Source organism: Hyperolius riggenbachi, chromosome 3, assembly GCF_040937935.1.
Source record: "Hyperolius riggenbachi isolate aHypRig1 chromosome 3, aHypRig1.pri, whole genome shotgun sequence".
Lineage (NCBI taxonomy): Eukaryota > Metazoa > Chordata > Amphibia > Anura > Hyperoliidae > Hyperolius > Hyperolius riggenbachi.
The window spans coordinates 30451983-30521436 of record NC_090648.1 but is presented as its reverse complement, the minus strand read 5'-3'; the positions used below and the strand labels follow the sequence as shown (position 1 = coordinate 30521436).

Here is a 69454-nt window from a genome sequence, read left to right as displayed (position 1 = left end):
ATAGCAAGGATCATAGACTGGATGTACATAAACAAAACTGTTAGGGAATCATACTCTGAGGAATCCCTTTCCCCATTCTCTACCATGGATCGATTCTGATCTAATCCCACCCTCTTGTTACATTCCCCCTTAGCAAGACAGGTGATATCCATTTGGAGTAGAATCAGAGTAAAGTTTAATATCTCTTCCCATCCAAGTCCTCTTTCACACGTTTGATAATCCAGCTTTTCCTCCAGGCTTAAGGTGTCGCTCCGTTCTCTCCCTTGTTAGAAGTTCATGGCCTCAGGTCAGACATGTCAGATCAGGCTCCCCCTCTGTGTATTCCAATCCCAGATGCTGGGTTTTCATTGGATTCAGAATAACTAGTCTGGAAACAATTTACATCCTTTTGCAAGTCTCTGGGTGCTGTGAGTGTTATGGCTACTAATCTCACTAGTTTTCGAAACTCTCTGCTCAGAACAACCTAAACCTACTCATCTGGTCTCTCTGGGGTACAGGCTGTTGAGGGAAGAGGAACTTGATGTGGGCCCTATCTTTTGTACAAAATGGGAAAGAATGTTGGGAATTTTCTTTTCCACAGATCAAAGGTGTAAAGCATTTACGCTTACTCATGCATTCTGTGGGCTCGATTCACAAAGCGGTGATAACCCAGTTATCACGCCTAAAAGACTTTAGGCGTGATAACCATTACACCACGCTGGTGAACGAACCATTGCACCACGCTGGTGTATCATGCCTAAACTAAGTTTAGGCATGATAATAGTTTAGGCATGATAAGTTTAGGCGTGATAAGTTCAGGCGTGATAAGTTTAGATAAGTTTAGATCGCAAAGTCCCGTGCGCAAAGCAGCACCATTAAACTCTATGCGACGTTTTGCATGCACCAGACTTTGCTAGCGCAAAACTTTTGATCAGCTGTGCACTGCGGTGCCAACACAGTTGGTGCTATAATTATCATGCCTAAACTTATCACACCTAAACTTATCATGCCTAAACTGAGGGGCTTTTCACCAGCGTGCTAACAGTTTGCCCCACTTTGTGAATCAAGCCCTGTATGTTTACCCATTTACAGGAAAGGAATTATAAGCTATTTTCAAATAGGTATAGGTGCCCATTAGCTCTACATGAGATGTTCCCTGTGGTGTCTGATCTCTGCTGGCGATGCCACACAAAGGTGGGGTCTCAGTTACATATGTGGTGGTCCTGTCCTTTACTTCTATACTCTTGGTTGACTGGTCTCTATTAACCATTTCAGCCGCCCAGACGTAAAGCTCATGTCCGGGCGGCTGCTCTGCTGCGCTCTCCCACTCCTGCGCGCTCCTGCGTGCGATCGCGGGCACGCCCCCATGTCCCCGCAGTGTCCCCTGGTAGCCCCGGGATCAGTGAAAGGGAACATGGTTCCCGATCACCGATCCCTGTCCCCCGCAGAAAAACCGAAGCGCTCACCCGTGAGGCTTCGGCTCTTCTGCCCGGAAAACTGTCCGCATCCCCCTTGTACTTCCGCTTAGCGAGAAGTACATGGAGGGAAAAAAAAAATGAAGGTGGCCATCTTGTGGCCAAATAGTAAAACTACATCTACACATTTCTTACTTTACAATTTACACATACAGCAACATTAAAAATTTACTGTTTATGTCCCACACCAATATATTCCCCAAATAAAATTTTTCATAGAAAAAAAAAATGACAATAAAAAAAAAAAAAAAGACAAAAATAGTTACCTGAGGGTCTGAACTTTTTAAATATGCATTTGAAGGGGGTATACTACAAACATTTTTTAAATTATAAGCTTGTAAATAGTGATGGGCGCAAAACGGAAACAATGCACCTTTATTTCCAAATAAAATATTGGCGCCATACATTGTGATAGGAACAAAATTTTAATGGTATAATAACCGAGACCTACGGGCAAATAAAATACATAGGTTTTAATTATGGTAGCGTGGATTATTTTAAAGCTATAATGGCCGAAAACTGAGAAATAATGAATTTTTTCCATTTTTTTTCGTATTGATCCTGTTAAAATGCATTTACAGTAAAGTGGCTCTTAGCAAAATGCACCACCCACAGAAAGCCCAATTAGTGGCGGAAAAAATAAGATATAGATCAATAAATTGTGATTAGTAGTGATAAAGTTATTAGCGAATGAATGGGAGGTGAAAATTGCTCCGATGCATAAGGTGAAAAATCCCAGCGGGCTGAAATGGTTAAGGGTGTTGCGACGCATCTAGCCTATAGCTTTAGGGCTTTCTCCTCGCATCTAGATTGAGGGAGTGTTTGGAAGCAGGGCTTACCACCAAGCAACTTTCTTCCAGTCTATGCCTCTCCATAGTTATGAGTTGTTAATGTCTCTTAGGTAATAACTATGTTATAAGTTATGAAGGGTTTCAACCCTTTACTGAGTCATGTTTATTAAGTTGTGATGCTATGTGATTCGTTTTATTATTCAGATTTCTATTGTGGATCCTTTTTGATGTTGTGGTCTTTGTTTCTGTCTTGTTTTGTTTATTGCTGTTCTAGTTCTATCTTCTTCTGTCTCTTTTCTTCTTTCTCTCTCCTTCTCGGACTTGGTGAGGGGTCTGAGGATGGTTCCGGTATCCTGTACCCTCCCACCCCTTCTTCTTTTCCATTTCTATCCTAATCTCTTTCTTCTACCTTTCCCCTTCTCTCTCATATTAGAGGTATATGATATTGTACTGTTATGCCAGTTTTCGACATATCAAAGATTTAATCTTAAGGTTGTCACCATGTGTATCATTCTTGATATGAATGTATACCTTATATATGCTGTTTAAACTTCTTTAATAAAAATATGTTTAACAAGATCCTGGAGCCCAGAAAGCGTATCGGCAGATCGGTGGCTGACAGCACTGGAATGGAGGGATGGAGGAAAACAGGGAAAGCCTCATTAGGATCTAGCGGATCTAGCGGCTTCGCCGCTCGGGAGGTTAGTACCCCCCAGGGGCACTTTTTTCCTTATAGATCCTCTTTAAAGGGAAGTTTCAGGGAGGGATAATCCATATCCACTTACCTGGGGCTTCCTCCAGCCCGTGGAAGGCAGGAGGTGTCCTCGCCACAGCTCCGCAGACTCCCGATGGTCTCCAGTGGCCGACCCGACCTGGCCAGGCCGGCTGCCAGGTCGGGCTCTTCTGCGCTCCAACGACGGGCTCTTCTGCGGTCCACGCTAGCGCGCTGACGTCATCGGACGTCCTCCGGGCTGTACTGCGCAGGTGCAGAACTACTGCGCCTGTGCAGTACAGCCCAGAGGACGTCCGATGACGTCAGCGCGCCCTCGTGAGGCGCAGATTGGAACGGAGAAGAGCCCGACCTGTCGGCCGGGCATGGCCAGGTCGGGTTGGCCACCGGAGACGACCGGGAGCCTCCAGAGCGGCGGCGAGGGCACCTCCTGCCTTCCACGGGCTGGAGGAAGCCCCAGGTAAGTGGATATGGATTTTTATTTTTTTTTATCCCTCCCTGAACCTTCCCTTTAAGTCTCTCCTTTCTCCCTGCACCTTTTATTACTCAAAATTCTTCATCACATCTTAGATTATGCGAGAATAGTGACTCAACCTCTGTACTTGACTATCTACAACAACATTCGATATAGAGAGCAAACCAGTAGAGGGTGCACTTGAAGCACAGGCTAGATTTGAGCTAAAGCAGCAGCCTATCTCCAGTTTCAGGGCGTTGCTAGGGGAGTAGATCTGGGGCACTAATCGGGATCTATTGCTGTGGTGCCTAGAATCTTTGCAGCCCAACGTGCCCACCTGTATGACCCCAATTGCTGCAGCCTTGTTGCGTACACACACATAACGATAGTCTGTTGAAAAAGGTCGTTGTTGGCCGTTTCAGATGACAGTTATCGCATGTATGTCCGTAGCTTTACATCTGGCTTGATTCCAGCCTTCATCCACAGACCTGGACCTCGGAAGTGTCTGTATACACATCTGCCTCTTGTCAGTTCCCCTAGCTCATTGTGCAGCTCAGGCAGGCATACTGAGACCTCAGATCAGCAGTGGCCCAAAGTAATGATAGAGGCGAGCTGTGCATAGTAATGGGGTTATATACAGGAAGTGACATCACTGCCAACTTCCTGTATTTGAAGTAAACAACGCCATCAATGTACACCATTCACCTCTAGGAGAATAGTGGGTACAAGATAAAAAAAGAATTGTTCAAAAAGACCTTGTCATTTTTAATTAAAAAAAATAATTAAAAATTGATTTTAAAAATACAAAGAAAAATGGTTTTAGACTGTCATTTTTCTGAGTTTAAAAAATCTTTTTCTTTGCATTTTTAAAATAAATTTTTTGGAAAATGATAAGGTCTTTCTTAACAATTATTTTCTGACTTATACCCACTGTTATCCTTAACAGTATGTAGCAATTTTGGTATAGCAATAGCATGTATGGAAGCTTTGCTATTCACCGCCAAAATCGGAACAAAATTACACGTAAATTATGCATAAATTCATGCGTAATTACGAAGGATAATACAGTCAATTGAATGAACAATTTGTAATTACGTATAGGTGTAATTGCGAAAATGTATGCATCATTTCACATAACCCTAATTAGCTTATTACAATCATCACTACGTACACTTCCTCTTCCCTCAGTGTGGCTGTGCAGTAGAAGTGTGAGCACGCTCACACATGCCCAGTAAGCAGGACAGGGCCGATTCAAGGGGCTCCGGGGCCCTGGGGCAAACTAAATCGGGGGCCCCCTGACTTAACATCCAACCACCAGCTCCTCCCACCCACACCCGCACGGCAATTACCTCTCCTCTCTGCTCTTGGGACCCTTGTGTGACAAGCCGCAGCAGTAACTAACCTGGCGGCTACACAGTCCGAGCACTCTTTCCACACAGTCCTCCTTCTCTAATGCTGGACATACATGGTTAGATTATGCACCACCGCTTGTCCGCGTGTGCGTGCGGATCGATCCCCGCTCGTCCCCGCGGGCACTTCCTTATCTGCCTTTCGTTTCTACCATTGTCCGCCCGCGGGGATCGAACGCGGTATCGACCCGCCGCGGTGATCGGACAGGTTGAATATTATCAATCGAACCATCAGCAGCTCAATTGATAATATAAAATGAACCATGTATGCCCAGCATAAGACCTGGCACGTGTTTTGTGTAAACACACATCGGGTCATAGAGAGGACTGGAAAGAGTGACTGTGTAGCCACCACCGCCCGCCGGGACAGGTTAATTACTGCTGCGACTAGTCATGCATGACCCCCGGAGCAGGCAGAATTTAGCAGGATCGGGGGCCCTGGGGCAATTGCCCCCTTTGCCTCTATAGCAGGGCCGGCCCTGAAGCCGGAGCTGCAGGCTCCATGGTACTGCGCACATGCGGCTGTGCTCGCATTGCTACTGCTTTGCTACGCTTGTAACAGAGAAATGGAGTGTGGCCCCGATGCCCGGGTCGCATCGCACCGATACCACTAATATTCAGTGTGAAACCAGCCTCAACCTTTTGACAGAGTTTAATTCTCAAGCTAAAAAATTCTGTCAAAGATGTTTCCGAAATGTCACATAATGTCACAAGTTCCTTGTTCCCTCACTGAGTTCCCTGTTTTCATGTCACACAGTGATGCTCCTGTGATTGACAGAAATGTTATCAGATAAGATTTCATCTTATAAACAACTAATTAAAGCAGTGGCGGACAAAGCCAACAATGGGCCCCTGTGCAAAAATAAATGAAGCGGGCCCCATGTGAGTGGGTGTGGTCATAACAGATCATGGTTGGATCCAAACAATGCCCATAAGATGAAAGTACATGAACTTAGGTCACATTCTCTAGGCACTGTTTTAATGTAGCACACATTTTAAACTTGTATATGACTGGGGTACAAGTAATGATCACTGTTTCAGAGATAAGTACAAGGAGAAAAGCTAAGAGGATAATCAAGCCCTAACTGGTCCAATGGCATGGGCCCTAGAGGACATGGGGCCCCTGTGCGGCTGCACGGTCTGCACGGGCCTATGTCCGCCTCTGAATTAAAGGTCATGTATGCTCAGTTTATGTACGGAACGCTGAGGTCCTTACAGGACAGGAATAAAATGTGCTGTGCAGCAAAATCTTCATAAGATATCAAACTGACAAAATGGTCAATAGTCTAAATCAGTGATAATCGTAATCAGCTAATAACTACACAAAATCTCACATACATGTTTGCAATTATGCCTATACGTAATTACAAATTGTTAATTCAATTGATTTTGTATAATCATTCATAATTTCACATTAATTTTCATGTAATTTGGTGCCGAATTTGGCAGTGAAAAGCAAAGCCCCCACACATGCTACTGTCACCAAAATTGCTATATATGTTAAGACGAAAAGTGGCGGGTACAAGCAAAGAAAAATAATTTTTGAAAAAGACCTTGAAGAGTTTGAAGAAATTAATTTTTAAAAATGCAAAGCAAGATGTTTTTTAAACCCAGATAAATGACAGTTTTTCAAAACCATTTTTCTTTGCATTTTTAAAATCGATTTTCTCAAAAACAACAAGGTCTTTTTCAAAAATTATTTTTTTGGGGCTTGTACCCACTATCCTCCTTAACACATGCAGCAATCTTGGTAGCAATAGCATCTATGGGGGGTTTGCTATTAACTGCTAAAGTTGGCACAAAATTATGTGAAAATTACGCAAACATTTACACGAAACTACAAATCATTACAATTAAATACGAAATTCATTACAATTTCCCCCAAAATTTTGCATTATGATTACATCGCGTAATTGCAAATTACAATGTGTAATTACGCATAGGCGTAATTTCAGCTCATCCTTACTCAAAATGAATTAGAATGAATACATGAAAATATTAAAAAGATCTGAATGAATAATAAATTTCTTGCCTAAAGCCGGTAGCTTGTAGCAAATTTTCATTATTATTAATTAGTATTTATATAGCGCCGACATCATCAGCAGCACTGTACAGAGTATATATAGGCTCGTCACTAACTGTCCCTCAGAGGAGTTTACAATCTAGTCCCTACCATAGTCATATGTCCTATGTGTATGTATCGTAGTTTAGGGCCAATTTTTTAGGGGAAAGCCAATTAACTTATCTGTATGTTTTTGGGATGTGGGCGGAAACTGGAGTGCCCGGAGAAAACCCATGCAGACATGGGGAGAACATACAAACTCCTTGCAGATGTTGACCTGGCTGGGATTCGAACCAGGGACCCAGCGCTGAAAGGCAAGTGTGCTAACCACTACGCCACCGTGCTACCCGTGCTATTTGTTATGGAAAGAAAGTACTTTTTTTCCAATATAATCTTGGACATAATCTTATTAAAGGGGAACTGAAGCAAGAGGTATACGGAGGCTGCCTTATTTATTTCCGTTTAATCAATACCAGTTGCCTGGCAGCCCTGCTGGTCTATTTCTCTGCAGTAGTATCTGAATAACACCAGAAACAAGCATGCAGCTAGTCTTGTCAGATCTGACTTTAAAGTCTCAAACACCAGATCTGCTGCATGCTTGTTCAGGGGCTATGGCTAATAGTATTAGAGGCAGAGGATCAGCAGGGCTGCCAGGCAACTGGTATTGCTTAAAAGGAAATGAGCATGGCAGCCTCCATATACCTCTCTCTTCAGTTCCCCTTTAAGGCTTTAGGTTGTGGCTAGAAAGTGTATGGCTATGGGCTCTTCCTTTGACATGGGAGACCAGGGTTTGAATCCTGGCTAGGTTCAATAAGATGTTCTTGGGCAAGACTTCCTAACACTGTAGGGTGGCCCTTTGAGCAGCCAAATCTACCAACATAAAGCTAATCAGCAGCCTAGTGGGAAAGAGGTGTCCTTTGCAGAAGGGGCACTCCTGCATAACGCCCCTTTGGCATTAGGAACGCCCCTTTCCTGCCTCTCTGTACCCCTTATCTGCCTCTAGCCAGCCCCTTCCCTGGCCCTGCCTCTCCATGCCTTCTCCACCTCTATCCTGCTCATTCCCTTCACATCCCAATTTAGTGTCAGGTTACAAACCAAGTTTGGGATTTTCTGTCTCTTTAATCTGAAGTGCCACCTTCTCGCTGCAAGTGAGAAATGTGAAATATTATTTTGTAGTGCATACATAAAATAAAGACACCTGGGAAAAAAGGGCACAGGGGATTGCCGCTAGTATAATATCGCTACAATTAGTTATATTCTACTGCTGGATTCTGATAGTACAATATCGGTAATGTTTACTGATATTTTATGGCTAAGCCTAGCCCTACTGTATGGCTGGATATTGTAATTGTTAAGGGCTCCGCCTCTGGCATAGACGACTTCGGTCCAAATTCTGGCTCTTCTTGTTTAGTAAGCCAGCACCTATTTAATAGGAGTTCCTGGGCAAGTGCTTTGAGTCCGACAGGAGAAAAGTGCTATACAAAAATTTGAATTATTATTATTATTATTACTCTCACTCAGAAACCTCCCTCTACTGATTTCTAACGCTAACCCCCCCCCCCCCCCCCCCCCCACCACCGGTGGTGCTTAATCCTAAAACCCTCCTTGGTGGTGCCTGACCCTAAGACACCCCACCCAGTGGTGCCTGACCCTAAGATCCCCCTAGGGGTGCCTAACCTTAAGACCCTTCCTCCAGGCCTAACCCTAAGACCCCCCCCCCCCATGGTGTCTAACCCCAATCCTTTAGTGCATCTAAAACCCTTCATAAACCTTAATCCCCCTCTTCCGCAAAGCCGTGAATGCGGCAAGCAAGGTAAATGTTGGCGCCTCATGGCGCCTGTTTCCACATGCCCCCAGCACCTGCGAAAATAACTTTCACTGCTTGCTACATATCACACCTATTATAAAAGCCACAATGTGCGGCAAAGAATGTCAATTTTGGCACCGGGAGGCACCTGCAGTGAACGACGCTGTGCGCTCAGATTTCTATCTTTTGCCACTAGTTGCGGCTTTCACAATAGGCACCTCTGGCAGTGCCGGTTTTTCTGTAGGGGCTCATGCGCCGTTCTTTCCAGTTTCGTTTTGTACTTTTACATCTGAAAATAATCAAAAATTAATAATAAAAATAGTTTACTGAGTTATTTTTATTTTGGACATACAAAAAATTACGCATATTCTATTTCTTTCATGAGGACTATGGCAATGTAAATTGATAAGGCAATCACATTCATACAATTACGGCGTAGTGTCTCCCTCCCCCTCCCAGCGTTATCCGATTTTGTCCTTGGCCGGATTGCAGCAGGCCAGCTGGACGTCGTTGAGGCCCGTGTCATCCCCGGTTCCTTGCGGCTGCTCCACCTTGGTCTTTATCCCGCAGACTCCATTCAGGCAAAGGCCGCTCCACCTCCCATAGTGCCCCCAGCTCAGGCCCGGCCCCAGGAGGACGCTGTAGTCAGAGCACAGGAACATGAAGTTGTTAGCGGCTGTGTCATCTATGCCCTTCCTGTGCGGCTCCACCTGCATGCTGAAGCTCAAGATATAGCCTTCAGGGCACCACATGATCTCAGTCCACTTGCCCCATCTGTGGAGAGAGAGGACCCATTACCAGATAAAAAAAAACATCATAACATCCCAAGATGGTGTCTGTGGGTTTTTGCACCACAAGAAGGTGTCAAATACATTCCCATTATGGTACCCAAGGACTTCCTGAGGCAGGTCATGCCAAGAACTAAAGGTGGATTTCATTAAGGTTTAACAGCTTGGAATTGCTTTGAAAATAACATTCATAATTAAAACCTTATAGTTTTTATTTTAAAGGGGCACTACGGTGAAAAATTTTGCTGTTCCATTATCCCCACCATCAGTTATTTAATATGGACATCAAAAATTTCACCATAGAGCTTGTGTTAAAAAAAAATATCTCCTAACACAAATTCTCCTCTCATACATAGCTGATCTGTGTCATTAAATCAGCTGTCCTGACATGACGGGCTAGCTGTTCCCTGCTCTCAGCAGTAAGGGCTCATTTCCACTATCGCGAATTCGCATGTGGTTTTCGCATGCAAATTCGCATAGCAATACAAGTGAATGGGACTGTTTCCACTTGTCAGAATTCCTTTGCGTTTTTCTGTGCAGAAAATATTCGCATTGGCAGAGCCATCAGAATTCACATACCGCATACCGCTATGCGAATCACATACAATGTATTTAATAGGAAATTCGCATGAGGTTTGGGTATGCGAATTTTCATGTGAATTTTTATGCGCATTCGCCTCAGAAACAATGGAAAAGCGCACCAGCACTGCCATGGTTACATTCGCATACATCGTCATCCATGCAAATTCGCGTGCGAATTCGCATGAAAATTCGCATGGACCCACATTCGAATTTCGCATCCGCATGCGAATTTTTACTGCGGCGATTCGCACCGCACAAGTGGAAATGCAGCCTAAGTGACTCTGCCTCAGCTAATTTATTATGTGGCTCACACACTCCAGATCTCCATGCTATTGCTTTTCACATGTAGCCAAAAAGTACATAAATAAACAGGCTGCTAAGTATTTACTTACTTAGCTATTTGCATTATTGCTACATGTGAAAAGCAATAGCATGGGGATCTGGAGTGTGTGAGCTATGGTATAAATCAGCTGTGGCAGAGACAGAAGTCTGCTAGCAGTTAGCACAGAGCAGGGAAACAGCCCTGCCCATCATATTCTTATCAGGAAGAGCTGCTGTAGTGATGCAGATCAGCTGTGTAGGAGAGTAGAATTGGTGTTAGGAGCTATTTTTTTTAACCCAAGCTCTATGAAGAAATGTATGCTCTCCATATTACATAACTGATGGTGGGGACAATGGAACAGCATAATTTTCACTATAGGGCTCCTTTAAGCATTAATCAGTTTATTTATTTATTTATTTACTTAGTCATTTCCTTTTTTTGTCAGTCAAATATCCCTCTTTGGATAAACTCCTGGGGACCACCTGCAACGTGCTCTCATGCAGCAGCAATCATGAAGAAATGAGAGACAGCGAGGCACTGCTGCTGTAAAAGCCTTTTCATCTGTTTGGGTAGACACAGTGATTAAAAGCAGTTAGGGTACGAGGCCTGACAGCTATTTTGCAAAGTAAAACCTCGGTTTTTCAGAAGCAAAACATGTTCATTTCTCCATAAGTACACACATGCAGTTATTGTTGTCCATTGGGGAATGGAAAACAATCGGGGGCTGATGGTGTGCAGACACATGCCAATCCTTCAGGCTAGAGATGTGTTCTGTAGCAATGATGGGGGACAACAATCAGCAGCGCACAAAGGAGCAGTGTTCTGTGGCCGGGGGGGGTGGGGGGGGGAGGGGGGAAATAATATTGTGTCAGACATCGTAGGTCTGGATTCTAAAGTAACATTAGGCAGTCTCTGTACACAGATTAATTGCGCAAACGATCCTTGGTTGAATTGGTTACTATTGACTGACAAATATTGCATGTGTACAAAAAACTTAAAAACAACCCCCAGACCTAACCCTAGACCCTGTACGCCTAACCGTAAAGATGCCCCCACCGAAGCCTAACACTCCCCACCTAATATAAACACCCCCCCCACACACACACACACACACCCCTAACTGAAAAACACCCCTCCCTCATGCCTAACCTTACCCCCCCCCCCCCCCCCGCACCCCCCACCCCCGAGCGAAGATTGCCTCTACTCTAACGAACTGACATCAACCAAATCAAGCACTTGGTTGGACAATGATATAAGTGAACACACAATCAACCTCCCAGAGTCTCTATGTCTCTATGATGGCATCTAATTAAAAACAAACACATGAGGCAGCCACTAGAGCGCACTCAGTTGGCGGGGGTCTAGCCCGGGACTCCTTACTGAATTGGAAAAGCTGAGATCTGAACCCAAGTCTCCTGTGTCAGAGGCAGAGCCCTTAACCAGTACACTATCCAGCCAGCCAAACCACCGGATCATCAGGTGGCCTTTACTCACGGTGCTTCTGAAGACTGGATGGTATAGATGGTTTTGCTCTCCACCATGTCGGGGTCTGTGCGGTTCACGCAGTGAAGGCGGATTCCGTTCAGCGCTGTGTCATCCTCCACTCTCTGTCTCTCCTCCACCTGCAAAGCAAATACCACAAGTCAGAGACACCAGGGCTGATTTTTTTGAAGGTCTCCCTGAACCATAGAACAGAAAACTGTTACTCTGCAAGCTCAACTGGATATTTTTTTTTTTTTTTCAAAGGACACCTGAATTGAGAGATAGATGGAGGCTGCCATATTTATTTCCTTTTATACAATACCAGTTGCCTGGCAGTCCTGCTGGTCTATCTGGCTGCGGTAGTGTCTGAATCACACCAGAAACATCCATGCAGCTACTCCATTCAGGCTTCAGTCAGAGCACCTGATCTGCATGGTTGTTCAACGTTTACGGCTAAAAATACTAAAGGCAGAGGATCAGCAGGACAGCCAGGCAATCTGCATTGTTTAAAAGGAAATCAATATGGCAGCCTCCTTGGCGTACATTGGTTTACGCCCCCTATTATTTTGGCGCAGGGTGAGAGGAATGACGGCTCTCCCTGCAGCCGCACAAATTTGGGGTGGCGTTACTTACTGTTCCCCTTCCGAGTCATAGCAAATCTGATGAAAAAGTAATTTACGGTCGAGCAATGGCTGGATCCCTGAATTACCCATGCGCAGGGCGCGGACTACAGCATCACTGCTACAGCCACGCCATACTCGACGCTATTTGGCGCACTGTGTGCGCAAAGCTTTCCCCCGGCCTCCAGATACCTCTTGCTTCAGGTTCCCTTTAAATTAATAGCTGTATGAGTCAAACAAAGCCTCCAATTTAGGCTGGGAAGTTGGGAACACACTTAGCAGAAACACCAGCATTGCAGAAAACGCAGTGATTTTGCCTACAATGGTAGTCAATGGGCCGCATAAAAAAACGCATATAAAAAAACGCTAGTTTTTGTTGCATCATTTTCAAAAACGCATCAAAAACGCACATAATGAAAGTTAATGGTTACGCTGTATAATGCGTTTTCCATGCATTTTTATATGAATTTTTTTTTTTAATTCTGATGTATTTCCGCTTCCTGTTGTCTTTCAAGGGTTTTGCATAAAAAGCAATAGAATAAAGCATAAAAAACGCATATAAAACACATGTGTTTTGTATATGCGATTTTCAAGGGGAATATATGCTGCCATTCTTGCACTGTTAATAGCGGATGCCTCAAACCTGCTACAGTTGGTCAGTGGGTAACTGGGGGTTCAAATACAGAAAGGGGGCGGAACCACAAACAGCTAATCAGATTTGTTTAATTTCAATGGGAATATACAATTTGATACCAAGGACCCCAAAGCTCACAAACTCGGTAATTGATTGACTGAATGTCAAGGTTAGAAAAAGTGGGCGGAGCCAACAATTACATTTTTTGCATGGAACATTATAAACTGCAGCCACTCTTACACTGTTAATCGCAGGGTTTTCAAACTTGGCACAGTTGGTCACTGGGTGACTGGGATTGATTGATATCAAGGGAAATATTTACATTTCTGCCCTTCATACACTCTTAATGGCAGAGGCCTCAATTCTGGTACAGTCAGTCACTGGGAGACTGGGGTTTACATTCTGAAAAGGGGGCAGGCTACAAACTGCCAATCAGATTTGTTTAATTTCAGTGAGAAATTGCAACTTATTGATGCCAAAAACCCCAGAGCTTATAAACTTGGTCATTGAGTGACTGTATGTCAAGGTTACAAATAGTGGGCAGAGCCAAAAACAACAAACTTTTTACATGGGAAAATATAAACTGCAGCCATTCTTACACTGTTTATGGCAGGGTTCTCAAACTTGACACAGTTGGTCACTGGGTGACTAAGATTGATATTCAGAAAGGTGGGTGGAGCCTACAACAGCAAATCAAAATTCATCTATTGATTTTCAAGGGGAATATTTACATTGCTACTATTCTTACACTGTTAGTGGCAGAGGCCTCCAACCTAAAACAGTCATTGGGTGACTGGGGTCCAAATTCACTAAAGGGGGTGGAACCATAAACAGCCAATCAGATTTGTTAGATTGATTTCAGGCATTCTGTTATTGGCAGGGTTCTCAAACTTGACACAGTTGGTCACTGAATAACTGGGATTAATACTTATGAAAGTGGGTGGAGCCTACAACAGCCAATCAAAACTCACCTATTGAGTTTCAAGAGGAATATTGAAAAAGCTGCCATTCTTACACTGTTAATGGCAGAGGCTTCAAACCTGCTACAGTCGGTCATTAAGTGACTGGGGTTCAAATTCACTAAAGGGGCGGAGCCACAAACAGGTAATCAGATTTTTTTGCTGGATAAAATGTTTCCATGCATACCATTTTGATGCCAGGAACCCGAAAGCTCAAAACTTCATTGTGTGTCAAGATTACAAAAAGTGGGTGGAGTCAAAAACAAATTTCCCTGGGAAAATGTAAACTGCAGCACTTCTTCACTTTTAATGGTAGGGTTCTCAAACTTTGCCCAGATGATCACTGGGTGACTGATTAATATTCAGGGAAGTGGGTGGAGCCTATAATAGCCAATCAAAATGCATTTGTTGATTTTAAAGGGGAATATCTGAATTGCTGCCATTTTTACACTGTTAATAGCAGATGTCTCAAACCTGCTACAGTTGGCCATTGGTTGACTGGGGTTCAAATGCTGGAGAGGGGATATACAGGGAATATACAAATTATTGATGCCAAAGACCCCAAAGCTCACAATCTTGGTCATTAAGTGTTTGTGTGTTAGGGTTAGGAAAAGTGGATGGAGCCAACACCAGCCAACGCCGGGTCATCAGCTAGTATTTCTTTAAAATGTGTTCTCTAATGTCTGTTGACTTCAGGGGAGTTGGAGAGATTTGTTTTAGCATGCCCATAGACTTTTGTGCATATTATCACCAGTGGTAAAAAGAAAAGTGAATTCTCATGCATGTTGGGTTTTGTGTATTTGCAACAGTGCTACATGTGAAAATGATGCCAGAAATGAAATGCCGAAATTTTCTCACCCCTAATTCTTAAAGCAAACTTCAAGCATGCTTTAAAAAAAAGGTACATACTCACTTATTTTAGAGGGAAATCCCATAGATCTTTCAGTGGCCTTGTCCCCCTCCCCCTCCCGTCCTCAGTCACAATTTGCACCTTTGGGACTCCTCAGAAGGCTTCAGAAGGAGTACTGAAGACATATTTCACCTGCTGCTCAAATTATTGGACTTGGGGGGGGAGTGGGGGAATGATGACACTGAGAAGGGAACAGGGTGGCTCTATGGCAGCGGTAGGGAACCTTGGCTCTCCAGCTGCGATAAAACTACAAATGCCACCATGCATTTGCCTTTATTAATCATGACTGTGGCTGCCGGACTCCTGCAATGCATTGTGGGACTTGTAGTTGCTTAACAGCTGGAGAGCCAAGGTTCCCTACCCCTGCTCTATGGTATCCAGAGCCTGTAAAGTCAGAGTCGAGGAATCGGAGTCAAAGCAATTTTGGGTACCTAGAGTCGGAGTTGGTGGTTTAATAAACTGAGGAGTCGTATGATTTTGTACCAACTCCACAGCCCTGGTAAGTATTAGACTAAGGAGTCGGGGAGTATGAGCCATTTTGGGTACCTAGATTCGGAGGTTTAAAGGGACCCCAAGCAGTACTTTAAATAAAAAACTTCACTTATCTGGGGCTTCACCCAGCTCACCGTAGGCCGCAAGGTCCCCCGGCGTCCTCCTGGCTCTTCTGCGGGTCCCAATGGTGGCTCTGTTACCGGCGACACCCGAGCCGGGTGTCGGGCTGACACTTACTGGATTTGGATGCTTGAGGGCCGCTATGCATCATCACACCGCCCGCTACGCGTCATCACGGCGGCTGGCGTGACAGTACTGCGCATGTGCGGTTTTCTAACTCTGAACCACGCATGCCCAATACTGTCATTCCGGCCGCCTTGATGACGTGTTTCGGTCAAGCATCCAAATCCAAAAAGTGTCAACCCAAGGCCCGGGTGTCGCCAGTAACGGAGCCGCCAGCGGGACCTGCAGAAGAGCCAGGACGACGCCGGGGACCTCGTGGCCTACGGTGGGCTGGAGGAAGCTCCAGGTAAGTGAAATTTTTAAAGTACTGCTCAGGGTCCCTTTAATAAACAGAGGTTGGAAGTCGGAGTCGGATGATTTTTGTACTGACTCTACAGCCCTGTGGGTATGTCGATTTTTTTTTTTTAGCTCCAGTGTCACTTTTACCTGGATGATGTCTGATTCATTCGGTAATTTGACCTCATCTCCTAAAAAAAGTCATCTTTCTTGATTTGCATAAACACATCTGGTAACTTTGCTACAACATCTGGTATCCACTTGCTGTGTCTATCCAGGACTAAGGCAGAAGGCTGTGGAGCTAGTTTAAAGTGCACAGATGATCCAGCAAACCTGGCATGGATGTTTTATCAGCTGTTTACTTTCATGTAGCTAAAGGACTGAAACCCTACCAGGGTCAAATCAGAACATGTTAAGGGTCGTCGCAAGGTTAAAAAACTAGAGGATGATGTGAGACTGCAGTTATGTGCACAACTCACAATTACAACTTTTGAGAACTTACAGAATAGGTTGTTGCTGTAGGCGGCGGTGGGCCGAAATTTCGCATATGAAAAATTTCACATCGAAATTCGCATTTACGCATCACAATCGTAATGCAAAACTTCAGGGAAAATCTTCATTGATTTCGTATGTAATCGTAGTATTTCATAATTTCGCGTAATTTTTAGCGTCATTTTCGTGCAATTTCGCTAAATTTTGTGCCTATTTTAGCGGTTAATAGCCAAGCCCCCATACGTGCTATTGCTACCAAAGTTGGTACATATGTTAAGAAGAATATTGGGTACAAGTAAAAAAAAAAGAATTTTCCAAAAAGAAAATCAATTTTAAAAATGCAAAGAAAAATATTTTTTAAACCCCTTTTTTTTTGTTTAAAAACTGATTTTCTCAAAAACTACAAGGTGTGTTTTTGGAAAATATTTTTGTAATGAATAGCGGAGATACTGCCGCAACAGCAAGCGGCATGGCGGTTATCTCCGCGTTCAGCTGGCGGCGCCCGCCGCGCAGCAACATGCTGGTGCTTTGCCTGGTCCTTCAATTGCTCATAGACTAAGGGCTACGCACGCGCGCACCAGGCGACAGGACCTTTATGCAAGTAGAAGGGGAGTCAGCGGATCGGCCGGTCAGCTGACTCCAGCTATGCTCAGGATTGGCTGAGGGCGGCGCTGTGGAGGGCTTGTAGTATATATAGGACATGTCGGTCACTCGCTCCGCGTCTGCTGTTGCAAATGCTACGTGTTAGCACTCAGACCTAGTCAGATCCCAAAGTGTGCCTAGAACCAGCAGGAGCTGGGGATCCACACTTAGCCAGATTCTCTTGATAGCTTAAAGTACTAATTGAATTGTATTATTTGTTATGACCTTCTGCTAGCTTGACTACTCTTCTGCTCACTGATTCTGTACCTTTGCCTATCTGATATAGTTGCCGACTCTGCCTGAAACACTACTCTGATTTAGCTTTCTGTCTCTGTACCGTAACTGTCCGCTCGTTGCCAAACTGCTTGTCTGACTCTCCTGTCCTCACCAGTGAGCCTAGTCACTGGTGAGGGATTCTCTGTTTACAGTTTGGAGAGAAAACAGGCTGGCACATGCAAATCCAAAGTAATAAAACAGCTTTATTCACTCCGGCTGATACATATAAAATGATGCATATGTCTATAAAAGACTCCTAATCCTACCCTGCTGCTGATGGCTGTGAGGTGAAGTGGGGGGCGGTGGGGTCGCCTAACGACCGTTTCGTTCCGTGAGCATCTTCAGAGGCTACTACGCACACTCGCGTTCCGAACACCGGTGTAATGTCAGATATTGCAGCCCGGAAGCAGCCTTCCTCACTGAGTATTGCGCATGCTCAGTGGGAAGTAAGACATTATTTACCTGAAATATCTCCGCTTCCGCACCACGTACACTCCCGAAACTTTCAGGGGAGGGAGGGGACCCCCAGATCTAGCTCTGTGTCGAATTGCAGCCCCCTAGCCCCGCTAGTTCCCGAGATAGGTTTGCTGCAATCAGTCTCGGGAACTGCAATTCGGCACAGAGCTAGATCTGAAAATTTTGGAGGCGTACGTGGTGCGGAAGCGGAGATATTTAGGACGTTTTCCGTGGCTGCACAATTTAATGGGACGCAGGCTCCTACTGCGCATGCGGGGCTGCACAACGTGCGGGGCTGCAATAGCTGACATTACACCGGCAAATTTAAATGGACTGCTTGTCCCATTACGCGTAGTGCGCCAGACCTCGCCGCCCACCCCGTTTCAGGCGGAAGCCGCGTCACATGACGTTGGCAACCAGGAAAGGGATGCGTTCCACGGTGGTTCCGGCTCCATGCACTCCAATTAAGGTTAATGCACGGAGATCCGGACATCCACTAGGTGGTGCTAAAGTATAAAATCAGCTGCTACTTCACACAGAACTGCTTGGCACTGTCAAGTGCCATTCAGCAAGTCTGTGTGGTGGATGGCTCTGGTAGAAAGAGACATTTTAAATTTAAAAACAATATAAAAGATTGATAATAGAGGTTATATAGTCAATCTTCATATGATCCGGTAGAACCCAAAATAGAGGAAAATATGGCTATACCAATTCATATTTCATGATTAATAATTGATACATTTAATTAAAGAGAATGTCATCTCTAGATTGATTTATACCAGACCATATTGTGTTAAAACTGAATAAACAATCCAAGGCCACATAATGGGAACAATTCATTATATTCATACTAGGTGGATCATATCATTAAGAATAAACTTATTACACCCAATTCCCATTATTTGTAGATTGAACAGTTAAACTCAGTAACACATTTATGTTTAAAATCAATGATAATCAGTTCTAGACATCTACTAATATTATTCAACAGCTCTAAATACTATCAAGGGTCTAGAAAACAAGCCATATCGATATAGTCATTTAGACCTAAAGCTCCCATAGCATTTGTATCAATTATCCAACGTAATTCTCTGCGTAGTAGCAGATGTTCCCTATCCCTTCCTCTATGGGGTACTACCACATCCACATGTTCTAGTCCTGCAAATTTCAGGACTAATGGGTTGCCCTGATGCTGTGAGTTGACATGTTCAATTAAACGTGGGCACCCTTGTCCCGATGAAATGGATCTGATGTGGTCTTGTATTCTTTTCTTAAGTTTTCTAGTTGTCATTCCTATAAAGAATCGGTGACATGGACACCAGATGGCATAAACTACATATCTTGTTTGACAAGTGATCATGGTTTTAGGTCTATTTTCTATGGGGCCTATCTTCAAACTTTTCCCCTGCTCCATCTGTGGACAGACCGAGCAGCGGCCACACTTCTAGTTGCCTTTTGGTCGACATTGGTCCAGCCAGTTCTCATTTTTTGGAGATCTATATTCACTCCTTGTGATCTTGTCCCCTATCGTACAGGCTCTTTAAAATTAACCAGAGGTGGATTTTTATATATTTCCCCCAGGATTGGGTCCCTTTTGATTATTCTCCAGTTTTTCATTATACTCTTCTTGATCTCATTGTGCATGGGGGTGTAGTCAAAGGAGAAGGTAATTCTCTCTCCGATTGTTTCTTTGGTTTTCCCTTTCTTGTTTCTCCTCTGTATCAGAGTCTTTCTATCTGCTTGTATTGCTTTTTCTAAAGCTATTTTGAGCTGTTTTCACTATAGCCTCTTCTCTGTAAGTTAATTTTTAATTCACGAGCCTGATCCATACAATCACAATAATTGGTATTATTCTGTTTAAGCCTTAAAAAATGAATGAGAAACTGGAGAATAATCAAAAGGGACCCAATCCTGGGGGAAATATATAAAAATCCACCTCTGGTTAATTTTAAAGAGCCTGTACGATAGGGGACAAGATCACAAGGAGTGAATATAGATCTCCAAAAAATGAGAACTGGCTGGACCAATGTCGACCAAAAGGCAACTAGAAGTGTGGCCGCTGCTCGGTCTGTCCACAGATGGAGCAGGGGAAAAGTTTGAAGATAGGCCCCATAGAAAATAGACCTAAAACCATGATCACTTGTCAAACAAGATATGTAGTTTATGCCATCTGGTGTCCATGTCTCCGATTCTATATAGGAATGACAACTAGAAAACTTAAGAAAAGAATACAAGACCACATCAGATCCATTTCATCGGGACAAGGGTGCCCACGTTTAATTGAACATGTCAACTCACAGCATCAGGGCAACCCATTAGTCCTGAAATTTGCAGGACTAGAACATGTGGATGTGGTAGTACCCCATAGAGGAAGGGATAGGGAACATCTGCTACTACGCAGAGAATTACGTTGGATAATTGATACAAATGCTATGGGAGCTTTAGGTCTAAATGACTATATCGATATGGCTTGTTTTCTAGACCCTTGATAGTATTTAGAGCTGTTGAATAATATTAGTAGATGTCTAGAACTGATTATCATTGATTTTAAACATAAATGTGTTACTGAGTTTAACTGTTCAATCTACAAATAATGGGAATTGGGTGTAATAAGTCTATTCTTAATGATATGATCCACCTAGTATGAATATAATGAATTGTTCCCATTATGTGGCCTTGGATTGTTTATTCAGTTTTAACACAATATGGTCTGGTATAAATCAATCTAGAGATGACATTCTCTTTAATTAAACGTATCAGTTATTAAGAAATATGAATTGGTATAGCCATATTTTCCTCTATTTTGGGTTCTACCGGATCATATGAAGATTGACTATATACCCTCTATTATCAATCTTTTATATTGTTTTTAAATTTAAAATGTCTCTTTCTACCAGAGCCATCCACCACACAGACTTGCTGAATGGCACTTGACAGTGCCAAGCAGTTTTGTGTGAAGTAGCAGCTGATTTTATACTTTAGCACCACCTAGTGGATGTCCGATCTCCGTGCATTAACCTTAATTGGAGTGCATGGAGCCGGAACCACCGTGGAACGCATCCCTTTCCTGGTTGCCGACGTCATGTGACGCGGCTTCCGCTGGAAACGGGGTGGGCGGCGAGGTCTGGCGCACTACGCGTAATGGGACAAGCAGTCCATTTAAATTTGCCGGTGTTCGGAATGCGAGTGTGCGCAGTAGACTCTGAAGATGCTCACGGAGCGAAACGGTCGTTAGGCGACCCCACCGCCCCCCACTTAACCTCACAGCCATCAGCAGCAGGGTAGGATTAAAAGTCTTTTATAGACATATGCATCTTTTTCTGTATCAGCCGAAGTGAATAAAGCTGTTTTATTACTTTGGATTTGCATGTGCCAGCCTGTTTTCTCTCCAAACTGTGACTGCTTCTTGAATGTTTTCTGGCTTGAGCACGCTTAAAGTGATACGCTATAACCCAGCCTGCTACCTCTGCACGTCTGTCACATTGTTGTGAGCAGCTATCGCTAACATTACTGCAGTGCCTGTTCTATCTTCTAATCTTTTATACTTTGGATTCTCTGTTTAGTATCGCCTGCTCCACAGGTGATTACTAGCTGCAGTACTATCTGAATCACTTGCTCCTCAGGTGGTCAGAAGCTGCAGTACAGTCTGAATCACTTGCTCCTCAGGTGGTCAGTAGCTGCAGTACAGTCTGAATCACCTGCTTCCCAGGTGGTCAGTAGCTGCAGTACAGTCTGAATCACCTTCTCCTCAGGTGGTCAGTAGCTGCAGTACAGTCTTCATCACCTGCTCCTCAGGTGAATAGTCACTACAGTACTATTCTATCTACCTGCTCCTCAGGTGATAGTGACTACACTACAGTCTGAATCACCCGCTCCTCGGGTGATCAGTAAACTTGCTTGAAGTATACTATCCGCTCCTCGGGTGAACTATCTTTCCATTGTCTGCAGCTCCAGCTTGCTGGAGTTTGTACTCCTGTGTTATATAGAGATATTCCTCTCTTCCAGCTCCTCTGGGAAAGCGGGTATCTCTATCTTTACTGTTGCACCAAACACCTACACTTACATTGGTTGTCCTGTGTTTGGCTATACTAGTATTATTGGTGATTCTGCAGATCACACATAATCAGGTATAGCATCTGTATTATTGGTGATACTGCAGATCACCAATAATCAGAGAAGTCTGTTCTCGCTGACACCAATCGTTACATGCTCCTTAAAGTGAACCAGAGACAAAGCACCCTAATGTATTTTACCATATATATCAGTGGGAACATTAGAGAAAACACCAATCGTGCTTTCTGTTTCATTCTGCACTGCACAGCCTGCTTCTTATCAGACCTGATAAAATACCCCACTGAGCGTTCAGTCTGACTTTGCTATAATGACTCAGCTATAATAATTCCTGAGCAGAGCCAGCAGGGGGCAGGCTTGGGCTTGAAAAAACACCAGAGAACACAGACTGAGCTATAAATATTCCTGAGCAAAGCCAGACTGAATGCTCAGTGAGGGATTTTATCAGGGCTACTAACAAGCAGGCTGAGCAGTGAAGAATGAAACAGATAGCAGGGTAGGTGTTTTCTCTAATGTTCCCACTGATATATATGGTAAAATACATGAGGGTGCTTCATCTCTGGTTCCCTTTAAGGCCCGGTTCACATTAGCGGTCGCCGTCCGGAATCGCCGTGCCGGAGCCGGACCGCATGCAGAACGGACGGAACGGACGCACGGCATAGCAATGAAAGCCTATGCGTCCGTTCACATGCGTCCGTTTCGTCCGGACCGGATCCGGACCGGATCTGGACTCCGGCATAAGACCCAACATGCGCTATTTTTTGGTCCGGCTCCTCCGGCAGCCGTATCCGGAGCGGAGCCGGACTGCACCATCCGGCCAATACAAACCAATGAGAACCGGAGAGCGCACAACACACTGGCTAAAAATCCGGATGTTCTACACCACTTCCTATGCGTATTGAATAGAGTTGGGCCGAACCTCCGATTTTAGGTTCGCGAACCGGGTTCGCGAACTTTCGCGAAAGGTTCGGTTCGCGTTAAAGTTCGCAAACCGCAATAGACTTCAATGGGGATGCGAACTTTGAAAAAAAAAAATAATTATGCTGGCCACAAAAGTGATGGAAAAGATGTTTCAAGGGGTCTAACACCTGGAGGGGGGGATGGCGGAGTGGGATAGATGCCAAAAGTCCCCGGGAAAAATCTGGATTTGACGCAAAGCAGCGTTTTAAGGGCAGAAATCACATTGAATGTTAAATGACAGGCCTAAAGTGCTTGCTTTCAAACATCTTGCATGTGTATACATCAATCAGGTAGTGTAATTAAGGTACTGCTTCACACTGACACACCAAACTCATCGTGTAACGCACCGCAAACAGCTGTTTGTGTAGTGACGGCCGTGCTGGACTGGTGCGCGCACCATGGCGAGAGTGCAGGTTTTGGTGGCTTTAAAGCCCATATGGTCACCTGGCTGATGTAGCTGAATGACAGAACAGTGACTGTCCAGCTGATCAAATTTGGTCTGACCACAATGAGGCAACGACCTTATTATCGTGGGTGTGCCCCCCGAGACACTCATCTAGGCGCCGGTCATTGCTCCATTGTGATACGCAAGCCCCTTCACCACGGCAAGGTAATGATCACGAAGGGGAATGGGCGCATGTACATGCCTTTTCTTTTGTTGTTGCAGCTGCCCGCAGTGCAGCCAGAAAAATTAGGCAGTCATGTACACGCACCCGAAAAATTATTACAGCGGCCGCTGCTAGCAGCGGCCTAAAAAATTCAGCAATCCGCCTGGAGTCCCGGACCCTGTTGGTGGTGGCGGAGAAGGTAGTCAAGCGGCCTGCAGGCAGACATGCTGTGTGGAGGGACTGGGAGCGACTTAGTCTTCTTGGGGCAGGCCAGGCAGCCAGTCACACGGCGTGCAGGCAGAGATGCTGTATGTGCGGGGACTGACTTAGTCTTGGGGCGGGCAGCAGCCCTCCGGGATCCATGCCTCATTCATTTTGATAAAGGTGAGGTACTTAACACTTTTGTGACTTAGGCGACTTCTCTTCTCTGTGACAATGCCTCCAGCTGCGCTGAAGGTCCTTTCTGAGAGGACGCTTGCGGCAGGGCAGGAGAGAAGTTGGATGGCAAATTGGGACAGCTCTGGCCACAGGTCAAGCCTGCACACCCAGTAGTTCAAGGGTTCCTCATCGCTGTTCACAGCAGTGTCTACATCCACACTTAAGGCCAGGTAGTCGGCTACCTGCCGTTCCAGGCGTTGGTGGAGGGTGGATCCGGAAGGGCTATGGCGAGGCGTTGGACTAAAGAACGTCCGCATGTCCGACATCACCATGAGATCGCTGGAGCGTCCTGTCTTTGACTGCGTGGACACGGGAGGAGGATTAGTGGCAGTGGTACCTTGCTGGCGTTGTGCCGTCACATCACCCTTAAAGGCATTGTAAAGCATAGTTGACAGCTGGTTCTGCATGTGCTGCATCCTTTCCACCTTCCGGTGAGTTGGTAACAGGTCCGCCACTTTGTGCCTGTACCGAGGGTCTAGTAGTGTGGCCACCCAGTACAGCTCATTCCCCTTGAGGTTTTTTATACGGGGGTCCCTCAACAGGCAGGACAGCATAAAAGACGACATCTGCACAAAGTCGGATCCAGTACCCTCCATCTCCTCTTGCTCTTCCTCAGTGACGTCAGGTAAGTCAACCTCCTCCCCCCAGCCGCGAACAATACCACGGGAAGGTTGCGCAGCACAAGCCCCCTGCGACGCCTGCTGCGGTTGTTCTCCTGCCGCTGTCCCCTCCTCCTCTTCCTCCTCCTCCCCCAAAGAAACACCTTGCTCATCATCCTCTGAGTCTGACTCATCTTCTGCACATGACCTCTCTTCTTCCTCCTCCTCCCCCCTCTGTGCTGCCGCAGGTGTTGAGGAAACAGCTGGGTCTGATGAAAATTGGTCCCATGCCTGTTCCTGCCGTAACGGTTCCTGGTCACGCTCATTCGCAGCTTCATCCGCCACTCTACGCACAGCACGCTCCAAGAAGTACGCGTAGGGAATTAAGTCGCTGATGGTGCCCTCACTGCGGCTCACCAGGTTGGTCACCTCCTCAAACGGCCGCATGAGCCTGCATGCATTTTTTATCATTGTCCAGTTGTCGGGCCAGAACATCCCCATCTTCCCAGACTGTTTCGTTCTACTCCAGTTGTAGAGGTACTGGGTGACGACTTTCTTCTGTTCTAGCAGGCGGGAGAACATGAGGAGGGTCGAGTTCCAGCGAGTGGGGCTATCGCAAATGAGGCGTCTCACCGGCATGTTGTTTTTACGCTGAATTTCTGCAAATCGTGCCATGGCTGTGTAAGAGCGCCTCAAATGCCCACAGAACTTCCTGGCCTGCTTCAGGACATCCGCTAAGCCAGGGTACTTTGCCACAAATCTTTGAACCACTAGATTCATGACATGTGCCATGCAGGGTATGTGTGTCAGCTTCCCCATATGCAAAGCGGCAAGCAGATTGCTGCCGTTGTCGCACACCACGTTGCCTATCTCCAGGTGGTGCGGGGTCAGTCACTCATCCACCTGTTTCTTAAGAGCAGCCAGGAGAGCTGCTCCAGTGTGACTCTCCGCTTTGAGACAAGCCATGTCTAAGATGGCGTGACACCGTCGTACCTGGCATGCAGCATAGGCCCTGCGGAGCTGGGGCTGTGTAGCTGGAGAGGAGAACTGCCACTCAGCCAAGGAGGAGGAGGAGGACAGCGAAGAGCATGTAGCAGGAGGAGAGGAGGTGGCAGGAGGCCTGCCTGCAAGCCGTGGAGGTGTCACAATTTGGTCCGCCGCTTTCTGCTTGCCATCGTTCACCACCAGGTTCACCCAATGGGCTGTGTAGGTAATGTAGCGGCCCTGCCCGTGCTTGGCAGACCAGGCATCCGTGGTCAGGTGTACCCTTGACCCAACGCTCTTCGCAAGAGATGACACCACTTGCCTCTCAACTTCACGGTGCAGTTGGGGTATGGCCTTTCTGGAAAAATAAGTGCGGCCTGGCATCTTCCACTGCGGTGTTCCGATGGCCACAAATTTACGGAAGGCCTCAGAGTCCACCAGCCGGTATGGTAACAGCTGGCGAGCTAACAGTTCCGCCACGCCAGCTGTCAGACGCCGGGCAAGGGGGTGACTGGCCAAAAGTGGCTTCTTCCGCTCAAACATTTCCTTCACGGACACCTGACTGCTGCTGTGGGCAGAGGAGCAGGAACCGCTCAAGGGCAGAGGCGGAGTGGAGGAGGGTGCCTGTGAAGGTGCAAGGGAGAAAGCGGCATAAGCAGATGATGCACCTGAAGGAGGAAGAGGAGAAGGAGGGTGACTTTTATTTTGTGTGCTGCTGCTGCTTTTGCTCAGGTGGCCATCCCATTGCTGTTTGTGCCTTTTCTCCAGGTGCCTTCGTAAGGCACTTGTCCCTACGTGAGTGTTGGCCTTTCCACGGCTCAATTTTTTTTGGCAGAGCGAACAGATGGCTTTGGTCCGATCTGAGGCACACACATTGAAAAATTTCCACACCGCTGAGCCACCCTGGGATGTGGGCACTATGGGGACCTCAGCAGCTGATGCTGAAGGGCAAGTTGGCTGGCTGTACATAGGTGGCGATACATGGTGCCGGACTCTGCCACCAGCTGTTTCTGACGAAGAGCTGCCCCAGCTTCTTTCAGCAACTTCTCTCCTCCTACTACTCTCTGACTCCCCCTCTGAACTGTCCCCCTCTTCATCTCCTCTATTGGGAACATACAGAGGATCCCTATCATCGTCATCATCGTAATCATCCTGCCCAGCTTCGCTTGCCTCAGAAAAATCAAAATGTGTAGGTCCTTCATCCTCCTTACACGTTACATCCATAGTGTTGTCGCGTAACGCAGACATATGAGCTGGTGAAAATTCATCTGGCTGTAACAATGGCTGTGCATCAGTGATTTCACCACCACTAAATAATTCTTGCGAAGTGTCAAATGCAGCGGAAGTGGTGCTAGTAGTAGCGCTGGTGGCTGAGCAAGATGAGGTGTTCTGTGTCGCTAAATACTCAACCACGTCCTGACAATCTTGGGAGGTGATGGGACGTGCCTTCTTCCGAGCACTGTACTGTGGGCCAGGTCCACACGAAATTACATTTACACGACCTCGCGCAGACCTGCCGGGTGGCCTTCCTCTGCCTCTGCCACTACCTCTTCCTCTTCCTCTACCTGTTTTGTCCATATCGGGTATGCACGGAGTGGTATATCACACTGCGTGCACTCACGTAGGTAGGTGGGTTCACTTAACTGCACAGGTATGCGCACTGATGCGGTGGGTTCACTGAACAGTACAGGTATACAGTGGCGGGTTCACTGAACACAACAGGTATGCAGTGGCGTGTTCACTAAACAGGTATACAGTGGCGGGTCCACTGAACAGAACAGGTATACAGTGGCGGCCCTGGCGGGTTCACAGAACAGGTATACAGTGGCGGGTCCACTGAACAGAACAGGTATACAGTGGCGGGTTCACAGAACAGGTATACAGTGGCGGGTCCACTGAACAGAACAGGTATACAGTGGCGGCCCTGGCGGGTTCACAGAACAGGTATACAGTGGCGGGTCCACTGAACAGAACAGGTATACAGTGGCGGGTTCACAGAACAGGTATACAGTGGCGGGTCCACTGAACAGAACAGGTATACAGTGGCGGGTTCACAGAACAGGTATGCAGTGGCAGGTTCACTGAACTGAACAGGTATGCAGTGGCGTGTTCACTAAACAGGTATACAGTGGCAGGTCCACTGAACAGAACAGGTATACAGTGGCGGGTCCACTGAACAGAACAGGTATACAGTGGCGGCCCTGGCGGGTTCACAGAACAGGTATACAGTGGCGGGTCCACTGAACAGAACAGGTATACAGTGGCGGGTTCACAGAACAGGTATACAGTGGCGGGTCCACTGAACAGAACAGGTATACAGTGGCGGGTTCACAGAACAGGTATACAGTGGCGGGTCCACTGAACAGAACAGGTATACAGTGGCGGCCCTGGCGGGTTCACAGAACAGGTATACAGTGGCGGGTCCACTGAACAGAACAGGTATACAGTGGCGGGTTCACAGAACAGGTATACAGTGGCGGGTCCACTGAACAGAACAGGTATACAGTGGCGGGTTCACAGAACAGGTATACAGTGGCGGGTCCACTGAACAGAACAGGTATACAGTGGCGGGTTCACAGAACAGGTATACAGTGGCAGGATCACTGAACAGGTATGCAGTGGGCTGAGGGCTCACTGAACAGAACAGGTATGCTGTGGCAGGATCACTGAACAGGTATGCAGTGGCAGGATCACAGTACAGGTATGCAGTGGGCTGAGGGCTCACTGAACAGAACAGGTATGCTGTGGCAGGATCACTGAACAGGTATGCAGTGGCAGGATCACTGAACAGGTATGCAGTGGGCTGAGGGCTCACTGAACAGAACAGGTATGCTGTGGCAGGATCACTGAACAGGTATGCAGTGGCAGGATCACAGTACAGGTATGCAGTGGGCTGAGGGCTCACTGAACAGAACAGGTATGCTGTGGCAGGATCACTGAACAGGTATGCAGTGGCAGGATCACTGAACAGGTATGCAGTGGGCTGAGGGCTCACTGAACAGAACAGGTATGCTGTGGCAGGATCACTGAACAGGTATGCAGTGGCAGGATCACTGAACAGGTATGCAGTGGGCTGAGGGCTCACTGAACAGAACAGGTATGCTGTGGCAGGATCACTGAACAGGTATGCAGTGGCAGGATCACTGAACAGGTATGCAGTGGGCTGAGGGCTCACTGAACAGAACAGGTATGCTGTGGCAGGATCACTGAACAGGTATGCAGTGGCAGGATCACAGTACAGGTATGCAGTGGGCTGAGGGCTCACTGAACAGAACAGGTATGCTGTGGCAGGATCACTGAACAGGTATGCAGTGGCAGGATCACTGAACAGGTATGCAGTGGGCTGAGGGCTCACTGAACAGAACAGGTATGCAGCCAGGAAGAAGTTAAGCCTAACTAATCTTTCCCTATATGAGAGACTGCAGCAGCTCGCCCTACTCTCACTAATGCAGGCACACGAGTGGCCGTAATGGCCGCCGCTGCCTGCCTTATATAAGGGGGGGTGGGGCTCCAGGGGCTAGTGTAGCCTAATTGGCTACACTGGGCCTGCTGACTGTGATGTAGAGGGTCAAAGTTGACCCTCAGGTGCATTATGGGGCGAACCGAACTTCTTCCGCAAAAGGTTCGCGTGCGGTACCCGCACGCGAACCACCTAAGTTCGCGCGAACCACGTTCGCCGGCGAACCGTTCGGCCCAACTCTAGTATTGAAGCGGCGATTTTGGATGGGGACACATGGGCAAGCATTTTGGAGTGGAGCAGCAGTGATTTTAAACGTGCTGGAGATGTTGGCAGTATGACGGAGGTGGAGGTGAGTGCTAAACAGCGGAGGGCCTGATTCCACAGGTCCACCTTCTGCTGACCTCCCAGACCCCAACATTTTTTTTTTTTTTTAAATTTTACTTTTTATTGAAAAGTGAGGTGTACAGTGACAGAGAGAAAAAGCGTAAGTACATATGGTATTGCATAAGGGATAACATACAGTTGGTTTACAACAGGTCTATAATCAGATTGGCTTACAGATTTTAACCTAACTATACCATATTACATATTTATAACCCATTAATGGATTCCTGGATATTCGAGGTCCCCCTGTTCACCCCACACCTCCCCTCAATTTTCTTATCTATAAGGAGAAAGAGGTATTTAGGAGAGAGAAGAAGAAAAGAGAGAAAAAAGAGAAAGAAAAAGGAAAGGGTTAAGGAGGGAAGCACGCGGAGGTGCCACATTCCCCACACGACTCCCCTACTCCCCAGCCGGTCCGACCATAAAAAACAAGTGTTATTACACTATAATTCTGTATTGTGGGTGATTTGAGAGTAATAGTTATGATCAACTCTGCTCTATATATAAATGTTTTATGTTAACAGGGCTTTTCCTTCTTCAGATTCTACAAAAAATTCCCACCGTCTCCAGGTATCCCTGAATTTTGCTTCTCTGTTTGTGGCTAAGTGTATTATTTGTTCTAAATGCTTGAGGGAATTAAGTTCCATTAGCCAGTCGCTGAGTGTAGGGGCATGGGTGGTTCTCCAGAATTTGGGTATTGTCAGCCTTGCGGCAGTGAGGATATGACGAATCAAAGATTTTTTATACGATTTTATAGGGCATGATATCTTTAACAGCAACAAGGTTGTCGGGTCATTGGGTATCTTAATATTACTAATAGATTCAGTTATCTTACAAATTTTTTCCCAGAAGGGTTGTATACGAGCACAGCTGTGCCAGATATGTATCATATCTCCCACCTCACTATCGCAACGCCAACATGTGGCTGGTATATCTTTGTTAAATTTGTGTAGTCTCGACGGAGTTCTATACCATTGTGATAATATCTTGTATGCATTTTCTTGAGCCCTGACCGCCAAAGAACATTTATTGCTGAATAGAAAGCATTTTGACCACTCTTTATCTGATAGGTTTATGTTTAGAGATTGCTCCCATTCTGTAATAAATTTTGGTTTACTGTCACAGGTGTGTAACAGTAGAGTATCATATAGTGCTGAGATCTTGTGTTCTGTTGGGGGTGAGACAAAACACAAATGCTCCACATCTGTATTTTCTCTGCAGGTTAAGGAAGTATCAACCGTTGAGTATAGGAAATGCGATAGTTGTATGTACTCAAATTTTACTAGGGGTGAAATTTTGTTTTCTTCTATTAGTGAGGATAGTGGTAAAGGCTTATTGTCTTTCCATAGGTGCTTTACTTTAAGATCTTCTTTCAGAAGCTTACGCAGAGTAAAGGATGGGTTGACCCCAGGTGGAAAAAGTGGATTGCTCCAAATGGGCATTTCGGGGCCTACATATGAGGATATGCGGTGCTGTGATATAAGCCTGTCCCATATTTTCAGGGATGTAGAGGTAAGTATGGCTGGTTTGGGAAGAAGGCCTAGTCTATGTTTTGGGTAAATCCAAATACTGGCCCCCAAGTTGTGTCCTGCTATCTGTTTTTCTAAGGAAACCCATTGGGCCTGGCGGTGGTCATGTGTCCAGTCCATTACTCTATTGAGATGTACTGCGAAATAGTATGTTTTAGGATGAGGTAGGGCTAAGCCACCGTTAGCTTTGGATTTTTGTAAGACTTTTAGGGCTAATCTGGGTCTTTTGGATTTCCAGACATATTTGCTCATTAGCTGAGATAGTTTTCTCCAAAAGGACTCTTTTATAAGGATAGGTATTGTTTGTAGCACATACAACAGCCTGGGCATCAAGTTCATTTTAAGGATGTTAATCCTACCCACCCAAGAATGAGACAACTGTGACCATGATTTTAGGTCCTTCTCGAAGGCCTCCAACAAGGGTAGGTAGTTCAATTCGTATAATAATCTTAAGTTGGTGCATAGTTTTATGCCCAGATAAGTGATGGATGTCTGTTGCCATTTGAATGGAAATGAGCTTTGGATTACCTGCACCTCCCTAGGGGGGATTGATATGTTTAATATCTCAGATTTCTTAGAATTTATTTTGTAGTTACTAAGTAAACTAAACTCCTCCACTGTCTTAAGAAAGTTTGGGAGTGAGATCATTGGTTTAGTTATATATAATAAGTCATCAGCGTAGATCGCCATTTTGTGTTCCTTACCGTGAATGGCTATCCCTGTAATATCAAGATTATGTCTGATGTTTATAGCCAATTGTTCCATATATAGTATGTAGAGAAGGGGCGACAGGGGGCAACCTTGACGTGTTCCATTCCCAATGGAAATCACCGGTGATAAACATCCATTAATTTTAATTCTTGCAGTTGGGGATTGATAGAAGGAGAAAATTTTCTGAAAAAAGTTTGACTCTGAAGGGATGCCACTGTTGACCAATACCCTTTGAAGAAATCTCCATGACACCCTGTCGAAAGCTTTCTCAGCGTCGACAGAAAGTAACATTGCAGGGGTATTAGATAACTGGGCTTGGTGCATTAGTAGTAAAGTTTTATACGTGTTGTCAGAGGGCTCTCTCTTTGGGACAAAGCCAACCTGGTCGGTATTAATTAAAAGGGGGATTACCTGTTGAAGTCTATTTGCTAGGATTTTGGACATAATCTTTAAATCTACATTAATAAGTGATATGGGGCGGTAGTTTGAGCATAGTAGGGGGTCTTTTGCTGGCTTGGGGATGACTATTATATGGGTTTGTAGGGCGTGGCAGGGGGGTGGGTTAGATATGGTAAGACTATTGAAGGCTGAAACAAACAGCGGAGCTAACTGGGATCTAAATTTCTTGTAATACTCTATGCTAAAGCCGTCTGGACCCGGTGACTTGCCATTGGGAAGGGAACACACTGTGGATAAAAATTCGTCTTCTGAAAATGGGCAATTCAATTCCTCTAACTGTTCTTGGGTTATGGAAGGTACAGGATGTTTATGTAGGAAAGCATCAATTAACTCATCAAGTGCGGTCGGGGATTTGTCGGAGTAGGTGCTTTTTAAGTTATATAGTGTTGTATAGTATTCATGGAACACTTTAAGAATATCTTCCGTTATAATTGCTTTGCCATTTGTTTTTGTTTTTACGGCTGCAATATGAGATGATTGCTGTTTGGCCCTCAAAGATCTGGCTACCATACGACTGCACTTGTTGTCATATTCATATAAACGAGCCTTAAATCTTAGGAAGTTGTCTACTCTTTTGTGTTCAAACAATTGTAGTAGTTCTTTGCGTTTTAAAGTGAGTTCATTAAGAGTCTGTTCCGCTAGACACTGCTTGTGCTGTTGCTCCAGGAGTCTTAATTCCTCCCAAGTTTTTTTAATTTGTGTGGCTCTTTCTTTTTTGTATCTGGCTCCCATTTGAATCATGGTTCCCCTTATAACGCACTTGTGCGCTTCCCACCTGCTAAAAGGGGTAGTTTCTTCGGTTTCTTTGCAATTGTCTGTGATATAATCTGTTAGTACTTGTTTATAGCGTTCAGCACAGGCAGTGTCCTGCAGAAGAGAGGTATTCATGCGCCATGAAAACTGATTCTGTAAGCCTATTTTACCTCCAAAATCAAGTATCACCGGAGAGTGGTCTGATCACGATTGAACCCCTATGGTCGCTGTATGCTTCCAGGAGAGCAAGGCATGTGATACTAGGATAACATCCAACCTACTGTATGTACCATGGGGGTGGGAGAAATGAGTATAGTCTTTAGCAGACGGATGGAGTGTTCTCCATATATCCATTAGCTGTAGTGAAGCTAGTTTTTTCTTGATAAACTTTAAGGCCTTGTATGATATTGGGGATTTTTTCCCGGTGCTATCAATCAAAGGGTCTAGAGTGAAATTTAGATCTCCCCCCAGTATCACATATCCCTCTCTAAATTTGTCTAATTGTTGTAGGATTTTTGCGAATGTAGCTATTTGTGAAGTGTTGGGTAGGTATATACTCGCCAAAGTGAACAGTTTACCCTCTATGAGGGTTTTAACAAATACAAATCTTCCATCAGGGTCAGACACACTCTCCAGGACCTGAGCATTGCATGATTTGTGGAAAGCTATGGCTACACCTTTTGTTTTCTGAGCTCCAGGAGTACTTAGGAACCATTGAGGGTAGTATAGTGATTTACACAGGGTGGGTACTTGTCCCTGTTTAAAATGCGTCTCCTGTAGTAGCAGGATTTTAGCTTTTTCTTTATGGAAACCATATAATAACTGTGAGCGCTTCTGAGGCACATTAAGGCCATTTACGTTCAATGAAATTAATTTAAAGTGATCACCTTTCATCTTGGAGAGAACCACCCATTATACCACACCTGCAGGAAGGTTGCGGACCAGCTGGGGAGAGAAAAAGGAAAGAATAGGAAAACACAGGAAAACAGTACTAGGTACAAGGGTGTGTCTAGGTAGAGAAGTACAATGGTGACAAAGGCACCTACGATTCTGCTGTTCCCTAATGGGGAAAGTAACATTGCAGCAGGATCGGTAATTTGAGGCCAGGGCAAAGTTTGCCCTAACATCACTTGGGGGTAGTGAAAAGCCACGCGGCGGAGGCCCCAAATGAGCCCGCAGCCCCCAACTTACGCATAACAATTTAAACGAAACATGTACGACTTTAAGCAAGAGCCAGTGTGAACATTATTATAACCTGTTAAATCTCGTAGAACTATACCTAGATGAAAAACCTATAGCTGTTATAAGACATTGCATGATATCACCTGTATACATAAATGCAGTTATGATGTGACTTATAGGAGTTCAGCTAGCTATGTAGTAAGCTCATTTTAAGGAAATGACATATAGATCAGTTAAGGATATGAAGCTGTTTCAAAGCTATGTTCAATCCGTGCAACTAAAAGAAACCAGGGCTCCAACCGATCTGTTTGTTGCATATATGTCAATCGCAGTTCCATGTAGGAGATAGCAACTGCTATGGGTTTCCGTACAGTCAATGCAAATCCTGTAAGGGAGTACGAATGACCCCTCTTACCCAGTTCAGGGATGCAAAGGCAAAATGCAAAAGGAAAAATAACTCTGTGAAATAGTAGCTTAAGAAAAAGGCTTACACTGGTTCCCGCAAAAAAGTCAACCGATTAATATGTTCAGTTACTCATTATAATTACAGACCTTCTTCTGCTTCCGAAGGGGAATCATTTTGAGGTGCGTCATGAGGCCTGGAGCGGCGTCTCTTGGGCTGCACCTTCTGCCATTTTTCTTTCTGTTGTACTAGTGGTAGTTTTTCCGAACCCGGCCAGTCTGGCAATTTGATGTTGGGTAGGTCGAATTTGTCAGAGATCTTTGGCAGGTCGGATGGATTAAGAAAAACGGCTGACTGACCCTCTCTTTTAATAAGGAGAGAGAAGGGGAATCCCCAGGAGTAAGTGGCGCCGGCTTCTCTCAGGGCGTCTAGTAAAGGCTTGGTCGCTTTGCGTAGCAGCAGTGTGAAGCGGGAAAGATCTGCGTATAGATGTATTGTGGCCCCGTCAAACACCAATTCCTTTTTATCTCTGGCTGCCCGCATGATGTCATCCTTCAGAGCGTATTTGTGGATGCGACATATGACATCTCTCGGGCGGTTGATGTCCGTCTGCTTCGGACCGAAGGCCCTATGCGCCCTGTCAAGCTCTATCTGGAAGTCGTCTGGCTTATCCATGAACATGCGGAAGATCCCCTGAAGTGAGGGTATGAGATCCTCTTGACCCGTAGCTTCTGGGAGGCCTCGCACTCTGATGTTATTGCGACGGCCTCTGTTCTCCATGTCGTCCATTTTTAGCCAGTGGTCATCTAGGCGCTTATCCTGGGAGTTCGCTCTTTTCACCAGGGAGTTAACCGAATCCTCCAGCTTGGCTTGTCCTTTCTCTAGTTCACATACTCTATCCCCCACCTCCGATAGTTCCTCACGGACTTCCGCTATGTCTTGTTTATATGCGTTTTCAATCCGTGAAGCGAGGGATTCAAAGTCTGATTTAGTAGGGATCTGACGGAGAAAGGCTCTTAGGTCAAAATTATCCTCTTCTTGATCTTCGTCAGAAGAGTCAGAGTCTCTGGCCGGGGTGGGAGCTCTAGGAGGAGATTGCGAACGGGCTGTCTGGGGCCTCGGGGAAGAAATGGCGTCTAAGGCCTTAGGTGTGTTACCGTGCTTCCGCTGCGAGGACTTCTGGAAATACGAGTCTATTTCCCCACTTTCCTCTCTGGACTTGGTCCCCTTCCTTCTGGAGCTTGAACGGCTCATGTTGTTAAGGTGTAGAAGGCTGTGTCGTAGCTTATAAATCAGCTAAGGGCTGCTGGGCACACGGAGCTCTCACAAGGCACTTCTTGCTGCCGCCATAGCCAGGCCACGCCTGACCCCAACATTTTTATTCCTTTTCTACTATCTTTTGCCAAACGGATCCGGATCGCATCCTGATGAACACCTGATGCAAACTGACTGGATCCGGATCGGATCCGGATCAGAACCGTACGGTTCCGATCCGGATCCGGTCCGGATCCGGTCAGGTCATCCGGTCCGTTTGGCAGGGAACCGCAAGTGTGAACCGGCCCTAAGACATGTAGCAATGTTGGTGTCGCTACCATGTATGGGGGCTTTGCTATTCATTGCCATAATCGGCACAAAATTACGTGAAAATTACACAAAATTTTAGGCGAAATTACGAATCACTATACGAAATCAATTACATTAAAAAATCGTAATTACGTATAAGCGTAAATGCGAAAATGTAAGTGAAATTTTGCGTATTTGTAATTAGCTGATTACGACCATCACTGGCTGTAGGTGTGTGAATGAAACTGCGGTAGAGCAGACTCTAATGTTATGTACACACTTGCGACTATGGTAGTTTGAAACAGCAGCTTAACGATCGTTCTGCCGACAATCGGGGAAAGAACTTTACCAAACGACCATTAAGTACAACGACAAACGAACGGTATTGGCACGATGAGAAAATCCAACTGGACGGATCGTATCGAGCGACAATCGTTACAAAACTATAGTGTGTACAGTTATCTGCCGAGAACGATCGTTACAAGGGCCAATGTGCCTGCGTTGGATTCTGCCCAGCTTCCGTACTTCCTGTGTAGCGCGACCCGTAAAGATTGTTACATTACAAATTTCAAATAAACTTTGTTTTCAAGTTGACTATCATATATTTTTATCTATTGTAACTTCATTTTAGTGGGGATTTTTTTATTTTATATAAATATGTACGCAACATTTCCCTCTGATCGTTCTTTTCTGCGAGAACGATCGTTAAAATGTGTATGATGGTCGCTGTATCCCATCGTTGCATTCCAATTGTTCCAATATTGTTCGTTGGGCAACCATCGTTTCTTGCAAACGATAGTTTTCGCAAGTGTGTACGTAGCATAACTCACTAACCTTTCAGAAACCTGATATGGCACAGTTGAAGGTTGCAAATTTGTGCCACCTAATAGAAGACAATTGAAAACAAAAATTAAGTGCAAATGTGCTGGTTCCCTTGGGTTTATTAACATCTCCCACTCAGTAAAAAAGGATTAAGATGAAATAGGGTCCTGGGCAAGATAACACTTTTTACCCAGTGCTGATGGTCACCTGGCTTTTTTAGCAAGATTTGGTGTGGGCTCAGGGCTAGCATCCACCAGGCCCCTAGACTCCCTCCAGGCCCTAGGCAGCTGCCTACAGTTTCCTTGTGGATGATCTGGCCCTGCTCCCACTAGTCACCAGCATGAAAGCATACCGAGCACCTGGGTGTTCCTCAGGGCAGCTATTATAATAGATGAGCTATCCCCCTCAGGGCCCTTTCACACCAGAGGACTTTTTCGGCGTTTTAACGCCACAGCTGAAGTTGGCGTTTTCTAAGTTAAAATGAAAGTCCATAGACTTTCATTTTACCTTTCACATCTAACTCGGCGTTTCGGAGCGTTGCGTTTCAACGCTCCCAGGAGCTTTTTCAGGGCTGTTTACAGCTGAAGTTGGCTGTTGGCGTTTCAATGATAGTCAATGGAAAACGCCAACTTCAGCGTTTTCAAAGTGTTTTCAAAGCGTTTTACAGCTGACTTGTTCACTTATTTTTATAGAAAAAAAAAAAAAAAGGACGTTTTCATATGAGCTGTAGAACGCTTTGAAAACGCTTTGAAAACGCGATGTATTGGCGTTAAGCAAAAGGCTGACTTTCAGCCTTTTCTACCGCAGCCTCTAGTGTGAAAGAGCCCTAAGGGAGCTTTGTAAATAATGTGGGCTTTTGGGGTGCAGCGGGCACATAACTTTCCTATGGGGGCAGCTCCATAGACCCCTTTGTCTACACTAGTATATGGGAGCCTGTGTCTTCTCTTGCTTGGTGCCACAGGTTGAAATTCCCACAATAATACAGCGCATCTCCTTCATTCCGAGGGCACACAATGCATGCTGGGAGATGTAGTTCATTGATGTGGTTACATCTTCTGGTCAATAAGAACTACATCTCCCAGCATGCACCGCACATCCCCGGCATGTATTGCCAACCACCGGGTTTGCGCTATATTGTTGACGACGTGCGCTTCTGCAGCATTAAGCGAGAGGAGACACATAGGCAGGGGGCTACAGAGCAGCACCTCAGAGGTAAGTGAATGCAACCTGCCCCCTGAAAAGCACACACAGTTTACACGTTTTTAAAATATAATTATTATTTATATGGTGCCGACATATTCCGCAGCGCTGCACAGAGTATATTGTCTTATCACTTAACTGTCCCTCAGAGGGGCTCACAATCTAATCCCTACTATAGTTACATGTCTATGTATATATTGTGTAGTGTATGTATCGTAGTCTAGGGCCAATTTAGGTGGAAGCCAATTAACTTATCTGTATGTTTTGGGGATGTGGGAGGAAACCGGAGTGCCTCGGAGGAAACCCACACAGACACGGGGAGAACATACAAACTGGGGGAAGCCTCATTAGGATCCAGTGGCTTCCCCCTCCCAAGGTAATTATCCCTCTGGCATCGGGGTTACAGATTCTCTGTAAGCTGCGGTCCACCCAAAGCAGATGTTCAAGTTTTTGGAAGAGCAGACCAAATTTAAAGAGACACTGTAACTAGGAAAACCTCTCCTGGGGGGTACTCACCTCGGGAGAGGGAAGCCTCAGGATCCTAATGAGGCTTCCCCTGTCCTCCTCTGTCCCACGGGGGTCTCGCTGCAGCCCTTCAAAGCCGGCCAGACAAATCCGTCAGCCTGTTCAATATTTACCTTTCCAGGCTCCAGCGGGGGCGCTGTTTCGGTTTTCGGCTCCGAAGTAGGCGGAAATACTCGATCTCAGTCGGGTCCGTTCTACTGCGCAGGCGTTGGAGACTTGCGCCTGGGCAGTAGAACGGACCCGACTGAGATCGGGTATTTCAGCCTACTTCGGAGCGCAGCACCGCTACTGCGCCTGCGCTGGAGCCGGGAAGGTTAATATTTATATCGCCAACGTTCGGAGGGGCACAGCGGGACCCCCGAGGGACGCAGAAGAACGGGGGAAGCCTCGATAGGATCCGGAGGTGAGTACCCCCCAGGGGCCGTTTTTCTCAGTACAGGTTTTCTTTAATCCCCCACCAAATACTTAAAGGGGAACTGAAGAGAGAGGTATATGGAGGCTGCCATATTTATTTCCTTTTAAGCAATACCAGTTGCCTGTCTATCCTGATGATCCTCTGCCTCTAATACTTTTAGCCATAGACCCTGAACAAGCATGCAGCAGATAAGGTGTTTCTGACATTATTGTCAGATCTGACAAGTATGCTTGTTTCTGGTGTGATTCAGGCACTATTGTAGCCAAATAGATCAACAGGACAGCCAGGCAACTGGTATTGTTTAAAAGGAGATAAATATGGCAGCCACCAGGCACGTGCACAGGGGGGTGCTCTGGGTGCCCAGGCACCCCCCTTTTTAAAATCATCAAAAAAAGGCCCCTCTCGCCACGCAAAATAAGCCCCGCCCCGGCCGCAGGAAACTCCGCCCCCACTTGGGCACTTTCAAGTGAAGAGGCCCAGACAGGAATACTAGTGTGGCATACTGACCTCTCCCTCCACCTAGGTCCCATACTGACCTCTACCTCCCCCAGCACCCATAGTGACCTCTCCCTCCACCTGTACCCAGTGACCACTCCCTCCCCTAGCACTCACAGTGACCTCTCCCTCCACCTAGGACCCATACTGACCTCTCCCTCCCCCAGTACCCACAGTGACCTCTCCCTCCCCCAGCACCCACAGTGACCTCTCCCTCCACCTAGCACCCACAGTGACCTCTCCCTCCACCTAGCACCCACAGTGACCTCTCTCTTACCCAGCACCCACAGTGACCTCTCCCTCCCCCAGCACCCACAGTGACCTCTCCCTCCACCTAGCACCCACAGTGACCTCTTCCTCCATCTAGCACCCACAGTGACCTCTCCCTCCCCAGCTCTAGCAGTGATCCTGCCTACCCCAGCACCCACACTGACCTATCCTTCCCCCAGCACCCACAGTGATTTTTCCCTCCCCCAGTGGCTACCCTCCTGTCCCCTGCAGCACTCACCGGGACCTCCCATCCGAAAAGCAGCACCTACAGAGACCTCTCCCATTGCCAGCGTCCACAGTGGCTTCTCCCAACACCCAGCATCCACTCCCTCCTCCAGTAACCACACTAACTTCTCCCAGCACCCACAGTGGCCTACCCTTCCCCCAGCACCCACACTGACCTCTACCTCCCTTAGCAGCAACTATGCCATTCATAGCAGCACCCATAGTGACCTCCCACCCCCTGCACCCACAGCAATCCGACCAATATTCAGCACCCACATTACACTCAACCAGTAACCCCCACTATATCAAGCACCCAGTACTTGTACCAAGCACCCTGCACCCAATACTCACATCTGGCCTCAATATGGCACTTAGTACTTGCATCAAACAGCCACATGACACCCAATACCTGCACCCCTTCACCCTATAGCTGGCACCCAGTACTCACACCTACATGGCACAGTACTTGCACCCAGCTCTGACATGTCACTCACTACTCACACCTGCACACAGCCTTCACATGGCACCCACTCACATAACCAGTACTAGCACCCGATGTACCTGCACTCAGAACCCAAGTGACACACAACACCCACCCAGAGCTAGCACCCAGTGCAGGCATGGCACCAAGTATTTGCACCTATGTGATACCCAGTACCTGCACCCAACACCCACATGTTTCATCTGCAGTAGTTCCAGTTGCACTAAGCCTCCACTTGGTGCCCAGCACCCACACCAAGCACTCACATATGACATCCAGTACTTGCACCCAGAACTCAAAAGGGACTGAGTACCTGCAATCAACACCTACATGATGGTTGATACACACCCATACTGCCAGAATCCACATGACACCCTGTGCCAGCACCCAGAACCCACATGGCACCCAGCATCTGCCTTTAGCACCCACATAACAACAAATATCCCACTAGCCAGCACCCATCACCCATATGTCACCATGTACTCACTCCTAGTACCCACTTGGCACTCAGTATTTGCACCTAAGACCCACATACCCCCATAATCCACACCCACATCGCACAGTACTCACACGTCACCAGGTTCCAAAGTCATTATATGCACCTAGTACCCGCCCATGGCCAGCACCCAAATAGCACCCAGTACCCATCCTTGGTCCGAACCCATATGAGACACAGTACTCTCCCATGGCACACATCCAGACCACGCATGGCACTCCCTACTCACTCATGTCCAACACTCACATGGCTCCCAGGACCAATTAGCACTCACATGGCACCCACTATTGTTTATCACCATCTGCTACTCATTCAGCACCCAATACAGCATAGCACCCACTGCAACTAAACACCCAATACAAACTGGACCTTGGTACCCACAGCAGCTTGACACAGACTTTACTTTGGCATCTCGGCACCCACTGCAACTTACCACAAAGTGAACCTTTGCGTCTTACCATCCACTGCATCTGGGCACCCACTGCACCTTGGCACTTACTGCAGTTTTGCGTCTACTAATGCTTAGCAACCACTGCATATTGGTAACCACTTCTTTGCCTGAAAAGAGGCTTGGGTGCTGACCAAGAGGGGCAGAGGTCCCAGTAATGAAAGGTGAGTCTGTGCCTCCACTGTGGGCTCTACTGTGCCCACTCTAACCCACTAACAGTGGGCACCTATCACTGCTGATTTGAGGGTGGTAGCACCAAAAGAGTTGCAAGGAGACACACAGTCTGCCTGATACTGCTATAAAGGTGTGTGTGTGTGGGGGGGGGGGGGGGGGAGGGGGATAAGACTGCCTTATGCTTTATGGAGAGGGGGTATTACATACACAATTTAGTACGATTTATCGATTTCAAATTTGAGCACCACACCCTTGAGTATCCTCTGCATGGCCCTGCCCCTTCCTGCAGCACCCACACTGACCTCTACTTTTCCCATCAGCCACCCCTTCCCCTCATAGCTGGCACCCAGTACTCACACTCACATGACACCTGCACCCAGGCCTAAAATTGCACCCAATACTCACACCTGCACACAGCTTCCACATGGCACCCACTATCTGCACCAAGTATCCACTTAACTCGTAACCGCACTCAAAGTACCTGCATTCAAAACCCATGACATGCCCAAAGCCCACCCATAGCCAGCACCCAGTACAGGCATGGCACCAAGTATTCGCACCCATGTCACACCCGGTACCTGCATCCAGCACCCACATGACATCCAGTACATGCACCCAGATCTTACATGGCACTAAGTTCTTGCAATCAACACCCGCATGACACTCGATACCCAACCATAGCCAGAACCCACATGACACTCAGTACTTACACCCAGAACCCACATGGCACCCATCATCTGCATTCAGCAGCATGACAATCAATACCCCCCCCCCCCCAGCCAGAAACGAGGAGGGGGGGCATGCGGGGGAAGGCATTGCCAGGCCCCTTTTTAAATTTGAGCACCCCCCACTTAAGGACCCTCTGCACGGCCCTGGCAGCCACCATATCACTCCCACTTCAGTTCCCTTTTAAGGGTTATTTAAACCTACCTATCTAGCCTACTTATATTTCATATTACATTCTTAGAACAACCACATATAAAGAAACCATATTTTCTAAAACAAAAAGGATTTGTGAGCCAGCTAACTTAAAAAAAAAAACTACATCATCTTGTGGATTGAGGGCAGTTTTCAAGCAACATCTGGCTTCTTTTTTCAGGAAAAATCTGAAGCTACATAGTGAAAATAAATCATAATTTGCGTGACTGGTAAGAAATACTTATGAAAAGTGCAATATCCAGGATGATGTTCCTACTTAATGAACGCAATGGGCGGGGCCTGGCACGTAATTGTGGTGATTGCACCATCATAGTCTTCAAGGTATATAGAGATATTTGGTCATTGAGCTCTTCAGAATCACACAAAACCTGAGCTTTGGTTGAGCTTTTAGTTCCAACCATGGATTTTGGTCTTAAATTCAGAATTTTAGAGTTACATTAATAATGGAGTCCAACTTCAGAGGTCAACCTGGATCAAACATCGGGAAAACCTACTTACCAGCTCTGAACGCTCACCTTGAGAGAGAACCCTCTTACTCGATAACCACAGGGACACCACTCCACTGGCCCCCATTCTCCCCATTGACCCCCATTGGGGACACTTATGATCTGGTTTTCAACCCCCAACACCACTGAGGCGAGGGAAAAGAAGATGGAGAGTGGGACGATCAGAGACATCTTCCTGCTAGAGAGGTAGAGAGGAGAGATCTTTTGCTTCTGGCTATAAAACCAGTTATGACTGATGCAACCTTCACCCAGCCAATGACTATGGACAAAACTTCTGAGTAACGGTATCTGTAGTTTTTAGAAATTCTTTTAATTATTAAAAAGCTGCCCCGAATGTTCATCCAAACCCCCAAGCCAAAGGCAAACACTGTCCAGTCCTAAATCCATGTCAATATCCTCGAAATCTGATGAAGTCTGCAAAATATTTACAGTATATTTACAGAACCCACACTGGTGATATCACATGAAGCTCATGCAATAGTTGTGCAATTAGTTCAGATTTAAAGGGGTTATGTCTCCTGAGTCCTGAACTTCTCCACCATAGTCAATACAGGACAGAAATCCAACCTTGTGTATATTTAATTCCCTCTTATGTCTGTCCGATAGGGATAAAAGGGTAATCCTCTCTAATATTGTAGATACATCTGGTCTCTGGTGGGATGAGACTCCACTACTGACTAACTCCAGGCTCTTGGCACTTTTATAGAAAGACATCCCAGCTATCGTTCTTGGCACTGTTCACTAACCTACGTAGAGTTTCAGGTGTTCCCACCCACTTTGAGGTGTTCCCACTTGTTCGTCATAATATAAAACAAATTAAAATGCTGACAAGAAGAGTGGAACCCTCGTTAAAAATGTTCTGCATTGTGGGAGACGCAGGGAATGTCTTTTTTGTTGTTGTTTTTATTGTTTGCTTTTCTTTTGTGTAGCAATTGAAAAATATCTATATTGTTGTGTTATTATGCTATGTGATGATAATGTTGTGTTGTAATATGATGCTGTATTGTGATTTCATGTTATGTTGTGCTATGTTGTGGTGTGTTATGTGGGTGCTGGGGTTTTAAGGTTTTTTTAGTGAATTACATCTCATCACTTGCCGCCTATTTATGTTAAAGGATTTTTTTTATGTCAGCACCTAGCAAGCAACATAAAATACAGTAAAAGTAATATCAGACTTTTAATTCTTGACAGCTTATTTTGCAGGCAGAGATGTGTTGTATGTGTTATATTGGATTATGGTGAGTTGTGTTGTGAGTTGCATTTTGGTGTGTTGTGTTATCCTGTGTAGCCTCCAACATTCTCATGTTTATTGCATTACCTATTACCATCATGCTGCCATTTTGGATACAGATAGTACTGAGTGGGGTCTTGGAAAGTTGTTCACGTTATGACAAAATCCTTTGCTCTGTCCTTAGCTGTAAAAAATGTTATAAACTGTTTTTCTGGAAAGGGTTAATTCCTCTTTTTGTGCCATGCTGTATAGTAATCTACCTTTTTGTGTTGTTTAGCTTTGCTTTTTTATGCCTTGCATTATGTTGTTTTATAATATCTATCTATGATAACTTTGATTCTCCCAAGTTGTAAAAGTCTGGAGTACTTAAATAGAACCAGAGATGAATAACCCTCATGCATTTTACTATAAATAGCAATGGGAACATGACAGTAAACACCTACTCTGCTCTTTGTTTCATTTTTCACTGTTCAGTCTTCTTGTTATCAGTTCTGATAACATCTCAGACTGAGTATTCAGTCTAGCTTTGCCAAATAATGATTATAGCTGAGTCTGTCTTCTGTGACGTCTTTTCAAGCCCAAGCCCACCCCCTCCTGGCTCTGATTTCCTGCTACGAGCATACATAGCAGGAAAGCAGAGCCACAAGGGGGCAGACTTAGGCTTGAAAAGACATCACAGAAGACTGACTCAGCTATAATCATTATGGGGCAAAGCTAGACTGAATGCTCAGTCGCAGATTTTATCAGAGCTGATAACATGAAGACTGAGGAGTGAAAAATGAAACAAAGAGCAGAGTAGGTGTTTACTGTCATGTTCCCATTGATATATGTGGCAAAATACATGAGGGTGCTTCGTCTCTGGTTCTCTTTAAGAAAACCAGCAAATCTGTCCTGGATTTCACACAAATAAATAAAATATCTGACATTAGGAGGCAAGAGTTTGCAACTGTCACTTGGGAAAAATCATAGAATGAAGTGAGGGAGGATCACGAAAATATGAAAGAACTTTTGTCTGCAGCCTCATGCATGTCCCGGGGAAGACCCTTCTGCAGGCCCAAATAGATATACAACTTTGTTAAGAACAATAACATTTAAATGAGAGAGGTGGCTTACCTCTAGACACAACACTGGACATTGAAAACAAGGACAATTAACATGCACTGGCAACACATTTCGTGGATCTATGCCCACTTCCTCAGTCTGACTGAAGTGCTGGCCACAGCCAAGAACGGAGCACCTCTGCTTGGCTGTTTCAGTTGCCAGCACTTAAATTGATATTCGTCATACACCAAAGTCATTTTCTATTACTGATATTCTAATCTTAGCTTACCTAACTCCTAACGCTCATTTTCCTCCCAAAGGAAGTCCCCATCTATCTGCCTAACACTAACCTCCCTCCTCTAAAATAACCAAATCTTTATGTCTAATACTACCCCTATCAATACGCCTAACACTAACGCCCCTTTCCCTCGAATATCCATATCTATAAGTCTAACACTATCCCTATATATACACCTAACACTAACTTTCCTCCCCTAAAATTAGTGTATCTACTGTATATACCTAACACTATGCACATTAACACCCATCCCCTAGAATACCCATAACTTTAAGTCCTCTCAATCCCTAACATTAACCTTCCTCCTTCCTAAAATACCCATATCTATTAGTCTAATTCTACGACTATCTACATACCTTACACTAATCCTTTCCCCTAGAACAGGCATGGACAAACTTGGCCCTCCAGCTGTTGAGGAACTACAAGTCCCACAATGCATTGCAGGAGTCTGACAGCCACAGTCATGATTCATAAAGGCAAATGCATTGTGGGATTTGTAGTTCCTTAACAACTGGAGGGCCAAGTTTGCCCATGCCTGCCCTAGAATAATTGTATCTATACAATTTTAAACACATTACCTTCAAGCTGCAGCCTTTGGCCATGCTGCCATTTTTGAAGAATTCTAAGTGGCCCCACTCGCCCCATAGTCCACCATTACCAATAGCAATGGTGCTAGCAGAGACCTGACTCACCACTGTCACCAAACAATTCGAGAACCACTGGCAGAACCAGAACCACCATCCTGTCTTCTGAAAGAGACCAGCGCAAGAAGAAAATTAGAATCTCCAAAATCCCCTGTATTTATAGGAGTCTGTGTGGTGAGGATTAGTACAACCAGCACTGTTATCATCTGGGTCACAGCGACCCCATCCCCCAGTGTCCTTTCATGAGGACAGTCTAACCAAGCTGCAAATTTGTAAAGTAACACACCTTCTGACTGCAGAAAGTATGAGCACACTGGGATATTATCAAGCTAAACCTAAAAGGGGGATCCCTGCGAATCATTGATACAAAGTTGGAAGCGCACAACTTTCTAAAATTGTTCTACTCTTAATACTTAAATTCATTCGAAATAAGATATCAAATGAAAAATGCTAACCCCAGACCATCTTTTCCCACCACCATACTTTACAGTAGGCACTATGCAGGTAGCAATGCATTGTGGTTCATGTAATTTCACAGAACATGTTTTCATTGTTTCCGAGCTATTCTAGGAACAAGTACTTCCTGATTAAAACCTAAGCTTGAAAAATAATGTATGTATTTCAGAATACAGTGTCAGCAGGGCCACATCTAGGCATATGCCATATAGTTATAAGCACTGAGTGCCTCCAAGGTCGGACATGCATGGCACCCTTTCATGATGAGCAGTAGCTAGATGGAAACTGGGTTGTGAGGAGGAAGCTGGTATATTCATGAATATGTATGTGACTGGGTCTTGTGTGTTGGTAGACCTTATATCAAACTGCTTTTTAGGATCAGAGATTTTAGGACTAGATACAAAATAAAAATTAGTATTGTCCAGTAGGGATGGGTGAGAATGAAAAAAAAACCAAAAAAAAAAAACAGATCAAGCAATAGGCCGTTGTGTCTGCAAAGAATATGCCATTTAAATAAATATATAGGTTATAGAATTCTTCCGTTATAGAAAATACACAACAATTTTTATCAAAATTATGCATTAGCAAATGTAAAGACAATTAACAAGCAACAACAACAAGCAGCAGTAGGCTTCATAAGCCAGCCTATTGTGTTCAGTGATATTATACATGCAAGAATATTATGCAGTACTCTCTGGCCAGATAATACACCACACAATTTCATGTGTCCACGCATTCATACGCTAAAGTGCTCTGTATCGTGCTATAAATTAAGTTGGGGGGCCCCTTAAAGAGGAACTTCAGCCTAAACAAACATACTGTCATTAAAGAGAGTCTGAAGCGAGAATAAATCTCGCTTCAGACCTCATAGATAGCAGGGGCATGTGTGCCCCTGCTAAACCGCCGCTATCGCGCCGCTAAACGGGTGTCCCTTCACCCCCAAATCCCCTTGGTGCAGCGGGGGAGCGCTTCCTGTTTGGGGCAGGGCTAACCGCCGCAGCCCTGCCCCACGCGCGTCTGTCAGCGCGTATCTCCGACTCTCCCCCGCCCCTCTCATTCTTCCTTCACTGAGAGGGGCGGGGGAGAGGCGGCAATGCGCTGCTGATAGACGCGACTGGAGGCAGGGCTGCAGCCGTTAGCCCTGCCTCCAGGAGCGACCAAGTCTGCGACCAAGTGTTGCAGTGGGGGGTTTGGGGGTGAAGGGACCCCCGTTTAGCGTCTCGATAGCGGCGGTTTAGCAGGGGCACACATGCTCCTGCTAACTATGAGCTCTGAAGCGAGATTTATTCTCGCTTCAGAGGGGGTGGGGGGTGGGTAGGCCATCTTAAGGTGGTGGGTTTTGAGGGCTTACTTGAATGTGTTGAAGGAGGGAGCAAGTCTGATGGGTGGTGGAAGAGCGTTCCAGAGGGTGGGGGCGGCTCTTGAGAAATCCTGCAGGCGGGAATGAGAGTGGGAAATGCGTTGGGAGGTGAGACGTAGTGATGGGCGAACACCTGGATGTTCGGGTTCGGGCCGAACAGGCCGAACATGGGCCAGATGTTCGGCCCGAACTCAATGCAAGTCAATGGGGACCCGAACATGCCGCAATACGGCCCCCCTACGGGGTCGCAGGCATAAGGGGGGAGCATGCCTCGATCGCGGGGGGGGGGGGGTCGGAAATCCCCCCCCACCACCTCCGCTAGCGCTCCCCCCTCTGCCCGCTTCCCCATAAAAAAGTTGGCGTAAAGTTAAATATTACCGGTGGTGGCTGCTGCAGTGGCTGGCTGGCAGTGGTGTGAGTGAGGACTAGGAGGAGGAGTCCGAGTATGACGCGTTGAGGCCAGGCAGCGGGCGGTTCAGCGGTAGTACCCTTGTGGTACTTCCGCCCTTTCTCTGACCTCACGTCCTCTACGTGATGACGCATACGATGGTACGCGTGACGCGTACCCTCGTATGCGTCATCACGTAGAGGACGTGAGGTCAGAGAAAGGGCGGAAGTACCACAAGGGTACTACCGCTGAACCGCCCGCTGCCTGGCCTCAACGCGTCATACTCGGACTCCTCCTCCTCATTCACACCACTGCCAGCCAGCCACTGCAGCAGCCACCACCGGTAATATTTAACTTTACGCCAACTTTTTTATGGGGAAGCGGGCAGAGGGGGGAGCGCTAGCGGAGGGGGTGGGGGGAATTTCCGACACCCCCCCCCCCCCCCCCGCGATCGGCCGAATTCGAACATCACCCGAACAGGGTGATGTTCTGCAGAACCCGAACAGTGGCGAACACTGTTCGCCCAACACTAGTGAGACGAAGGTCATTGGAGGATTGGAGGGGGCGACCTGGTGTATACACCTGTGAACAAGCTCCGAGATGTAGGTAGGGCAGGTTTTGTGCACAGATTTATACGCCAGGCATAGAATCTTGAAAGTTATCCTGAAACGGATAGGGAGCCAGTGCAGGGATTTACAGAGGGGGGATGTGGATGCGGAGTGGTGCGAAGAATGGATGAGTCTTGCAGCCATGTTCATCACTGATTGAAGGGGGGGCAGTGCATTTCAAGGGTAGGCCAGAAAGGAGGGAGATACAGTAATCAAGGCGGGAGATGATGAGGATTATGAATTAGGATTTTGTGTCGTAATTATGAAAACGCGAAATTTCAGCTCATCACTGTGTGTATATGAGTTACTCAGTTTCCAGGAATCCAGCGTTCCGGTGATCTGTAATAAAATCGCTCCTCCTGGCTTTGACCATGGATTTTTTTTTTATAACTATAGAAGATCCAGACAGAACAGCCTCCCTTCTGTGCTTACTGCAGGGCTAATATGAAGCATATGTGAAATGTTTTATCTTTTTAAAAGGATTCACATTATATCCAGCCAGTCCTGAGATTCAGAACCTGACTTTTCTCCAATTCCCTCCAGAAGATGCAGAAAGGTCAGGGCACGCTGATTGGACTGGGCAAGTCAGCAGCATGTCAACCACAGGGGTGGAGCTTCCATAAGGGCAAACTGAGAAATGGTCTAGGGCTCCAAGCTGGCTGACGGCCCCCCAGGTCCCCGGGACCCCTGCAGAGTATTCGCCAGCAGAGCGAACTCATCTGTCCAGTCCTGTTTACCTTCTCCATTGGCCTGTGTGCTCCCGTCTGTATCCCTGCCAGCTCCATCGTCTTGGTAACCAGATCACTGAGAAGGCTCCAGCAGGAATTAGGACGGGAGCACACAGGATGGTGGCGAAGCATGCCGGCCGGACAGAGTTTACTCCGCTACCGAATATGCTGCAGAAACCAGATTCCAACTCTCACACAGAACCCGACCTCTATCGATGCCTAACACCCCCTGGTGGTGCCTAACACTAGGACCCCCTGGTGGTGCCTAAACCTAAGACCCAACCCCCAGAGGCCTAACCCTTACACCCCCCCCTGGTGCCTAAAACTAATACCCCCTGGTGGTGCCTAACTACAAGACCCTTCCCCCCCTGGTGGTGCCTAATCCTCCTAAGACCAAACCTCCAGGGGCCTAACTCTTATATTCCCCTGGTGCCTAAAACTAATACCCCCCTGGTCGTGCTTAAACCTAAGACCCAACCCCCAGAGGCCTAACTCTTAGATTCCCCTGGTGCCTAAAACTAATACCCCCTGGTGGTGCCTAACTACAAGACCCCCCTGGTGGTGCCTAATCCTAAGACCAAACCCCCAGGGGTCTAACACTAAGACCCAACCCCCAGGGGCCAAATCTAAGCCTCCCCCTGGTGCCTAACACTAAGACCCCCCCCCCCCCCCCCCAGTGGTGCCTAGCTACAAAACCTCCTGGTGGTGCCTAATCCTAAGACCCCCCCACTTCGGTGGTACCTAACCCTAAGACCCCCCTGGTTGTGTCTAACCCTACCCCCTTCCCCCACTACCATTGGTGACAGAAATGGACACAACTGTGTTAGTGAACTCAGGCCCTTAATCTAACCACCCCTCTCCGGCGCCTAAACTTAACCCCATCCATGCCTAAACCTAAGACCCTCCCCCCTTCTGGTGATACCTAAACCCCGCCCCTTACCCCACCAATGCCATACCCTCACACCCCCTTCCACCTATGTTAATAGCTGTGATATTACGGGTCATTTGGGCGTTAGAGGCATCCAATAAACTAGGCACAGGGCAGCTTGCTGTGCAAACTGCGGCGACAAATAGCGGGTGCGTTACCATAGGCACCGATGGTGGCACCCATGTTCTTCCACAAAAGGTTCCGAGATGATTTTGTGGTCCAAAATTGGAAATGACTGTTTGGAAGAAAAGAGTAATTGTATGAATCGCATGTATGTCATTGTGTATATGTGCTGGTTTTTTTTATTGCATTCCATCTATACTTTTTTATGCCTAATACACACGGTATGATTTTCCGTGCGATAGATGGAACCGATTGATAAAATCTGTCATGTCCAATATTGCTCCCGATTGTTTCCGCGCTCGATTTCTCATAGCGGTGAATGGAAAAAGATAAGAAAAACGAATGAGGATAAGAGAATGGAGCGCAGAATGGAGTGCAGAATCGTGCAGGGAAAATGATCAGGTCACAAAATCTTACCGTGTGTACCCAGCATACCCCTTAAAGCCTCATCTACATGGTACAATTTTCCATCAGCTTGAATCAATTAGATGGATCAATTAGATACATTCCAACCAGTCCAATCGGATTGAGTTAGATTTTGCAATAGATTTTTGGTACTTATCAAAGCAAAATCTATAACAAAATTGATCTGAAACAATTTGGACGTCTACACACGATGCAATTTCTTATTAGATTTATCTAATAGATCAGTCTATTTGATGGAAAATTGTACTGTGTAGATGAGGCTTAAAGTGAACCAGAGATGAAGCACCCTCATGTATTTTACCATATATATCAGTGGGAGCATTAGAGAAAACACCTACCCTGCTCTCTGCTTCATCCTTCACTGCTCAGCCTGCTTGTTATCAGCCCTGATAAAATCCCTGACTGAGCATTCAGTCTGGCTTTGCTCAGGAATCATTTAGCTGAGTCTGTCTTCTCTGATGTCTTTTCAAGCCCAAGCCTGCCCCCTTCTGGCTCTGCTACAATGACTCAGCTATATGACTGAATGCTCAGTCAGGGATTTTATCAGGGCTGATAAGAAGCAGGCTGAGCAGTGAAGGATGAAACAGAGAGCAAGGTAGGTGTTTTCTCTAATGTTCCCACTGATATAGATGGTAAAATACATGAGGGTGCTTCGTCTCTGGTTCACTTTAAGCCTCATCTACACAGTACAATTTTCCATCAAATAGACTGATCTATTAGATAAATCTAATAAGAAATTGCATCGTGTGTAGATGTCCAAATTGTTTCAGATTAATTTTGTTATAGATTTTGCTTTGATAAGTACCAAAAATCTATTGCAAAACCTAACTCAATCCGATTGGACTAGTTGGAAATTATCTAATTGATCCGTCTAATAGATTCAAGCTGATGGAAAATTGTACCATGTAGATGAGACTTTAAGGGGCCCATACACCTAACGATTTTCCTGCCAATATACAGCAGATTCGATCGCTGTGATAAAATCTGCTGTGAAATCATTGCGCAAACACTGACAGAACGATCAATTTCCGTCCGATGCCGGCGGGTCGGGCGTGCGTCGATAGCAGCGTTCGAATGTCCGACGACCGACGCTAGCGGCAATACTTTACCTGCTTCACCGGCGCGTGTCCCAGCTGTCACCGCTGCTCCTTGTCCGCTGGGCTCCGGCAGGCTTCACTTCTTCCTGTCCCGACAGGAAGTTTAAACAGTAGAGCGCCCTCTACTGTTTAAACTTCCCCGGGCAGGAAGTGAAGTGAAGCTGGAGCCGAGCGTGGAGAAGAAGACAGCGGAGACCGGGGACATGCAGAAATCGATTCACAATCTGTTTGCAGTAAAGGCAGCCATACAATCCATCTCTGATCAGAGAGGGATCTATCTGTTGGTCGATCTGATGGCAAATCGACCAGTGTATGGCCACCTTTAGATATTTTCCATGGCATGCAATGTAGGTGTTTACTTTCTAGGGTTGGCTTTATGACCTCTTCCACGACAGACTGTCACACAGGAATGCCAGACTATCAGGCAGATAAAATGTGATCAAACAGAGATAACGGTTGACTGTCTGGTCTCTGGCCCACAGCCCAGAACCTTGGATTATGACTCTATCTCCTGCCTCCCTTTACATGTACACAGCAAACGACAAACCGATCGATATCTACTGACTGCCATCCTGGGTTTTTTGTTTAATGGATTACAAGGATATAAAATTTAAGGAGAAGCTTCCGGAAACCAATTATAAAAATGATTATAGCTTCAATAATTGCAAAAAAAAAAAAGTACAAAAAGACACATTAAATTTTCTTCAGTAGTGATACAAATATTCATTCATAAACAATAAAGGCCCATTGAAGCTTGAAAAATTGCAAAAAAACCCTGATGATTTAAAACACTTTCTTTTAGGCAGCAACATTGACTTGTTTTGGGTCGCAAGGACCCTTCGTCAGGGCTTAAAATTTGACAATATATATATATATCTAAAAATATAAACAATAATTATTAGCCTATAGTGGAGTACCTAAGAAGCTCGGGATGACCCAAAACCACAAGGAGAGTATAGGGGACTAAAAGAGACAGAACAATCCTCCTACTAAAAAGCAACGCTTGGTGCAGTTTGCCTTCCTAAAACAGAAGGTATTTGCTATAATTCAGCTTTAACCATTTACTGACATCCTAACGTATTAAAACGTCATGCTTACCGCTATTAACAGCAACATGACGTTTTAATACGTCCCGCGTTCCCGCCGATGCTACCGCCGTGTGTGCGCCGCTACCGCCGCTTTTTCCGTCGGGCTTCCGTGCTGGGTGATTGGGGAAGAGGACCGAACGGTCCTCTACCCAATCGCAGTGCCTGGAGTGAATGGACATGACCGCGAACAGCGGCTACGACCATTCACAATAACAGGAAATGTAACAATTAAATAAAGTGAAGAAAAAAAAAAAGTGAACATTTCCTATGAGTGTTCACTAGCGCCATCTTGTGGCCAAAAGGTATATTACACCTACAAAATACATTAATTTTCAAGTACATACAGATCTTAATAAAATTACACTTCCAACCCTCCCCCCCCCCCCCCCCCCAAAAAAAAAAAACACTTGTAAAAAAAAAAAATCAGCTAAAATAAATAAATAAATAGTTGCCTTAGGGACTCAGCTTTGTTAATTTATATTTTATGGGGGGAAATTAATTTTAATTTATTACATAGGGGCTTTTAATTATGGCCAGAATTAAAAAAAAACACAACAGAAAAATAACACTTATATTTCAAAATAATATACTGTCGCCACACATTGTGATAGGGACATCATTTAAACTGTTTAATAATCGGGACAACTTGGCAAATAAAACGTGTTTGTTTTATCCACAGGAGAATGTTTAATTTTAAAACTATAATGGTTGAAAACTGAGAAATAATGATTTTTTTTCTTTTTTTTCTGTTTTTCTCATTAAAATGCATTTAGAATAAAAAAATTCTTAGCAAAATGTACTATCCACAGAAAGCCTAATTGGTGGCGAAAAAAACGAGGTATAGATCATTTTCTTGTGATAAGTAGTAATAAAGTTATTAGGGAATAAAAGGGAGGAGCACTGACAACTGAAAATTGCTCTGGTCCGTTAGGATAAAAACCCTTGGGGGTGAACTGGTTAAGTGATTGACTGTGGTTACCCACAATGCACCGCTACTGAATATGCAAATTACCGCTTCATATTCAGCAGAGGTGCATTATGGGTAAGTAATTACACACTTAAAGGCAGGGCCGCCACCAGAAATTTTGGGGCCCCTCACACATCATTAGGCCTGGGCCCACCCACTGGTTGCTGTGCCCGCCCACTAGCCACCCCACCCCTGTGTCCGTGCGCAAAGTGGGCTGCGGCCAAAAAAATGCATGGTTCCGACACTGAAGAAAGCGGCATGCACAGTGTGATGAGGAAAAAGTGGGCGTGACCATGGCATGTTGTGGGTGGAGCCAAATACTAGCAAAATACAGGTAGTCTCCGGTTAACAATATGTGGTGCCCCAGTATAGGTAGCTAGGCATAGGTGGTTCCAACCCCAGTATAGGTAGCCAGGTACAGGTGGTGCCCCAGTATAGGTAGCCAGGTATAGGTGGTGGCCCAGTATAGGTAGCCAGGTATAGGTGGTGCCCCAGTATAGGTAGCTAGGTACAGGTGAGGCCCCAGTATAGGTAGCCAGGTATAGGTGGTGCCCCAGTATAGGTAGCTAGTTACAGGTGGTGCCCCAGTACAGGTAGCCAGGTACAGGTGGTGCCCCAGTATAGGTAGCTAGGTACAGGTGTTGCCCCAGTATAGGTAGCCAGGTATAGGTGGTGCCCCAGTATAGGTAGCTAGGTACAGGTGGTGCCCCAGGATAGGTAGCCAGGTACAGGTGGTGCCCCAGTATAGGTAGCCAGGTATAGGTGGTGGCCCAGTATAGGTAGCTAGGTACAGGTGGTGCCCCAGCATAGGTAGCCAGGTATAGGCGGTGCCCCAGTATAGGTAGCTAGGTACAGGTGGTGCCCCAGTATAGGTAGCCAGGTACAGGTGGTGCCCCAGTATAGGTAGCCAGGTACAGATGGTGCCCCAGTATAGGTAGCCAGGTATAGGTGGTGGCCCAGTATAGTTAGCCAGGTATAGGTGGTGCCCCACTATAGATAGCCAGGTATAGGTGGTGGCCCCAGTATAAAAAGTCTGCTGTAGCGGGCTCACTCATCTGCTCCCCACGTTCAAGCGCTGATGTCACTTTTCTCTCAGTGCTGGAATGTGGTGTGCTGGTTAATGAGCCACAGGCCCGGAGCCAGCACATGCGGCCCTTCCAGCACTTTGGGGGGGGGGGGGGGGGCAGGGACCCCAGAAGCCCTGGGCCCCTCACTGCAGTGTCAGTTGTCCCCACCTGATGGCTGCCCTGCTTAAAGGAAACATCCAAGCTATTGAAAAAAAAAAAAAGATCCACTTACCTGGGACTTACCAGCCCCTTGCAGCAGCTTCTTCTCTTCTGCAGAACCTTGGCAGGTCAGGTTCCGGGTCGGCATCTTCTGCACCCACGGCGCGGGTCACGTGGCCCGTCCGACGTCATCAGGACGGTACTGCGCAGGCGCAGAACTACTGTGCCTGCGTAGTACCGTCCTGATGACGTTGGACGGACCATGTGACCCGCGCCGTGGGTGCAGAAGATGCCAACCCAAAACCCGACCTGGCGAGGTCGGGTTCTGCAGCAGATAAGACCGGGAACCTCCGGAGCTGCGGCGAAGGCACAGGACTGCTGCCACGGGCTGGAGGAAGCCCTAGGTAAGTGGTTCTTTTTTCTTTTATTTGCTTGAACCTTTACTTTAAAGCTGAATTATTGCAAATATATTCTGTTATAAGAAGGCAAACTACACTAACCATATAGTGAAATCCAATGTTGAGTATAGAGGTGCAGCACTAAATATTTTTATGCATTTCTCCCAATATTTTTTTTTGAAGAAACAATTCTATTGTATTTTTAAACAAGGTTACTGTGGACTGTGGCTCTACAAAAGTTTTTTTGAGTTTTTTCTGGAGGCGGGGTTACATCCTCCACAGCCCCACCTCCAGCTCTATAACCAGCCCCCAGCTCTGTGGTCGAAGAGTAAGCTTCTGTGATTTCCTCTCTCCCCAAAGATGGTATTGTTGCGTGACAGGGGCGGGACCGTCACCTTATATGGCATAGCGTGGGCAGAGGGAGTGAGTAAAGGAAATTGCTAATATAATTTGTTATAACACATTTGCAGAAATATAATTTCTGTTGAGTTAACACTTCATCCTACTACCATAACCAAGAATTGAACTGCATCCCAATCAGTAGCTGACACCCCCTTTCCCATGAGAAATCTTTTCCTTTTCTCAAATTCATCATCAGGGGGCTCTGTATGGCTGATATTGTGGTGACACCCCTCCCCCCACAGTGTGATGTCAGGACCATGGTTCTGACATCACACTGTGGGAGCCTTGTTGCATTGTGGGAAATAACAGCTGTTTCCAACTGCCAAAAATCAGGCAGCAGCTGCTTCCAGTGACATCAACTGCCAGCAGTAAAAATGTCACCATGTGATAAATGTCATGATGTAAATCAGGGAGAGGAAAGATTTCACAATGGGCAAACACTGACTAAATCATTTATTAATAATTATTGTAAAAAATAACCACTTTTTTTCAATACATTATTTTCACTAGGGTTCCTCTTTCGTGAAGCGCTTTTAGTCCTATGGGAGAATAGCGCTATAGAAATGTTATTGTTGTTGTTAAAGTTAGAGTAATAGACACTGACAATTTACACTGGAGGACTGCTTTGTTAATATTCACTAGCTGAAGACCCGGCTTTGCCCGGGTATGTATTTGGTTGTTGTTCGCTGCGCCCACTTTTTCTAACCTTGACACACAAACACTCAGTAACCACGTTTATGAGATTTCGGGTCCTTCATATCAATAATTTAAATTTTTTAATCTGACTGGCTGTTTGTGGGTGGCTCTGTCCTCTTTTGTGAATATGAATTCCAGTCATCTGAAGACCAATTGTATCAGGTTTGAGGCCTTTGCCATTAACAGTGTAAGAATCGCATCAATTTAAATATTCCCCTTAAAAAATCAATAGGTGAATTTTAATTGGCTGTTTTAGGCCCCACCCACTTTCCTTGATATTAATTACAGTCACCCAGTGACCAACTGGGCCAATTCTGAGAACCCTGTCATTAACAGTGTAAGAATAACTGCAGTTTACATTTTCCCATGTAACAAAAGTTTGTTGTTTTTGGCTCGCAAGTTTATGAACTTTGGGGTCCTTGGCATCTGTAATTAACATTTTCCCATTGAAATGAAAAAAATATGATTGGCTGTTTGTGGCTCCACCCCTTTACTCAATTTTAATCCCAGTCACCCAATGACCGACTGTACCAGGTTTGAGGCCTCTGCCAATATTCCCCTTGAAAACCAATAGGTGAATTTTGATTTGATTTCTTTTGTAGGCTCCACCCACATTCCTGAATATTAATTCCAGTCACCCAGTAACCAACTGTGCGAAGTTTGAGAACCCTGCTATTAACAGTGTTAGATGAATTGCTGCAGTTTACATTTTCCCAGTGAAAAACTTGGTGGTTTTGGCCACGCCCACTTTTTGTAACCTTGACATATTATCACTCAATTACCAAGTTTATGAGCTTTGGGGTTCCTGGCATCAATAATGTGAGAATGTAAGCACTGTATCAAGCAAAGAAATCTAACTGGCAATTTAAATTTTCCCCTTGAAAATCAATAGGTGAATTTTGTTTGACTGCTGTAGGCTCCACCCATTTTCCTGAATACTCATCCAAGTGACCCAGGGAACAAGTGTGCCAAGTTTGAAAACACTGCGATTAACAGTCTAAGAATGGCTTCAGTGTACATTATCCCATTTAAAATGAACATCTGAAATTGGATTGACTGTTTAGTGCTTCACCCAATTTCTGTTATTTTTTTTTTTTATTAACAAACTCCCTGAATTTTGAGCCTTGGTCACCAAGTGACCAACTATGCCAAGTTTGGGGACTCTGGCTTTATTACGGTGAGAATGGCAGCCTTTTACTTTTTTTTACATGAAAGGGTGAAATCTGGATGTTTGTAGCTCTGCCCAGGTGTGCAGGGGGGCGCGAGACCCCCAGAACATATCATCCCAGGTAGTAAGGGATCTGTATACAAAGTTTTGTTCAAATCGGTCAAGCTAATTTCGTGTGATCGCGGCACATACATACAAACACACACACACATACACACGATTTTATATATTTAAAATTATAATTTAATGTATGCCCATTAAATCACTTTGATTTGCCTTATTTTTTAAACAAAATAGCATTTATTGAAGTCTACAGTCAAGGCAAGTACATAGCAAACAAATGCAGATTATAATAGTGGAAGGCAATAAATGCATATTATAATAGTGGAAGATAACATTTGACAGTGGCATACATGATGAATTACACCCAGGACATCAGACAGAGAGTTGCAATGCATTAACATACTGTTTATGAACCATGGTGCAGTATTCACAGAATACGTCATGGAAAACTGTGGCTGAACATTGACAGGTAAAGTTTAAATTATGCAGTAAAACATATAGATTAGGAGTGGCAAATGGGGCAGCCCCCTTATATCCTCTTACGATTGATGGGAGCCCTTGATTCACAGCATATACAGTTGATACAGGACTGTAATGGCCACCGTAACCCACAGGCCAGTTCCCAACCAATTAGAATAAAGTAGAATAAAAAGTACTACTATGGATAAAATCCACACATTTTTATGTGCCATGTGTCCTGGTTATTACGTTTAAAATATTTCCCTAGTACAATGAGTACAATGTATAGTGACAATATTTTATTTGGAAATAATGGTGTATTTTTTCTGTTTTGCATCCATCACTTATTACAAGTCCTTATTTGCAAAAGTAACAGTAATATACCCTGATGACATACATATTAACCACTTAAAGTGAATGGGAACCGCATTTAAAAAAATGAGACAGATACTTACCCAAGGAGAGGGAAGGCTCTGGGTCAAATACTGCTTTACCTGGCCGAAGGAGGCTTCAGAAGTCTTCAGGGAGCCCGAGTGCTCCTGAAGAAGGGCGGCCCTGTACTGCGCCTGTGCAACCATGCTCTCTTGCACGCTCACGCCTGTGCAGTATGGAGCCGCACGTCTTCGGGAGGACACGGCTCCCGAACACTTCCAAATACACTTTCGGCGGGGGATTGAAACGGGGGGAAGTCAACACAGGATAGAGGGCACCGAGAGAGGGGACGGAAGGCTCTATACGACTCAGAGCCTTCCCTCTCCTTAAGTAAGTATTTGCTTCATTTTTTTTAAAATGCGGTTCCCATTCACTTTAAGCCCACAGGGTTGAGATTTTTTTGCATCTGAGCAACTTTCACCTCCCATTCATTTGCCAATAACTTTATCACTACTCATCACAATGAATTGATCTATATCTTGCTTTTTCCGCCACCAATTAGGCTTTCTTTGGATGATACATTGGGTGAAAGAAATGGAAAAAAAATCATTATTTCTCAGCTTTTGTCCATTATAGTTTAAAATTAATACATGCTACCATAATTAAAACCCATGTACTTTATTTGCCCATTTGTCCTGCTCATTACAGCATTTAAATTATGTTCCTATCACAATGTATAGTGCTGATATTTTATTTGGAAATAAAGGTGCATTTTTTCAATTTGCGTCCATCACTATTTAAAAGCCCATAATTTAATAAATTATATTGATATACTCCTTTGAGATACATATTTAAAAAGTTCAGACCCTTAGGTAACTATTTATGTTTTTTTTATTATTATTGTCTTTTTATTTATGTATTTATTTTTTTAATAAAAATTTTTATTTGGGTATTTTTTTTAATGTGGGAGGTAAACAGCTAATTTTAAATGTTAAAAAATGTATTTATTTAATAGAACGTGGTTGTGAGTGTAGTTTCACTATTTGGCCACAAGATGGCCACAGTCAAAAAGTCCTGGGAGCGATCGATCTCGCTCCCAGGAAGAAGGATGAAGACCAGGAACTTTTTGAACTCAGAAAAGCCGCAGCGTCTGAAGAGACACTGTCGGTTTTTCTCCGGGGAGCTTCGATCAGTGAAAGGGATCTATAATCCCTTTCATTGATCGCTGGGCTAACGGCTGGCGGCGGGAGCGCACACGAGAGCCCCTGCAGGAGCGCGCGTGGCCCGCGGGAGTGCGCGCAGCCTAACTGGCCGAGAATTTTCGTCCAGTTAGGCTCAAGTGGTTAAAAAAGTTCAGTCCCTAAGGTAACTATATATGTATTTTTTATGCAATTTTTTTATATGCAAATGTTTTATTTTGGTAAATAAGGGAGAGTGGCCACAAAATGTCACTCCCCCACACACTTTTTTCTACCTGTGCATACTGTTAGTAAGCTAACAGGAATTAACATATGAATGTGATGCCGATGGTCATTGATCGTGGGTACTTTCATGGGTTAATGGGAGCTGTGTTCCCATTCACTGATCTCCGGGCTAACCAGCAGAGACGAGAACGTGTGCGGGAGCAAGCGCGCAAGCAGTGACCATTCGTGGCAATGGACGAATATCTGCACCCCTGGGCAGGAACTAAAGTCCTACACTAAACTCCTAAGTAGGTACACTGCTGCGACTGGCATAAATGGTTAAAGAGGAACATTATTTATATTATATAAAGTAATTAACAAAATTTCTGTTTTTTTCCAATATTACTTTATAAATTATTCAGTCCCATTGTAAAATCTTTTCTCTCCCTAATTTGCATTCTTATGTTTATCACACGTGGCAACATCTTTACTGCTGGCAGGTGCACTGCGAAATGTTTGTTTTATTTGTGTTCCTGAGGTGAGCAGAAACAACACCTGGGCTACCAGAGCACTCTGGGAAAAGAATAAACAGCCTCGGTTAAACATAATTGGGAAGGCGGGGTTACATACCAAAATTCAGCAATATATACATTTAGGACGTGTTCCTGATGCTGAAATCAGGAAAATTACCATAAAAGTCCGAATCCTGAACAATTTACTGTATTCTTCTATGGCACTATGGTGCCAGTTTTTGCCCAGGTACGTGCATAATGTAGGAACAGCGGACACTTCTACCGGGGCCTCTAAGACAGGCAATAGAATTTGACATCACAGAGGCTCATGTCATCATACCAAAAGCCTCCATATGGCATGACCAAAGTCTTAATGCCAACGATGCCTTTTGAGCATGACTTGCTCTGGTTTCCATAATGTCCCCAAGATTGTCCTTCTCCTTCCAAGATCTCCCCATCAGAACAGTAGAATTTGATGTTGTTCACGGCCGTATTGTCATTAAATGTGCAGTAGGGCTCAACTCGCAGCCAGAAGTGCTGAAGGAACGCCCCTTTCTTGCAGATTTTCATTCCTTTCCAATCTCCGAACCTAGGACAGAAAGATTGAGAGGCGGTTAGATCAGACCTGGATTTACCTCACAGAAGCCTATAGGCACAAATGTCCTGGCACCCTAGATTTCACCCTCCATGAACCTAGAAATCCCCTTCGCTTGCCCGGCCGTCATAAGTAGCTAGAGGTGCCCCCAAGTATTAGGTAGCCAGATGTGCCTCAAAGTATTAGGTAGCTAGAGGAGTCCCTGACTGAAGAGTGATCTGGTCAGTGCAGTGCCAAGACCTGGGTAATTAACCTCACATCAGGCCTCTGCATAGTTAAGGCAAGAGAGAGGCACTTGGGGAGGAGAGGGAGTCGCCTTTCCATCATCAGACGCCTGTAGGCATGTGTCTACAGTGCCTAATGGCAAATCCGGCCCTGGGTTAGATACTTAAAGAAAACCCGAGGTGGGTTTGTGAAAGCAAATTAGGACACAGAGGCACGTTCTGTATACAATGCCCAGCCTCTGTGTCCTCTGTTAGCTTCCTCCAATCGGCTTATGGAGGCGGGGAGGGAAGGGACACAGGCAGGGAGCCGCGCTTTACAGGAGGGGGGGGAGCCGTGGTGAGTGACAGCCTGAGGTAAATAGCAGGCTAGCGACAATCTGCGTGTCGCTAGCCTGCCGGTTTTTTAAATGGGGGACAGCAGAACCCGGCGGGAGCCTGGAGACACACTGTAAGGACACAGAGGCATTGTATACAGAATGTGCCTCTGTGTCCTAATAGAATTTCACAAACCCACCTCGGGTTCTCTTTAAAGTGCATGACAATGAATTGTGAAAACGAGAGGTACAGGATATAACAATGCTAACATCTATATAGACAAGACAAGACAAATAACATTTATATTGCGCTTTTCTCCTGGCGGACTCAAAGCGCCAGAGCTGCAGCCACTACTACGCGCCCTATAGGCAGTAGCAGTGTTAGGGAGACTTGCCTAAGGTCTCCTACTGAATAGGCGCTGGCTTACTGAACAGGCAGAGCCGGGGTTCGAACCCAGGTGTCCTGTGTCAGAGGCTGAGCCCTTAACCATTACACCATCCAGCCACTTACACCATCCAGCTTTCCTCCTGTCACACTAGAAGCACTTTAGAGCAGGGATGAGCAGAAACTACGCCAGTGCGAATTTACGCACCGTAGTTCGTAGGCGACGTTTCAAAACTACGCTTATGATTTTACGCGTAGCGAAGTACCGTTGCGCATAGTTTAGGCCCTACGCGTAGTTCACATGTGTATTGCGAAGTAAACTACGAATGCGCTACTCGCGTCTATTTTTCGGCGTACGATTGTGTGGTTACAAGGGGAATGTACGCATAGAAGAGGTCCTGGTATAAGCATTTGCAGGGGAATTAATGCGTACATTTTTCTGCATAATGGCATAAGCGTCCGCATACACTACGCTTCGCACTACGCATAATTGCGTATTTTAACGCGTAGTCTACGAAATGCATATGAAGCGAATATTTGATTTCGAAGCTGTAGTTTGGCGAAGCGTAATTGCGTAAAACTACGCGTAGTTCCAGCGTAGTGAAGTTGGCTGACTACGACCATCCCTGAGCTGCAGCCACTAAGGGCACACTCAGTAGGCCATCCTGCAGTGTTACGGTAAATGGGCAATGCCCCTAGGGATTTTGTAGCCTGATTGACCATCCGGTTCGATATATTTAGAGATGGGCCGAACCTCCGATTTTAGGTTCGCGAACCGGGTTCGCGAACTTTCGCGTAACGTTCGGTTCGCGTTAAAGTTCGGGAACCGCAATAGACTTCAATGGGGATGCGAACTTTGAAAAAAAAAATAATTATGCTGGCCACAAAACTGATGGAAAAGATGTTTCAAGGGGACTAACACCTGAAGGGGGGCATGGCGGAGTGGGATACATGCCAAAAGTCCCGGGGAAAAATCTGGATTTGACGCAAAGCAGCGTTTTAAGGGCAGAAATCACATTGAATGCTAAATGACAGGCCTAAAGTGCTTTAAAACATCTTGCATGTGTATACATCAATCAGGTAGTGTAATTAAGGTACTGCTTCACACTGACACACCAAACTCACCGTAGAACGCACCGCAAACAGCTGTTTGTGTAGTGATGGCCGTGCTGGACTGGTGCGCACCATGGCGAGAGTGCAGGTTTTGGTGGCTTTACAGCCCATATGGTCGCCTGGCTGATGTAGCTGAATGACAGAACAGTGACTGTCCAGCTGATCAAATTTGGTCTGACCACAATGAAGCAACGACCTTATTATCTTTTGTGTGCCCCCCGAGACACTCATCTAGGCGCCGGTCATTGCTTCATTGTGATACGCAAGCCCCTTCACCACGGCAAGGTAATGATCACGAAGGGGAATGGGCGCATTGTACATGCCTTTTCTTTTGTTGTTGCAGCTGCCCGCAGTGCAGCCAGAAAAATTAGGCAGTCATGTACACGCACCAGAAAAATTATTACAGCGGCCGCTGCTAGCAGCGGCCTAAAAAATTCAGCAATCCGCCTGGAGTCCCGGACCCTGTTGGTGGTGGCGCCGCGGAGAAGGTAGTCAAGCGGCCTGCAGGCAGACATGCTGTGTGGAGGGACTGGGAGCGACTTAGTCTTCTTGGGGCAGCCCAGGCAGCCAGTCACACAGCGTGCAGGCAGAGATGCTGTGTGTGCGGGGACTGACTTAGTCTTGGGGCGGGCAGCAGCCCTCCGGGATCCATGCCTCATTCATTTTGATAAAGGTGAGGTACTTAACACTTTTGTGATTTAGGCGACTTCTCTTCTCTGTGACAATGCCTCCAGCTGCGCTGAAGGTCCTTTCTGACAGGACGCTTGCGGCAGGGCAGGAGAGAAGTTGGATGGCAAATTGGGACAGCTCTGGCCACAGGTCAAGCCTGCGCACCCAGTAGTTCAAGGGTTCCTCATCGCTGTTCACAGCAGTGTCTACATCCACACTTAAGGCCAGGTAGTCGGCTACCTGCCGTTCCAGGCGTTGGTGGAGGGTGGATCCGGAAGGGCTACGGCGAGGCGTTGGACTAAAGAACGTCCGCATGTCCGACATCACCATGAGATCGCTGGAGCGTCCTGTCTTTGACTGCGTGGACACGGGAGGAGGATTAGTGGCAGTGGTACCTTGCTGGCGTTGTGCTGTCACATCACCCTTAAAGGCATTGTAAAGCATAGTTGACAGCTGGTTCTGCATGTGCTGCATCCTTTCCACCTTCCGGTGAGTTGGTAACAGGTCCGCCACTTTGTGCCTGTACCGAGGGTCTAGTAGTGTGGCCACCCAGTACAGCTCATTCCCCTTGAGGTTTTTTATACGGGGGTCCCTCAACAGGCAGGACAGCATAAAAGACAACATCTGCACAAAGTCGGATCCAGTACCCTCCATCTCCTCTTGCTCTTCCTCAGTGACGTCACGTAAGTCAACCTCCTCCCCCCAGCCGCGAACAATACCACGGGAAGGTTGAGCAGCACAAGCCCCCTGCGACGCCTGCTGCGAGTGTTCTCCTGCCGCCGTCCCCTCCTCCTCCTCCCCCAAAGAAACACCTTGCTCATCATCCTCTGAGTCTGACTCGTCTTCTGCACACGACTTCTCTTCTTCCTCCTCCTCCCCCCTCTGTGCTGCCGCAGGTGTTGAGGAAACAGCTGGGTCTGATGAAAATTGGTCCCATGCCTGTTCCTGCCGTAACGGTTCCTGGTCACGCTCATTCACAGCTTCATCCGCCACTCTACGCACAGCACGCTCCAAGAAGTAAGCGTAGGGAATTAAGTCACTGATGGTGCCCTCACTGCGGCTCACCAGGTTGGTCACCTCCTCAAACGGCCGCATGAGCCTGCATGCATTTTTCATCAGTGTCCAGTTGTCGGGCCAGAACATCCCCATCTTCCCAGACTGTTTAATTCTACTGTAGTTGTAGAGGTAGTGGGTGACGGCTTTCTTCTGTTCTAGCAGGCGGGAGAACATGAGCAGGGTCGAATTCCAGCGAGTCGGGCTATCGCAAATGAGGCGTCTCACTGGCATGTTGTTTTTCCGCTGAATTTCTGCAAATCGTGCCATGGCTGTGAAAGACCGCCTCAAATGCCCACAGAACTTCCTGGCCTGCTTCAGGACATCCGCTAAGCCAGGGTACTTTGCCACAAATCTTTGAACAACTAGATTCATGACATGTGCCATGCAGGGTATGTGTGTCAGCTTCCCCATATGCAAAGCGGCAAGCAGATTGCTGCCGTTGTCGCACACCACGTTGCCTATCTCCAGGTGGTGCGGGGTCAGCCACTCATCCACCTGTTTCTTAAGAGCAGCCAGGAGAGCTGCTCCAGTGTGACTCTCCGCTTTGAGACAAGACATGTCTAAGATGGCGTGACAGCATCGTACCTGGCATGCAGCATAGGCCCTGCGGAGCTGGGGCTGTGTAGCTGGAGAGGAGAACTGCCACTCAGCCAAGGAGGAGGAGGACAGCGAAGAGCATGTAGCAGGAGGAGAGGAGGTGGCAGGAGGCCTGCCTGCAAGCCGTGGAGGTGTCACAATTTGGTCCGCTGCTCCCTGCTTGCCATCGTTCACCACCAGGTTCACCCAATGGGCTGTGTACGTAATGTAGCGGCCCTGCCCGTGCTTGGCAGACCAGACATCCGTGGTCAGGTGTACCCTTGACCCAACGCTCTTCGCAAGAGATGACACCACTTGCCTCTCAACTTCACGGTGCAGTTGGGGTTTGGCCTTTCTCGAAAAATAAGTGCGGCCTGGCATCTTCCACTGCGGTGTTCCGATGGCCACAAATTTACGGAAGGCCTCAGAGTCCACCAGCTGGTATGGTAACAGCTGCCGAGCTAACAGTTCCGCCACGCCAGCTGTCAGACGCCGGGCAAGGGGGTGACTGGCCGAAATTGGGTTCTTCCGCTCAAACATTTCCTTCACGGACACCTGACTGCTGCTGTGGGCAGAGGAGCAGGAACCGCTCAAGGGCAGAGGCGAAGTGGAGGAGGGTGCCTGTGAAGGTGCAAGGGAGAAAGCGGCAGAAGCAGATGATGCACCTAAAGGAGGAAGAGGAGAAGGATGGTGACTTTTCTTTTGTGTGCTGCTGCTGCTTTTGCTCAGGTGGCCATCCCATTGCTGTTTGTGCCTTTTCTCCAGGTGCCTTCGTAAGGCACTTGTCCCTACGTGAGTGTTGGCCTTTCCACGGCTCAATTTTTGTTGGCAGAGCGAACAGATGGCTTTGGTCCGATCTGAGGCACACACATTAAAAAATTTCCACACCGCTGAGCCACCCTGAGATGTGGGCACTATGGGGACCTCAGCAGCTGATGCTGAAGGGCAAGTTGGCTGGCTGTACATAGGTGGCGATACATGGTGCCGGACTCTGCCACCAGCTGTTTCTGACGAAGAGCTGCCCCAGCTTCTTTCAGCAACTTCTCTCCTCCTACTACTCTCTGACTCCCCCTCTGAACTGTCCCCCTCTTCATCTCCTCTATTGGGAACATACAGAGGACCCCTATCATCGTCAGCATCGTAATCATCCTGCCCAGCTTCGCTTGCCTCAGAAAAATCCAAACATGCACCATCAGTAGGTCCTTCATCCTCCTTACACGTTACATCCATAGTGTTGCCGCGTAACGCAGACATATGAGCTGGTGAAAAATCATCTGGCTGTAACAACAATGGCTGTGCATCAGTGATTTCACCACTAAATAATTCTTGCGAAGTGTCAAATGCAGCGGAAGTGGTGCTAGTAGTAGCGCTGGTGGCTGAGCAAGATGAGGTGTTCTGTGTCGCTAAATACTCAACCACGTCCTGACAATCTTGGGAGGTGATGGGACGTGCCTTCTTCCGAGCACTGTACTGTGGGCCAGGTCCACACGAAATTACATTTACACGACCTCGCGCAGACCTGCCGGGTGGCCTTCCTCTGGCTCTGGCACTACCTCTTCCTCTACCTGTTTTGTCCATATCGGGTATGCACGGAGTGGTATATCACACTGCGTGCACTCACGTAGGTAGGTGGGTTCACTTAACTGCACAGGTATGCGCACTGATGCGGTGGGTTCACTGAACACAACAGGTATGCAGTGGCGGGTTCACTGAACACAAAAGGTATGCAGTGGCGGGTTCACTGAACACAACAGGTATGCAGTGGCGGGTTCACTGAACACAACAGGTATGCAGTGGCGGGTTCACTGAACAGGTATGCAGTGGCGGGTTCACTGAACAGTACAGGTATACAGTGGCGGGTTCACTGAACACAACAGGTATGCAGTGGCGGGTTCACTGAACAGGTATACAGTGGCGGGTTCACTGAACAGAACAGGTATACAGTGGCGGGTTCACAGAACAGGTATGCAGTGGCAGGTTCACTGAACACAACAGGTATGCAGTGGTGGGTTCACTGAACAGGTATACAGTGGCGGGTCCACTGAACAGAACAGGTATGCAGTGGCGGGTTCACTGAACACAACAGGTATGCAGTGGTGGGTTCACTGAACAGGTATGCAGTGGCGGGTTCACTGAACAGAACAGGTATACAGTGGCGGGTTGACAGAACAGGTATGCAGTGGTGGGTTCACAGCACAGGTATGCAGTGGCAGGTTCACTGAACAGGTATGCAGTGATGGGTTCACAGAACAGGTATGCAGTGGCAGGTTCACTGAACAGGTATGCAGTGGTGGGTTCACAGTACAGGTATGCAGTGGTGGGTTCACAGAACAGGTATGCAGCCAGCCAGGAACAAGTTAAGCCTAACTAATCTTTCCCTGAGAGACAGTCTGCAGCAGCTCGCCCTACTCTCACTAACGCAGGCAGCACACGAGTGACCGTAATGGCCGCCGCTGCCTGCCTTATATAAGGGGGGGTGGGGCTCCAGGGGCTAGTGTAGCCTAATTGGCTACACTGGGCCTGCTGACTGTGATGTAGAGGGTCAAAGTTGACCCTCAAGGTGCATTATGGGGCGAACCCGAACGTCCGCAAAGGTTCGCCAGCGGGATGCGAACGCGAACCACCGAAGTTCGCGTGGAACCGTTCGCCGGCGAACCGTTCGACCCATCTCTAGATATATTTACCGAATCGGATGAAAATCGGTGCCGCAACAAGCATGCCTGATTGGCAATTTGACCAGTTTCAGGCTAAAATAAGTTGAATGTATCGATAAAAGAAGCTGGAAAATCTCAGGCCAACCTGGTTGATTGGGTGCGCGGCAGTCACGGCATGGGATATCAGAACGAGCCATGAATGCGACAGAATCCTCTGCCGTTGTCCTACCAAATCTCACTGTGCCCACCCGATGTCCACACAAATTAAAATCTCACCTGTTCCTGATGCCGCGAGTGTCGAGTTGCTCTTTCTTCCTGATTTGCATTCCACATGACTGCCGTGTATAGCACTGGTATGTGTGTGATGCCATAGTTATGCCACATGCTATTCATTGAAGCCACATTGTACACAAATGGGGAAGAAGTTGAAGCTGGACACTAGTGGCAGCCGGAACAGGTGAGACTTTCTCACGCTTTAGCAGCCACATTGGCAAAACTATATGTGCACTGCAGGGCCGCATTTTTCCGACCCTTCCCCTTGTGCCACCCACACCCCCCAGCATGGCAGCCTATGAGTGGCGCAGGGAGTCCTTTCTTGTTTACCTATTCCGGATGATGGATTGGATCTCCTCTGGTTTTCCGCCTTTCCTCTTCCACCACCGAGCGGTGCTGTAACGCTGACATCATTCTCGGGGTTCCCGATCACATGTCACGTCATGTGATCGGGACTCACAAGAGGATGTTGGAATTGCCCGCAGCTACGAGAACCGGCTCCCGTCACTGATTTCATCGGAGCCAGCTATGC

General features: G+C 46.3%; 1 protein-coding gene across 1 annotated transcript; it reads right to left on the bottom strand.

The window, feature by feature from the left end:
* Nucleotides 1–9026: 9026 nt before the first annotated feature.
* Nucleotides 9027–43320, bottom strand: LOC137562515 (vitelline membrane outer layer protein 1-like). The gene is made up of 3 exons (XM_068273917.1): nucleotides 42991–43320; nucleotides 11894–12021; nucleotides 9027–9481 (listed from the first exon to the last, which is right to left on the bottom strand). The coding sequence occupies exons 1-3, from the start codon at nucleotides 43150–43152 to the stop codon at nucleotides 9169–9171; spliced, it is 603 nt and encodes a 200-aa protein (XP_068130018.1). The 5' UTR covers nucleotides 43153–43320; the 3' UTR covers nucleotides 9027–9168.
* Nucleotides 43321–69454: the final 26134 nt, after the last annotated feature.

What these genes read in the sequence shown, in the direction of transcription:
- LOC137562515 (XM_068273917.1), bottom strand. Translation starts at nt 43,152, where the DNA reads ATGTCTCTGATCGTCCCACTCTCCATCTTCTTTTCCCTCGCCTCAGTG. An exon ending in TAAGAGGGTTCTCTCTCAAG is followed by an intron (nt 12,022 to 42,990) that starts GTGAGCGTTCAG and finishes TTTGCTTTGCAG; the next exon opens with GTGGAGGAGAGACAGAGAGT. An exon ending in ATCCAGTCTTCAGAAGCACC is followed by an intron (nt 9,482 to 11,893) that starts GTGAGTAAAGGC and finishes CTCTCTCCACAG; the next exon opens with ATGGGGCAAGTGGACTGAGA.